The sequence below is a fragment of the Ursus arctos genome, unplaced genomic scaffold (assembly GCF_023065955.2).
Source record: "Ursus arctos isolate Adak ecotype North America unplaced genomic scaffold, UrsArc2.0 scaffold_2, whole genome shotgun sequence".
NCBI lineage: Eukaryota > Metazoa > Chordata > Mammalia > Carnivora > Ursidae > Ursus > Ursus arctos.
Window position 1 is genome coordinate 37,069,608 of NW_026622874.1, and position 72,089 is coordinate 37,141,696.

The 72,089-nt window shown below is 39.1% G+C and overlaps 1 protein-coding gene and 1 long non-coding RNA gene across 2 annotated transcripts; one reads left to right on the forward strand and one right to left on the reverse strand.

Annotated features, from left to right (window-relative positions):
• Nucleotides 1-18,071: 18,071 nt before the first annotated feature.
• On the reverse strand, nucleotides 18,072-34,467 carry ZNF281 (zinc finger protein 281). The gene has a single exon (XM_044377727.3). The coding sequence runs from the start codon at nucleotides 34,465-34,467 to the stop codon at nucleotides 31,783-31,785; it is 2,685 nt and encodes an 894-aa protein (XP_044233662.1). The 3' UTR covers nucleotides 18,072-31,782.
• Nucleotides 34,468-34,837: 370 nt separating this feature from the next.
• Nucleotides 34,838-44,945, forward strand: LOC113242573 (uncharacterized). Its single transcript, XR_003311963.3, has 4 exons — nucleotides 34,838-35,142; nucleotides 35,370-39,125; nucleotides 39,344-39,489; nucleotides 44,788-44,945. It is a non-coding gene; the product is annotated as an uncharacterized LOC113242573 (long non-coding RNA).
• The last annotated feature ends 27,144 nt before the right edge of the window (nucleotides 44,946-72,089 follow it).

Sequence of the window (72,089 nt, forward strand, 5' to 3'; positions counted from 1 at the left end):
TGGCAGCCTGGGACTGGAATTTAGAGCTATCTATTTGCATTTCAACACCCTTCTTTTGTTTTCTGTCCCTCTGGAGGCTCAGCCAGTTCAAATAGCAGGTAAGGGAGTTAGATCATTCTAATGACCCTAGAAAACCGAAAGGAGAAAACCTGTCCAAACAATGAGGTTATTTTAGCTAAAAACTACCACTTACTTCATTAGTCAAGCCTACAAAGCCCAAGCTAGACCATCTCGTTAAAAATTTACCTTTAGATTGTTCTCAATACTCTCTCAGCCCTACAGAGGGAAGAGTGATTGGTGAAGAGGAGGGGAGGGGGGTGCAGTTTGGCCTTTTGGAATCGCTCCTGAATAAATACCAATAAAATGTTCAAATGTTCATAGGAATTTACAGGTCACAACATTGCGTCCGATTCTGAGAGCAACAGCCTCTATCATTTCTGCTGAAGGAGCTCTCCCATAAGGCACTAACAAAAGTAAAAGAGAAAAATGTGGGGTGCCTGGCTGGCTCAGCTGGTAGAACATGTGACTCTCAATCTCAGGGTGGTGAGTTCAAGCCCCACATTGGACATAGAGCATATTTTAAACAAATTTTAAAAGAGAAAGAGAGAGGGAGGGAGAAATGCTTCTTAGGTGAAGAGCATTGGAGAGAGCAGGGCCTGAAGGACACCTAGCCCCAGATGTGGCTGGTATAGAATTCCTCTCATACCAGCTCTGATGACCACATGGCCAAGATTCTGTCATGTGATCCAGAAGGCAGCTTTCCAACAGTTTAATATTCCAAGAAGCAGCAGATAAATATTTGCAAAATTGCATGTTTTTAATAGGCAAATTCCCCAGGGTCCATCTTGAAGGTCAGTTTGGAAAAAGACTATCATTATAATGAGGCCATAGATAGTCACAGATTAGAGATGGAAGGGACCATGAAGTTCATTTCCTCAAGGTCCATGGTTACACAGCAGTTTGTGACAGGCCTGGAACCATGGGTAGGCCCCAAACCCATGCTCTTGGGCTTTTGGTTACCAAACCTGCTTACGTGGGATCCACAGTGAGATCGTCTTTTCTGGAATTTGGGGACTTAGCAAGTCAGCCCAGAATGAAGATACAGCTGCATAGACTCCAAAGGCCTGATCTTGTCATCACCTGAAACAGCTCCACTTGCAAAGTTACTGACTCCAGCATTCAGTGTTGGGATAAGCATCTCTTTTTCCAACTTGCTTGGTCTATGGCTGCCACTGTTCTTAGAAATATTAGTGCCTCCAGTCTATTGATCCCTCAGCTTCCTCCCAATTCATCAGTGCTCTGCTTTTTTCACTTTCCTCTTTATCAATTTAGATTCCGTGTTATAATACCCCTGTCGCTATTCCCTTAAACTTCCCTCACCTCTGTATTTCCTACAAATCCATCCAGGAAAATAACAGCCCTGAATGATGTTGACCCAGTCACCTCTTTCCCCTTTCCTTACATGGGAGCAAACTCCGCTGGAGGAAATCAAAGAGGTAGACAGTTTCAAGGTCACCGACTTCAAATGGGCCCTTTCCAATAACTATTTGAAATCTTCTTCACCATCCTTACACTCCCAGCACACCTGTCTCTTCCTTCTACCTCTTCATCTTCTCTTACTCAGATGAGAGCTCTCTAACACCTCTGTCTTCCAGCCACAGCCCTGCGTTGTCCCTGGTTCATGATGAATGGGACTTTTCCTCTATGTGTTCAGTCCTTCCACTTGTGCCTTACATTTTGTCCTGTTGTCATCACCCACAACATTTTTACCACTTTCTTCTCAAATCACACATCAATTCCATCAGAAAAGCCTATTGATTCTGCCTTCAAGCTATATTCAAAATCCAACCATTTCTCACAATCACCACTGCTACCACTTCAACCAAGACACAATCATCTCTCAACTAGACGATTAATCGTCTCCCAGCTTTCACCACTGCCCCTTTTACCATCTGTTCTCAGCATAGCAACCCTAGTGATCTTTTGAAATCATAACTCAGAGCACATCTGCCTCTGCTTAACACCTTCCAATAGCTTTCCATTTACCCAGAATAAAAGCCAAAGGCCCTACAAAGGTCTCTAGGATTCCATCAGCACTATCCAATAGAACTTTCTATGATGACGGAAATTATTTTTATCTCACTGTCCAATACAGTAACCATTAGCTATATGTGGCTATTGAGCACTTGAAATGTGGGTAGTGCAATTAAGAATATGAATTTGTATTTTTTAAAAAATTTTAACTGATTTACACCAAAATAGCCACCTGTGGCTAGTGGCTACCATATTGGAAAGCACAGTCTATGTGATCTCTTTCCCATCCATCTTATCTCCTGTTTCCTGACTCTGCATCACACTATAAAATCTCCTTTAATGTCAGGTGATGTCACTTCTCTGCTCAAAAATCTTTATGGCTTCCCATTTTACTCAAAATAAAAGCCAAAGAATGCCCTTATTTTAATTTCCAAGGCCTTATATGATCTGGCCACCCTACCCAGCTCTGTGGTCTTAGTCCCTAACTCCATTTTCGTCCTTGTTCACTCCACTCTAGGCACAACACTGGCCTCTTTAGTGGAATATACGAAGCATGCTGCTGCCTCAGGGCCCTTGTGCAGACTGTTCTGTCTAGGACATCTTTCACCCAGGATTCGTATCACAAGCTCAGAGCTCCCTTACTTCTTTCAGGACACTGCTCCAATGTCTTCTGGTGATCTTATTTGACCTGAAAGCCCTATCCAAAACAGCATCCCTCCCACCCTATCACTCTCTATCTTATCTCCATACTGTGCTTTTTTCTTTTCTTCTTCTTTTTTTTTTAATAGCACTTATCTCCATCTGATGAGTCCTGTTTGTTTACTTATTTATTGTCTGTCTGCCCCAGCAGGGCAAGGCCTCTTTCTGTTTTGTTCACAGCAGTACCCCTAATACCCGAAACTGTACCTGGTGCATAAAAGGCATTAAAAGAAAAAACTCGGAATTTGATGAAAGAATGTGGTCGGCTTTATGATACTAAAAGCTATTTCAAAACAGTCTCAACCCTTCAGGCCTGAGATACAGCGCTCTCCTGCAGCTATTCCCTGGGGAGAGATTGAGAATTGGGTTCCTCTCTAAATATAGTATCTTCACGTGCAAGAGAGCAGCTCAGTGCTTTTACTATATTAGCTCGAATCTACACAACAACCCATTTTACTAGTACAGAAACAGAGAGGTTAAGTAAACTGCTTCAGCCCAGCAAGAGTGACCTTCACCTTGCTTGTCATGATGCAGTTTCCACAGTCCACAAAAAAACCTTCTAAGAGCAGCTACATTAAAGTGACCACATAGCTTCATGATTAAATCTCTCTTCTGATTCTGTGCCTTCCTGGGAGAAAAGGAGAATAACTACTATTGTAAGAGACTAAATGAAAAATAATTCAGTATAGCTAACAGAAAGTGACCGCATCCTTTATTCCTCCCCTAAAGGGCCAAAGTTTTTCTTACCAAATTGCCTTTAGATTTTTAAAATGCTATGCTAAATAAAATATCGTTGGCCTTCGTGTTTGAAAATGTTGCTGCTGAGAGTGCTATTTTTTATGCTAGAATTTTTACAGTCAGCAAATAAAGTAATGGTCAGTAAATTCAAGACCAGTTCCACAGATTGGATCAACTTCCTCTTGACCTGCTGGACAAGAGTGGGTGCTATTTTTTCCCCTGGTTTTATGTTTAACATATTAATGAGGAACAGGGATGGTCTAAGTAATTGCAAGCCATAGGTAGTTAAAATAATTATAGCCATTAGTTCTAATCATATATGCCATGAAATCTTTTGGTGGAAATGTCCAAATATCAACACTGGTCTATGTTTCACATCCTGTTCTTTCCCATTGTTGTCTGCCAGAAGCACCAGTGAATAGGGAAATTACATCTTTGGCTACGAAAGTGAAGATACAATTAGAGTCATCCACTGGACAGAACCTAAAAAATTTTAGGGACTTTGGGACTCCTGCTTCCAACATCCTTGCTTGTTAGAGGGGGAAACCCAGGTGAAGTAGTCTGTGCAGAGCACAGTCACCATGAGATGTGCAGCCAGGACGAAAGCATCCTGACTTCCCTGAACTTGTGTGTCTCCACCACAACCTAATTGTTATCCTCCAATTGGTACAGGGAAGGGGAGGGGGCAGAATTTCCACAGAAGACCTGCATATGACTCTTCTGAGCTATTCACGGTTATGAATTGCAAATTACTTTTCAAAATTACTTCTCTCAAAATACCCAGACACCTGGCCACAGACTGCCAACCTAGCACTAAAATAGGCACCTTGATCAGCTCGCCCTGTGACTTCAGCCATTCAGCTGCACTTGACCACAGCGACAGACATCTCTGCCAAAAGAAATATGAACAACCCTGGGAACTGATTACAAAATTGGGATTGCTCCAAACTTTTCAAAAGTGATGGCTCTGTTGTCTGGAATGTCTCACAGCCAGGACATTTTTCTCAACAAGTCAGCTCTATGTAATGAAAGCAATTAGAAGAAGTTCAGATGTGCACAGAACTCTCTCTGCCTAATATGGAAATATTAATTAACTGTCCAAAAATGTAAGCATTGGCTCATGGCTGATGATTCACCTTTGAAGTTGTGCAAAGAAGAAGGTCAAACCTTTTGTAAAGCAGTTTAACAATGTATATCAGGAGTCATAAAAATGTCTATTCCCTTTGACACAGTAATCTTATTGCTGGAACTGATCTTAAGAAATGTTCCCCACACCCAAAAGATGTTCACTACAAAATCTGAATCAACCTAAATACCCAATAGGAAAAATGTTAATTATGGTACATCTTCCTAATGAAATATTACACAGCCATTAAAAATGAATTATGAAGGGGCTCCTGGGTGGCTCAGTCGTTAAGTGTCTGCCTTCGGCTCAGGGCGTCCCGGGGTCCTGGGATCGAGCCCCATATCGGGCTCTTCCGCTGGGAGCCTGCTTCTTCCTCTCCCACTCCCCCTGCTTGTGTTCCCTCTCTTGCTGGCTGTCTCTTTCTGTCAAATAAATAAATAAAATCTTTAAAAAAAAACATGAATTATGAAGACTTCACAATCTGGAAAAATGTTGAGGACATTGTTATATTAATAAGCAGAATACAAATTATATGTGCATTATGATTGAGACCATGTTCAAATCTATTTTCATGTAGGAAAAACAGAAGGCAGGATTATGGGTTATTTTTTACCCCTTTATTCCCTTAACTTTTCGGTAATGTTGATTTACTGTTTTGATAAATTTCGAAAGAAGAAACAGTTATGTACAATGCGTCACAATCTGCTTTATATAAATAAATCGGCACATAAATACTTGAAAAAATACAGCTCATTTCAAATATTCGTCCCTTAAAAATTGGGGGCAGGGTACTTGCCCAACATTCAACAGCCAAAAGAATACTCCCATCAGTATTGCCTCAATCCCCTAACCTTTCCAAAGTCAACCCAGACTTACCAGAGTCCAGGATACAGTCAGACTGACCAGGTACACGGCTCTGCCCCGGGAAACTCCCTCTCCTAAAGAAACCGGTGTGGAGTTCTACATCCCAAGCTCCTAGCACTTCTACAGAGGACCCCGTTTGTGAAAACCTCTGGGTCCACCCCCTTGCAACTACCCCTGCGCTCTGGAAGGCAAGTAAGCCCTTTCTAGACTGGACTTTGGATCCTAGACCCAAAGGTAGGAAAGTACACAGCTATGTTTATTTCTCCAAATCCGATTTTTCATACCCAGTGAACCTGGACACACCTACAGTTCTTCACAGGTAAATGGAGAGATAGGGGCTCTCCTCTTGTTTCTGGTCTGCTACCAAAGGGAGTTCATCACCCCACAAGTGGTGTGGGGAGTGAGCCTTAGCTTTGACTCCTTGAACTCTGCGTTCATGCAGATACTGCTCATTGATGTTCACACACGAAAGGAGACAGAATGCTTGTTATATAAAGCATTAAAAAGGGGGGGAAAGCCCCACCTACTAAATTCTACAGATTTTCACTGTCTTGAGACCAAAATATTCATACGAACTCAGAAATCTGTCTAGAGAAGTACAGCTATAGCTAAGCTAATGGTTAGTAAAGTCAGACACAGTCATTTTGGTATGTCAGTAAATAATAAGAAATGAAAATAGACCCCATTTTCATTTTTGAGGTTATATATATATATATATATATATATATATATATAGTTTCAAATGAATGCTTCTGTCAGTAATTCTTCAAAGGGAAAAATTTAAATTTTACAGGATTTGTTTTTATCTATCAAGCTCTTTCTAAACCATCACACCTATGTTGCTCAAAAATTGTTGAGACCTTGGGTCAAGGAGACACTGGCGTTGGCTTTCAACAGAAAATGTGCTTCTCTACACTAAAATGGCCACTTAAGCAAGAATGTGGAAATGATTTATCTCACAGTGTTTAAAGTTGGATCTTGACTCTAGCTATGTCCTGACTGCACAATCAGTCAGGGACAAGTAGTTATATGCTCCTAAACAAAGAAAAGCACTCTAATGGCCAAAAGAGTTGAGTATCTAACATAGCAAAATTACCTTAATAAAAGTTAAATTACCCACATCCCAAGGAATAAAAATCACTGATAATAATAATGTTTAAGTGTTAAGAACAGCAGAACATGAAATAGATCTATTTACATCACATAAAGATTGTCTTCCAAATGTGGTCTTATGTTAAGAAGTGATATTAACAGTATATTAGCATAGAATCAGAAAGAAAGAGAAAGGGAATCAAGCGGCATAGCCAGAGACTATAACTAAATGAGAGCAGAGATCACTATTTATTTTGTTTACTGCAGCATCTCTGGGACCTAGGTTCTCAGTAAATACTTGTTGAATAAATGAATAAATGAACAAAAAAAGGAACTAAGCTCATCAAAATAAAAATAAAATTTGTAATGTGAAATTATAGAAGCATGCATACTTGCCTTAAGTCATTAAAGGAATCCTGCTTAAAAGTGAATGTGTTTGCTACATACCATATGTAAAAACTGGGTGTTAAAATTTAAGCACAGATCCTACATGTAAAACATGGCTATAAGAGTTAATAGAACCAAATTGGAGCTATTCTACAGACTGCCTCTGTAGGCTTGATCATGTTGGAGTTTCAGAAGTTTCTTGGTCAAATTGACTTAATGGGCTCAGAGGCTGCTCCTAGGAGTGTTAGGAAATGAAATACAGGGGCGCCTGGGTGGCTTAGTAGATTAAGCGTCTGCCTCTGGCTCAGGTCATGATCCCAGGGTCCTGGGATGGAGCCCACCCCCCACCTGCGTTGGGCTCCCTGCTCAGCAGGGAGCCTGCTTTTGAACCCTCTTCTCCCAGCTCCTGCTCTCTCTCTCCCTATCTCCCTACCTCTGTCTCTCTCTCAAATAAATAAATAAAATCTCGAAAAAAAAAAAAAAAAAGGAAATGAAAGACAGTTCAAGATTCATCTTAACTCTTCCCAGGGATGCAGTCTAAAGTGCACCCACCCCTGTTCTACTCTAACTCACCCTCCCGTGTCCTTCCTTGGTAGCACGTACCGCAGTGCACTCGTCTTGTTTGCTATCCTCCGCTTGCTTTACTAGAATGTTGCTTCCAGGAGAGCAAGAACCTTGACTCTCGTAGTTTATCAGTATATTCCAGCACCTGACATGGTCCCTGGTACCTAACAGATATTCAAATTCTTAAGAATGAATGAATGAGTGACCAAGGGTGAGGTCAATAGCTTATCACCGGCTACAGGAAGGCATATGGAAAAGTATTAGCAGACCACTATGCTAGGCTGCTACGTGATAATACGGAATTCTGTTTTTACATAAGATTTAGTAAAAAGGCTTTCTGAGTAATTGACATATTACCCATGGATAAATGATACAAGTCTTCCCATTCCAGACAGATGGTAAGAAAGATCTTGACAGTTCAAAGTTTAAGCCACTCTCAAATTTAAGGAGAGGGTTATAATCCCAAAAATAATTTTTTTAAGAATTAAGGTATTAAAAACTGCAAGATTCCAGCTACAACACTGCAAGCCCATTCAATTTAACAAGCAGCTATGAATTTCCCGCCATGCTTAATTATCAGTGGATAGTAAAAATACTCAATTCACTAATTCAACAATGCAGCTGCAGATGCTCTCCCAGACAAAGACATATTAATTTCTTCATCTTGCTTTAACCTATAATTTCAGGATACTCTAGTTTTCATTATATCTGGATTCTTAGGAAAAGATTTCACTTAACAGGACCTTTTCTTTTTTTTTTTAAAGATTTTATTTATTTATTTGACAGAGATAGAGACAGCCAGCAAGAGAGGGAACACAAGCAGGGGGAGTGGGAGAGGAAGAAGCAGGCTTCCAGCTGAGGAGCCTGATGTGGGGCTCAATCCCAAAGTGCCAGGATCACGCCCTGAGCCGAGGGCAGACGCTTAACTGTTGTGCCGCCCAGGCGCCCCTAACAGGACTTTTCTTATCAGCAGTAAGTATGAAATTGAATCTAGACCGTTCTAACTTTACTGGTGCTCAATTCTAGTTTAACTAATTGCAGTGCATTTATTTTGCATTCCCTGGATTATTCCATGGTTTAATAATATAGTCCGGTTCCTTGGGTACATCATGTGCATGCTACAAGCTCTACTTTGAGTAATCTTGGAGTTAAAAGATTATACTGATATCAGTCGACACATTTGTTGAAAATGCGACCCCAACAACCTAGATGAATACACACTAGGATCAACCTTCTTGAGATGCATTCAGACATGGTACAGACTGATATTTCACGACATCATTATGGTAATTCAAAGTCCAGCTAAAAATTAAGAAAGCATAAAAGTTCAACACTGACTTTCAGCAGCTGTATTTGTTTTCACCACCTTCCCCTACACTGGGTTCAATATAACAGAATTTTTGTCTGCATCAGTAATCACTCCCAAACCAGGTATAGCATGGATGTTAGTAACTTAGCTGTTTTACGTTTGTACAAATATTATAGCAGCATTAATGGAAATCAGTATAAAGAAAAAAAGGATTAATGGCATAATACTGCCATTGCACCACATCAGATACTTCACTCCTTATCCATACATGAACATAACTTTATCTCTTTTCTAGGTTTTATTTAAGTTATCTCTACACCCAATGTGGGGCTCAAACTCATGACCCCAAGATCAACAGTCACACGCTCCTCTGACTGAGCCAGCCAGGTGCCCCGACACGAACATAATTTTAAATTGCATTCATAGTATACATGCTATTGAGAATTTTGCCCTTTTTGCTTTATATATTTCCATGTTACCAGACACTTCCTATTTATAATTTTCAGTGGTAAATATACCACCTGATAAAATTTTGAGATTTTTTTTTTAATGCTCTTTCTGTGGGATATTAGGTATTTCTCTTTTTTGGGGGGACACTATCAAGAACACTACAGATACATCTTACTAAAGTCTAAAACAAATTCTCGGGCTGGGATTACCAAATCAAAGAATATGAACATTTTCACATCTTGATTACACTTCAACCCAGATTTAAAAGTTTATTCTCAGAAACATGAGTAATATGGGTATTCCAGGAAGTATATGATGAATACTAAAATGTGATGGGCTTTGTTTATATCAAGTAAAGCACTGGAAAGTGGGAAAGAAGTCCTACCCAATGACTGGTCCATCCAGCCCAGGAATTTATGGGAAGTTGTGGTCCCCTGTTGACAGCTTATGAGATATGCCCCCAAAACACCTTAGCGCCATCTTGGAGTAATTGTTCACAAAATTATTTAAATGCACATCCTTCTCAGAAACCAGTTTAAAGATACTAGCTAGCGCACCTGGGTGGCTCAGTGGGTTAAACGTTTTGGCTCAGGTTATGATCCCGGGGTCGTGGGATCAAGTCCCGACTTTGGGCTCCCTGCTCAGCAGTCTAGACACTTCTCCCTCTGCCTGCCATTCCCCCAGCTTGTGAGCTCGCTCTCTCTCCTTCTCTCTGACCCCCCCGTTCGTGCTCTCTCTCTCTCTCAAGTAAATAAAATCTTTAAAAAAATAATAAAGATACTAGTTATAACACTCTGCTTGTAGAGACATTACTTCTTGCTCACCGTCGTGGAGGGCCTCAAACAGCGCCAGGAAGGTGGAAGTTCCCCCGCTCTCCGAAGACAGTGTGCCCCATGAAACTTTTCTTAAACTCAAACAGCCTACAGTAGAGAAGCAAGTGCCATTTTGTAAAAGTGCAAATACTCTTCAGATTTATTTCAGTCAGTGAAAACAAGTACTAATGTAGGTTTTTTGTAAAAGCGAAGTGATACAAAATAAACTTTTAGATGGTGGGGGCTACTGTATTAAGTACTATTTGTCGAATGAATCCATGTAACGAATGCTAAGACCAAATGAACTCATTACATAGATATAAATCGGGGTTTCATCCTCACCCTCAACCCTCAGTTCATAGAATCTTAATTTGCTTACAATCTATAAATCTCCTGGTTGGAACCCATTTCACAGAAGGAAGGTACCAGAAGAACATTAGTGAGCCCCTGCACTTAGGGCTGGATTCAAATCCTCATTCTTCTCTGCGGACTGGCCATTCTAGCCACAATGAACTTGATAAGATCTGTCCTACACAGTCCAACACCCTGATACACAGACACACTCTTTGTTAAATGTTTTATGTTTTTCTATTCCCTAAAGGACCAATCTCTATGTGAGGATACTAAATAAATTTAATTAGGAAGAAATAAAGTGAGAAACATAGTAGGTAGATCTCTTTCAAGGAAATTAATAGAAGGAGTCAAAGACTGAAAAAGCCAAACCACAAATCCTTGAAAACCTTATGGCAAATCTTACCACAAATGACTTAAGAGCCCAATGTGACCCTTCAAGGTAGCCACACAGCACTTAAGATCACCATGGAATCAGAACAGAGAAGAGAGGAAAAGAAAACTCAGCAAAGAAGAGACTACACAAAAACCAAAAAGTTTTATTCAATTGCCTTACAACTCGTTGTAGCTTTTACTTACTAGAAGTTGGTCAGCAGTGGCTACGGAGCTCAACATACACTGTCTTTAAAAAGCGCACTGAGATTTTCTAGAAAGATTTCTAGCAATTTCAGCAAATGTTACACTTTTCTCAATTCCACAGAGCTCTCTTACCCCACTTACATTCCACCAAGGCACGGACATCTTTTCTTGAGCCACGCATCGTTCTCTATGTATGCACTATTCACGTGTGGCTTTGGTAACTAATGAATGCAAAAAGCTGCATCAAAAATAAATAAATGTGATACTGTGTCTTCTGCAATGACAAAAACTAGAGTAAAATTCCAGATATGCTGGTCCTTTAAAGCTACAAAGATGTGGAAGAAACAATCATCCTGAGGGGGTAGAGCTGGCAGTTTTAAAGAATGTAACAGTGATCAAGTCTATTAAAGACACAGGTGATATATAACTAAAATGAATTTCTATCATATTATTTAATATTCATGTGGTTAAAGAGACAACCCAATTCAGTCTCCCTTTAAAAATTAATTTTCCTTCAAAAAGAAAAAGAGATATAGGACTTATTGCCATCCTGCCACCATTCTAAGAGTTCAGAAAAACTCTGAACATACTCTAATAATCTGGCATTAATGTGTCTTCTCTGCATAGGAAGGAAAGATCTCAGATGTCTGACAGTGTGAGTCAAGCTGGGGTAAGAAGTTTTCATATTAGCATATTAACAAAGGATCTATCAATAATCATGAAAGTGAATTTAAATCTCACATTAACTGAAAATGGAGCAAATAATATTCTGAGTAAATAATGAGAGTGAGTTTAAAGATACTCTACGTTAGTTAACTTTAAAACATAATATTCCAAGGAAAGCAACCATGTATCAATATACTCTGTAACTTTACATCGAGTATGCTTTTTGCTGCCGATGATACTGATACTTTATGAAATTTAGGTCACCTCTTTTTTGTTGTTTTTTGCAGAGCTTTACTTTTTACGCATATAAGTATCACTGTAGACAAATAAGAATATACAAAGAAGCAAAGACTTAGGAAAAAAACACCCACAATCCCATCATCCAGATATAATACTTTGTTAATATTTCTAGGCTGTTTCCTATGTACACATTCTTACAAAAAGAAAAAAGTTATCATCTTGTATTTTACAACAACTTTTTTCTAACTGAATAAATATTGAGCATTTTTACAAAATCATTTTTAATGATTGCACTCTGTAGAAATAGAATAAGTTAGTTAACCTGTCTGGACATTTAGAATGTTTCAGTTTTTCACTACTATAAACAGTGCTGGGATGAACATCTTTGCTTATCTTTGGTGCACCTCTCACAATATTCTCATAGAAAGTGTCCCCAGAATTGTAATTAGTGGCTCAAATGCTCTATGCATATTTTAAAGCTTTTGTTATAAACTAACCTCCAGGAAAGCAGTCCTAATATAAACTACAACATGGAAAGTTTAGTCCACTTTAAAGGGATGTTACATTAACAGTTGTTTAACTTAAATGATGTCTTAAATGTAGGCAATATCAGTTAACAAAGAAAAATGGCCAATAGACATAAGAAAACAACTTTCAAAATAATCACAAAAATGCAAATTAAAATGATTACATTTCTCCTCTATCAAAATGGCAACATTTCTTAGAAATACCTAGAGTTGGCAAGAGGAAAAGAGCATGAGATGGGTACTTTCACACTGCAGGTAAGTAAACAAACAGGCACAAACTTTTTGGAGGCCCATTTAGCAATATCAAAGCCTTAAGAATTTTCAAACCCTTTAACCTAGTCTAGTCTACTTATGGACTTTATCACATTAAAATAATCCAGAGACAGGGATAAAGAATTATACACAAAGGCATTCAGAGTGTTATATATTTCATCATAACAGTGAAAAATTACCAATGACCAGTAATAAGATACTGATGAACTAAAGTAGGATTTAAAAGCTCCCATTTCATGGGGCACCTGGCTGGCTCAGTTGGCGAAGCATACTACTCTTGATCTCAGGGTTGTGAGTTCAAGCCCCATGCTGGGTACAGAGTTTACTTAAAAGTAAAATTTTTTTTTTTTTTTAAGATTTTATTTATTTATTTAACAGAGAGAGAGAGAGAGACAGCTAGTGAGAGAGGGAACACAAGCAGGGGGAGTAGGAGAGGAAGAAGTAGCCTCCTCGATCCCAGGACCCTGGGATCAGGCCCTGAGCCGAAGGCAGATGCCTAATGACCGAGCCACCCAGGCACCCCTAAAAATAAAATCTTAAAAAAACAAAAAAACGCATTTCATAGAGAAAACTGAAAGAAAAAATAACACAAGTTCACTTAAATAGTTGTTTGAGTGCTGGATGCTTTTTCTTTTTTTGTATCCTCCAACTTTGTAACAATCAACATCACACTCATGATAATCAGAAGGAAAGACAAGAAACATAAAAGCTTATACCATTCTTGAGCTTCATTTCTTTCGGGAACAATGTTACCAAGTACTCTGAGAGTCCTGGACTTTTATCTCTGGCATCTTAGCTTACAGTTAATGGACGCTATTCATTTAAGGATTATAATTTAAAATACTTTTCCTTCTAAGTGTTGTTCTATAATTTCTGGAGAGTTTGTGAAAGTGTTTAAATTTTGCCTTTCTTTGGGATAATTTATACGAGCTTTTAACAGCACAGTAACTTTGCAATTCAAGGCCTACCAATGACATGTGTGACAATCAAAGATGTTTCCCATTAATAAAGACAATTAAGACTGTCAGAAAGTGGATCAAAGGAAAAGAATTAGTTACTGCCTCTCCATTTCACCGCCCTGTGCAATGGGCATTTGCAAACAGAGCAAGAAAAAGGAAATGGGACAGAGGCCTTTTGAATTATTTGTCTATATATCCAAAAATATTCGGAACCTTTTGTCAATATTGATGTAAAACTAGAGTCAAAAAATGGAAGCCTTTTTAAGTAATCTCTACACCCCCTGTGGAATTCAAACTCACAACCCTGAGATCGAGTCGCATGCTCTTCCCACTGAGCCAGCCAGGCACCCAGAAGCCCTTTTGCTCCCCTCTTTCCATCTCTCTCCCTCGTTCCCTCTAGAAAGGACAAAATCAAAACAGATGTCTAAGCCACTCTATCATTCAGAGAAGTGATACTCCTCATCTTCTAGAATAATGTTTTTCAAGTTACAGATTAGTTTTTAGTGGGTCCCATCTAGCACTTTTTAAAAAATGAAATAGGGGTGCCTGGGTGGCTCAGTCAGTTAAGCACCCTGTTCTTGATTTCAATCAGGTCATGAACTCAGGGTCCTGGGATTGAGCCCTGCATTGAGACCCGCATAGAGCTCCACACTCAGTGGGGAGTCTGCTTGTATCCCTCTCCCTCCCCCCCCCACACACGCGCGCTCTCTCTCTCTCTCTGAAATAAATAAATCTTAAAAAAAAAAAGACCTAGATGAACCCACTGTAGTAATCATTTCACAGTATATGTAAATGGAACCATCACGCGTGACATATGTCATTTGTTTCTCAATGAAACTGGAAAAGAATAAAATAGAATAAAATCTATAAAAGGGCAATAAGAAAGCTATTATTTTTTGTGAAAACCTTGGATCTATTATATGATCTGTATAACAGATGATGTGAAATGTATTTTTGATTGTGAGGTCATAAAAAAAGCTTCTATTCTAATGTAATAGAGAAACAATGAAATCACCAATAAGCTACTGTTCCCCACCCTAATAAAAAATTAAATCCCCAGGGCTGCCTGGCTGGCTCAGTCAGTAGAGTGTATGACTCTTGATCTTGGGGTCACGAGTCTGAGCCCCTCATCGGATGTGGAGATTATTAAAATAATGAATGAACTTAAAAGAAAAATCTTAAAAAAAATTAAATCCCCAAATCAAGTATTCCTAGAAAGTATGAAAAGAATTGAGATGGAAGGGTTCTACAGTTATGCCCTAACCCAAACCTTAAACCTTCAGAAGTTTTGTGTTGTCCAAAACCATATGAGAAGTGTTGGCAGGTTGGCTGCATTAAATCCTGGTCTATTTCTTAATACTTAGTTTACCTGTTATAACCCTAATTATACAGCCTGCTAGTACCACAAACCTCAAAATTCTCTGTGCTTCCACTTAACTAGAGTTGCTAAAGCCTTCCTTTGTATCCTCTGGAGCGCATTCCATAATCAAACCCTCCTACAACCTTAACCTCCTGGCATTCACCTAAACCTCTCTCTCCCACAGTCTTCTGAAGAGGAGACAGTTCTTTCAACCGTTTTAACAAATATTGAGTAGCTTCCAAGCGCCGCGATGTGCAGAGCACCGTGAATGTGACCATGAAGAGTGACAAACGCAGTGTTCTGAGTTGGCACTGGGCTCGCCTTCTTGCAGGGACAGAGAGGAAGCCCGTGTGTCAGGAGAGGAGGGCATAATCTGAAAGGGGCTGACAGCAGAGCAGCTGTGCAGAGCCTCACAGGAAGTTTGGATCATAGTCAAAGAGCTGTAGGAAGCCGCTGAAGCATTTAGAGTGGGGGAATGACATGATCTGAGTAGTTCTAGAGGAAATGGATTGTGTGGTGGCAAAAATGAAAATGGGGAGGAGAGGTAGGCCGTTGAAACCATCTGGACAAGAGATGCTGGTGGCTTGAACCTGAAGAGTGGCAGTGGAAATAAACAGAACTGATTGGAAATGCATTCTGGAGGTTGGTCAGTAGAATCCACCAGTAGACCGAAAGGGGGAGAATTAAGGAAGATTGGGTTTGGGACTAGGTGGGGGTCAGTGTCCTCCTTTCCTACACACCTCCTTCCTAAAAACTTCCTAAAAGTTTTACTTTTCTGCAAAGCTAGTCCTTTGAACCTCATGGCAGTTGGCTGTATCCCTCTGCACCATCTCTCTTAGCGGACATTTATTAACTACCTAGCCGTGTCCTAGAGGGTCACTTTGGAAATGGGCTCCTCTCCTCCCCAAGTCCTGCCATCTTTTGGAATATCTTCAAGATCCAAGGGAACCAGCCATCCATTACTTTTCCCCTCTTGTTCTTGACCACCTTTACCTCCAACAGGTAAAATGCCCTCCATCAATTTAATCACGTCTCTCACGGCTGCACCCGAGACCTTGTCGGGTCCAGACCTGCTCTCTCTCTGAAATAAATTCTGGCATTCCACTCTGACTGGGACCTCTTCCCCTTCGGGCTGCCTCATCTAATACCACCAGAGCTGTTTTCTAAACTTCTGAGGGCTCCCCCCTTTTCCATCTCCCTGTCCCCTTCTATCCGCTTGGATTCCACCCCAATCCAACACTCCATTTCCAATCGTGGCCCTGTCTTGCTGCCTGGGCAAATCCATGCCTGTCCGTTCCAACTGCCACCACTAGCTGTACAGTCATGGTCCTTCCGAAATTTGGCCCTTGTTTTCTCTACACTTACTCTTTGCTTAACTCCTTCTCATCTTTTAGGTCTCCATGATTCCTGAAGCAGGTTAAATTCCCAACTATACACATCTAAATGTTTCTCTATTACATTAGAATAGAAGCTTTCAAACTTTTTTCATGACCCCACAGTCAAATTTCTCTCATTGTATTCTACTTCAGGCTCCCCTTTTTAATTCACTAGACCTTAATTAAGCTTGAGAGGAGAGGAAGAACCCTGTCTGATTCTTAACTGTAGTGCTAGCAGCTAGCAGTCCTTGGCATGCAATTAATACTGTGATGGGGTAATACCATATTTTAAAAACTGAAACATTAAAAGTAGAGTAATTTTCTAGTTGAAAAGTGAAACCATAACATTAGATCTTTCACCACACTTTCCTCCTTTGTTATCCTTTGCATGTAAAGACTGCCCCACTAAGAAAGTGATATAAAATTGGCTTGCCACCAGCACAGATTGATTTTACATTGATTAGCCCTTTTGATCTCCCTTGTGACCAATGACATAAATCTGCAACATATCTGGCTGACGTTGGGGTCTATTGAGCAGCACAGAATATCTGAAACATGGACCATTTTAAGATTTATTTATTATTTGAGAGAGAGCGTGTGCGCTTAGGGGGAGGGGCAGAGGGAGAAGGAAAGGGAGAGAGAATCTCAAGCAGGCTCCCACTGAGCACAGAGCCTGATCCAGGGCTCCATCACATAACCTGAGCTGAAATCAAGAGTCAGATGCTTAACAGACTGAGCCACCCAGGTGCCCCCTGACACATGGACCATTTTAAATGCTCATTTATTCCTTTTTGGCAATTTTTTGTTTTGGAAAGCTAATACTGAAAATCACCTTTTATTTATAATTACTTTATTTTTAAGTAATCTCTACACCTAACGTGGGGCTCAAGCTCACAACCCGGAGATCAAGAGTCACATGCTCTTCCAACAGAGCCAGCCAGATGCCCTGAAGATCACCTTTTAAAAAGTCTATGTCATTAAAACCACTGGAAAAGACTGGTTAGTGTGTGTCAGCGTGTTCAAATGTGAGGTCTCAACAATGAAGAAAAGCCGTTACATATAACTATGATATCATTAATCTTACATAGGTATCTTTAAAAAATTTTTTTTGCTAAAAATCACCAAGTGTATTAAGATAAATCCTTAAAAATGAAAGAGTACGAGTTGCATCTTAATGAGATAACAATAACAAAATACTGGTTTGCATTTAGAAGTGCCTATACTCTCCTAAATTAGATCTTTTATGGTTGACATTCATGTACTTAGAATACTGAACTCAAATCCCAAACACAAGAAAAAGTTTTGTTTTCTTTTATACCTAGTTTTCGGAAAAATTAAGTGGCCAATTGGCTAAACAATGAGGAGTCCCAGAAAAACCATCATCAGATAATAAACACAAGCAGTAGAAAACCATGTGGCATTTTTAATAAACTTTAAAATATTCTCACATTATCTTCAGTTTCTCAGCCCATTCTCTAAGCAAGTCTTACAGTAAACTGCTTCAGCAAAGATTCCTCAGTAGACTATAATTCACAAAATGCAGTTAAATAACACTAGAGCCTTTACTCTTGAATATATCGTTTTATTTTCTATTTTTCCTCTGAAGTAGTTATTCTGAAAACAAACCAAACTATATGGTATATAAACAACACTGACATCATTATATGATTTCTATTTCAGAGAAAATTTTATTTCCTTTCATCCACTTATTAGTATTTATTAAGCAAGAATGTTACAACAGGATAACAAGAAGAGTCAAGTGTTTCTATAAATTGTTACATTTTGGGGAAACAAAATGAGGAAGGTGGTTAATATTTATACTAAATTTCCTTTATATTCATCTTTCCAGTGGAAACTCCAAAAATAATCTGAACATCACAGAGATAGAAAATAACCTACTTTATGTTACAAAATTTGCTTCCCTCAAAAAAACTTTCCCACTGTGTAAATTCCAAATATTAGCCCTGTTAACTGCACGCATTGAAGATGGCAAACAAACAGCTGGGCACAGTAGAATAGACAGTGCCTAACCAGTGAGTCACAAATAGGACATGGAGAGATTCTGTAAAAAAGAATGAATAAAAATAGAAACCCTTCATTCCTGCACATTGTTAGCCCAGTTCTGCCAGTCACCCTCTTTTATGTAACTCCAGCAGGTTAGGATTCCTTGGGCCATAGGCCTTACTTATTGCAGAGTAATTTCCTGTTCTCTGCTGTGATAGTCACAGTCCTGAGAAACAGGCAGGCAAGTATTTCTATATTTACAGGAAGAAGCAATCTAGAAAGGTTTAGCAGTTTCCCTGAATCACAGAGCTTAAAAGTTCTGGAGCTGGGACTTGCTCCAAGAACTCATGCCTCTGGACTTGTAGGCTTGATCTCTATCCACTTCTACTGGAAGTTGGTGCCAGGCTGGATAGGGAGCGCATGTAAAAGTGTCAGGGGTCCTAAGCTAAGCCTGCGTTTGCATTCTTGCTCCCTTATTTCCAGTGTTCCTCCGTTCCAAGTGTCCTAACCGACTTTGCTCATCTGTAAAACGAGATGAATATTATCTTGTCTTTCAGGCTCATGAGGAGAATTGAATGAGGCAAAGTATGCAACGACTCCGGCTACGAAGTAGACGTTCAATGAACACGAATACCCCAGAGCCACAAGCAGCCGTGCCAGCTCCCATGAGCAACACTGGGTTCTTCAGGATGTATACTTGGTATATTAGTGCACTCTATCCCGGTGTGGCAGGGCACACAACAATCAGGGGGTTCTTTTGGTTTATTTGGCTTCCAAATAAGACGTTCCAACTGATGGACTAGTGTCTCAAGTCTCATGTAAGCCACTTTTTCCTAAGAACTTAACAGGAGTCTTCCTTCCTTCATCTGTTTCCGTAGCTGCTTCTGATGGACAGCAGTGATTGCTACTCACTCCCTCTGCCACAGTCCCGAGCTGCATAAGGGTATTCAGAAGACGCATACAAAGACCTGTCTTTAAGGGAGATTTCTTTTTTAAAGAAGAGGAGTCCTGGAATAAAATAGGGATTAGATATCTCTTCCTTGACTAATTTATTTTTTAAATGTTAACTTATATAAATATGAAATTAATATAAAAAGGAGTTTTAGTGAACTTCAAATAGATTTATTCTCATTAAAGAAATTAGGCTAATCTTAAACTCTAAATACCATGTAATAATCCTAAATCTATCATTACAGTGACCCAGAAATTATCCAGAATACACAAGAATTATTAGAGCTTTGAGTAAAGCCTATAGATATCTCTAATATTCCATCACTGATTTAAAAAAAAAATTTACTTATTTATCTTTAGAGAGGGTGGAGGGGGAAAGTCAGAGGGAGAGGGAGAGAGAGACTCTCCAGCAGATTCCCTGCTGAGCACGGAGCTGGATGTGGGGCTTAGCCTCACAACCCTGAGATCACGACCTGAGCTGAAACCAAGAGCTGGATGCTCAAAGGACCAAACCACCCAGGCACCCCACCATCAGTGATTTTAAGAAGCAGTAAGTTCCTTCAGTTTACTAAAATAGCTGTCAAATAAAAACAATGACTAGGGGAAAAAAAGGGTAATGGGCTTTAAACAAGCTTAAAAATTAAATAATTGAATTAGATAGACCCGAAGAATTTTTCTAGGAAAGTTTCCCACTAAAAATTGCCCCATCGTTAATCACACCTGAGCCTTGTACTCATTTCTTAAACTGCCATTGGTCAGATTATCTAAGTTTTCCAAAAGCTCTCCCCTTCTGTCCCCAAACTATCCTAATAGTGGCACACCATGAACAGTTTCTTCAACACTACTGACATTCTGTACTGAATAATTCTTTGTTGGGGGGGGGGGGCGGCTGTGCTAGGCATTGTGGGATGTAAAGCAACATCTCTACTCTCTTCCCATTAAAAGCCAGTAGCACACATCCTGGCTCCAAAAATGTCTCCAGGTATTGCCCACTGTCCCCTGGGGGATACCACTGCTCCTGGCTGAATGAATCACTAATGCAGTCTTTTCTCTGGTGTCTCTACTTTCACAAGATCCTTGTTGACGTGCACATGAACGGCCTGGGACACTTAAATAGTGATTTAATAGTAACAGTTAACGCCTCTGAACTATGAGCCCTAACCCCATGTGGCGGCTGCTACAAGGACCACTTTACAGATGAAGAAACTCAGGTTCAGGAAGATGAAGTAAGTTTTTCTATTCCGTGCCAGAGCCAAGATTTTAAATTAGGCCTAACTAGAATGCTTTTTATATGGATCTTTCCTTAAAGCCAAAGACCTCTGAAAAAAGAAGGCATAGTAGGATGAGTAGAGTTAAAAACTAAACAAAATAAAGCCACAAGATTTAGATTCATGAAGGGGTTTCACCAACCTTAGAAGAGAGCAGGTCACTTCCCTCCCTGGATCTCTGTTCTTCACCAGTGTTAGGAAAATACTCCCACCCAGGATGGGGGGATGAGGGAAACAGATGAAGGGGATTAAGAGTACACTTATTGTGATGCGCACAGAGCACAGACTTGTTGAATCACTGTACTGCACCCATGTAACTAATATAAAATTGCATGTTAATTGTCTTGGAATTAAAAAAAAATGTTTTTTTAAAGAAAATACTCCCACCTATAGCACACAAGTACCATGTGCACTATGACATACAAGCAAAATTATCAATGATTTTTTTTTTATCCTCATGATTGGTTATCAGCACCCTAAAATCTCTTCCCCAGATTCACTTTCCTGCCTCCTTTGAGTCTTTGTTCCAATGTTACCCCTTCCAGGACTTCCCTATCTGGAAGAGCACCCAACTCACTTTCACTTTCTGGTCCCTTTATTTTTCTTCCTAGCACTTAGCCTACCCCACCCCACAGGAAAAGCATTTGTTCACCCACCTGCTCCACTAGACTTTAAGGACACTTAATTGTGTTCTCTTTTCACCTCTACTCACCCAGAATAGTGCCTGGCCCATAGTGGGCACCCGGATGTCTGCTCAGAGGATTTTTAAAAACCAAAGACTGTGGGGTGCCTGGCTGGCTCAGCTGATAGAGTGTGTGACCCTTAATCTCAGAGTTGTTAAATTCGAGCCCCATGTTGGGTGTAGAGATTACTTAAAAATAAAGTTTTAGGGGTGCCTGGCTGGTTCAGTTGGAAGAGCATGTGACTCTTGATCTTGAGATCGTGAGTTCAAGCCCCATGTTGGGTGAACAGATTACTTAAACAAGTAAAATTTAAAAAAATAAAATAAAGCAAAATCTTAAAAAACAAAAAAAACCAAAAAAACCCTAAACCAAAGATGGTAACTATGTGTGGTGTTGGATGCTAAGTAAATTAGTGTGGCAATCATTTCACAAAACACACATGTATCAAGTCATCATGATGTACACCTAAAACTAACATAATGTTACATGTCAATTAAATTGCAATAATAAAAAGTAAACAAAAAAAAAAAAAGCAAAAATGAAACCAGGAAAACTGGAATTAAGGATCTGTGGAAATGATGGACTTTGATTAGAGATGAGAAAGAAAAGCCAAAGAGAAAGTGTTGGAGCATTGATGAATGTTTTAAACATTCTAAAAACAACTTTTCACTGAGACAAGAATCAGGACTGCAGAAGACTACGCAGATGAGTTATTTGCTAGTGAAAAGTACATTCCATACTTGTCTGCATTGCCTTCCTTTCAGCTTCTAAGACTGATGAGACAGATGCATGGAATACTTTATGGAATGAAAAATCTGAAAATCCCAGCACTAAATAATCTCTTACATTTACATGGCATCTTTTTCATGATGTAATGACTATCTATATGCAATAAGCTGAAATGTATGATATTAAAAAACATTTAGCTTAATTTCTGGTTACCATATAATACAAAATACTAATGACTAATGTGTCTGATTTCACTGATTAGCAAAAGCCTTCTTTTCCACATTCTGCTTCAACATTATTTAACGCTCACTCCAACACATAGTACAATCTCTAAATTTTGTAGTTGGTAGACTATGAGCAGTTGAGAGATTATGAGATTAAAAATTAGCTAAGTGGAGAAGTAGAATACATTCCAAATTCAAGACCAAGCAGTTGTCCCTCCAGTTTCAATTTGGATAACAATGTAATTGGGATCAAAATCAAGAAGAGCACTCAGCACCATAGTTTCCAACTTAAAAATTATGTTTACTTATGAGAGCCTCTGGTAACAGTAAAACGCTCAATTTAGTTTTATTACAAAGACAATTTTAAATCAAATCACCAAAGCACAACTATAAAATTATCAAAACATTTTTCTCTATTCCTAATTTAAAATCCAGTGATGCTATATTTGAGAAAAAATATGACTAAAACTTATTTATAAATTAATAAGTTAATAGGCTTCAACCGACCGAAGGATTTCATAGAACAAACGGCAGAGAGGAATAAGAGAATTCTGAAGACATCCATTTCCAAAGTATAAACTAAATTTATGATTTCTTTGTTCTATTCTACTTAAATACACTATAGTGACCATTTTAAAAGAATAATTCATTTCGCATGTTCACAATGTAAATACTAAAGTATTTCATTTTACCTTTCAATAGACATTTCTGGAAGTGCATTATAATTTAACCATGTGAAAAATTTCAGTTTTCTTAAAAAAAAAAAGAAAAGATCTTTGACTCACATTTTATAATAAACCAGAACAACTGCTGCTCTCCAACATTTGAAAGCCTCCTAAAAGATCTGAAGTGGCTGTTCTTGAAACACAGGGAGAAACCGGATCTACCTTAAACCTTATATGAACAAAGAATTTCAAAAATAATATCTGCTCTGTGAAGCTCAATTCTCTAGCCATGTTTATGAGAAATGAACTTTTTCAAACCAAGTCAAGTCAGGTTTAAGCAGTGGTTTGCTTCCTATTGACAGGCTAAACTTTTTTCCTTTCTTGTTACAATCTTAATAACTCTAAACACATTAATCTTATTTATTGCCAAGCAATGTCCCTACCATCTGCTCCTGCTAGTATTCCATCTGAAAATATAATTTTTAAAATATATTCAGCCCCAGTAATTTGTGTTCCGAATATTTTATTTCAAAGCAAGTACATGGGGAGGGGGCATTAGTGAGAATAAACTTGATCAGCTAAATAATTATTTATATGTGGCTTATAAACAAAATCACTAACTGAAGTATGAAAGGCAATTCTACAAATATTTTGAATTTCTGCTCTCATATTCAGCTGCCAAAATTCCAACTGATATTTCAGTACTGAACATTTTTAACAAGCAGTACTTTCAGACCGTTCAAAATGTTTTTGTATTTTAGCTCCAGATGGGAGTATTGGTTCAGTTGGGTGAATGACTGAATATAATCCAGAAGGATATCTTATTAAATTATAAAATGCATATTATTTATTTTGGGTTTGGAAATCAGAAAAATAATTTCTATCATTAAACACCATGGGAAGCCTTGAAATAATTTCATAATTATACAGCCAATCCTATAAAATTTTACTTGCATGTTATATAAGATTTCAACTACATACATAGATGAATTGACAGGATTTAAAAGCAAAAAAAAAAAAAGTTCTCCCTTATAATTCTTTGCTACTTAATTTTTAGCTAGGAATGAAAGTGTTCTTTTACCTCAGATTAACCAATTAGTTGTTTGTGATAGCATTCTTTTTAACAAATTAAGATGTTCACCCATAATAAATTACAGTAATTCAAAATCTAACAGTTGCAAGACAGGAAATTTAAATGTTATTAGAAACATATGATTACGCAAGATGCTCCCTTTTCTCCCATCTTTTCCTAAATACTAACTTTTCTCCTTTTTATAGGTCACACACACTAGCATTATCAGCAAGATAACATTACATCATTCACTAATACACCTTTTCTCTCCTTGTCAAATATCAATTTGCTTTAGAGGTTTAATAAAATCAAAGAGTAAACAAACTGAAAACTGTAATTTTCTATTCATTCCACCAGTCTTCTCTAGAAATCTCCCCAAATTGCATTTTAATTTTGCCTTCATAATACATTATTGTGATTCACCAGCAGTAACCCATTATCAGTTTACCATTACTACCAGTCTCCCAAATATCCCTCATTCAAATCTTTAAGATCTTTTACTATATGACTGTGGTAAACACGTCCATTAATATTAATCTCCTTACGTCCCTTTACACTTTTCCTTTACACAATAGTCCTTCCTTCCCTTTCAAAGACAAATCTGTCACAACAGTTTGAATACTTTTTTTAATACTATGTCCAACATTCTTAGGTATTTTATATTCATATAAATCCTGAACTATGGTAAGTCTAGTCATAACTTTGTCTTTACTAAAAATGAGGCAATTAAAAAAGACTGTAATGGTTTCAGATTACTCTTACCAATTTTCTTAAGCGCTTGCTTTTAAGAGATCAGTCAAATCACTAACATTAACACTCATAAAAAAATACACAGCTGACTATTCCAAATGTGATCGAGTATAGAAACACATGATATTTTAGTGGACTGCATTAAAAACATAATTAAATGTGTGGAACTTCTGCACCATTGTCTCCCAAGTTCAAAGAAATAAAACTCCACAGTAACTTACCTTAGAAACAACATAATCCTTCACACTATTAACACAATTTTAAGATGTTCATTGAAAGGCTACTTAAACAAAAGTGGATCACACAAGACCAATTTTTAAAAACGTTTTAACGCACGAAAGCAGTGCCATGAACCTAACTCTGTTTTCTAATGTTGTGGTTATGACAGAGTAAAATTTGCATGTTGGGTCTATTAAATACAAACATTCTCATAACTTTCATTCCTGTACTTGATCCATTTGTGAGATGAAAATTCCAGGTCCCATCTCAGTCTGCTAATCTCTACTTAGCATTTTTGTTATTTGGGGCCACTAAGTAAGAAACTGCAGCCTCAGAAAGGATATTTCCAGTTCCACTACTAAACTGATCAAGGTCATGGGTTGTCTATTCATGGAGACCCACAATGATACCCATTTACAGTTCTCATTATTCTCCAAAAAGAAGGAACTCTCTTTCAAATGTTTATACTTGGCTTCCTTGTAGGAAGAGACTGGTTTATGTGCAACCAAACATAAAACAGTCACACTGCTGATCTTGTCATTCAATTTTGCAATCCACTCTTAAAAAATTAATCTAAAAATGTCACTTCCAGACTTAAAAAGCTGAATTTATCTCAAAAATCAAGATTAAAACTCCAGCTCCTAACTTCTGTTTCCAATAGATAATGCTTATAAAAACAAGACCTTATAGAAAGTAGAATGAACAAATAAGTCAGTCACAAGTTAAAATTAAACAACACTTTTCAAAGCAAAACCTAAAAAATAATAATTAGGGAGTTTCCAACTTGTTACAATCACTCACTTTTCCTTTGTCATAACACAATATGCCTTTATATGCTGGACTTGTACATTTCTCTTTTGGGGGGTTGGGGATGTAGATTCAGAGATCTTGTCTTAAATCCTAAATGCTGTGCATTTTCACTTCATCACATACGACAATAATTTTGACTGCAATTGTTTTGATAAGAAAAGTTATTTACAATTCTCACCAACCAATGGAAGCTGTGTGATTTTATGAGTTACTAAAGAAAAGATTTAATACATAAACACAAAGATTAGCCATTTTTTTCCTAGATTGGGAATGTAAACAGAAGTTCACCACAGTTGTCTGTTATTTATTAATTGTTCCACAATAGTACTAAAGTTCATACCAAACCAAAGTACCTAAAGAAGTCTGAACTGAAAGAATCACAGAATGAGAACAGGTTTTCAAAGATCTCCTTTACCCTTCTAGTCACTTAAATTCTTCAGGGCCCCTGTCCATGTTGGAGTAAATTTATATTCCCTATTTTCCTTCAACCCTATTCCTTCTTCTATTCTAATATATTCCTTACCTCCCTTAACATGCAACCTCTGCCCATTACTCTTTTACTCCCTACAAACACAGGAAACAAAATCTTCCCCTGGGAGTATAAGATCCAAATCATTACATTTTTCTCCAGCTGTTTATCTACATTTCCCAAGAGATACCTATCTCAACATGTAACAACATACTTTTCGAGGCTTATCTTGCACAGTATATCTCAACCTAGCTAGTCACACTCAGGCTATATGAAGCAGAGTTCTCATGTTATTAAGAACTCAGTATTATTCTTTCTAGGCAAAAAGGTATGGGTTGGTGGTGGGTGCTCATTTTTGTCAACATACATGCTTATGTGGGGAAGCTACTCTTGTACCACTAAAACAGCACAGTAGTTGACTGTAGTTATCTTACACTGTTAATGCGTCTTTGTTGATGGAAAATACTGAATTATTGTCAAGTTTAGCATCTCTATGGCACTTATTATCAGATGAGAAACTGTGCAAAGAATTATATTCAACTCATTACTTGACCAGCTTATCATAAAACTTTATGGCCTTATGTAACCTAAATGTGTTCTATAAATGCTAAGTAACTAATTGCATATTAAGAAACTTTTTTTTTTTAAAGATTTTATTTATTTATTCGACAGAGACAGCCAGCGAGAGAGGGAACACAAGCAGGGGGAGTGGGAGAGGAAGAAGCAGGCTCATAGCAGAGGAGCCTGATGTGGGGCTCGATCCCATAACGCCAGGATCACGCCCTGAGCCGAAGAGACGCTTAACCGCTGTGCCACCCAAGTGCCCCACATATTAAGAAACTTTTAAGTACTCTTAATATTTGATGTTTCTTTAGTTTAGGTATTGACTATTTGTAACATAAAATTTCAATATTTAGGCAGTCTTCTAAGGCAGGGATTTTTTTTTAAGTTTATTTATTTTTTTAGTAATCTCTGCACCCGATGTGGGGCTCAAACTCACAACCCTGAGATCAAGAGTTGCATGCTTTTCCCATTGAGCCGGCCAGGTGCCCCAAGGCAGGGATTCTTAACCTAAGGTCCATAGGTTAAGAATTTTTTATTGGGAGTTTTTTTTTTGTGTGTGTGTGGGGGGGGGGGGTTCTTGTGAACATACAGATTGGCTTGTAAATTTTCATGTGCAAATATATTTCTAATGAATGGGGGTGGGGAGATAGCAATTCTATCAGCAGCTGCCCAAGGAGTCTGTAACCCTAAAAACACTGAATAGTTTTTCCCTAGAGTGAACCAAAGGCTCATCAAAAATTTAAATAGAATCTACTTATTACTCACATGCAGTCAATATTTTAAAATGCAAAACAGGCACAAAGAAAGTAGAAATAATTTTAAAAGTGTACGCCTCTTTATAGCTTAATCTCTTTTTAAACTCACTGTAATCTCAGAGGATTTATTTTCGAATTTTTTGGTCAAGGATAAGGCAACAGAATTCCTAGTGCTGTCTTCATGCTAATGTTCATTTCAAGTAATCAATTATTAAGGATGTAAATAATATAACAAGTGGAACTAACACAACTTTTTCCCTCAAAATCTATCAGGAACTACAGGAAGATTGGCAAACCACCACAGATCCTCCTCTGTGGTAATGGATGCCGTAACAAAAATATTCATGGAACATTACTGACATAATCTCACACAACATGATGCATGGATCGTATCATAGCACTAACAAAGGAATCTTGCATCACACTTTAAAAATTAAAACCCTGTCATTATGGATTAGAAAAACATGAAGACCATAAAACTCAAAAAAAATGATAGTCTTCAGATGTAGTTTACTCTAAAAATATAACTTTGAAGTTCAGAAGCTTTTTTTTTTTTTTTTTGAGGGAAGTTCTTCAGTTTAACAAGACCTATGAATTTGGGAACTAAGGACTGTATATGCCCTCATGAGGCCATATTGCTCAAACTGTCACCCAGTTCAGGCTTAAATGCTACTAATTACAAGTAACTATAAAATGCCAGATACCAGGAAGGAACAAAAAGTTTTGCCTCTCTTACCTGATTAATTCAATACATAAAACTAAATATGAGGTAGAAATATTTGTATCACTGTTCACAATTTTAAAATATTAAAAAATTTTAAGTACAAGGGTGCCTGGCTGACTCTTGATTTATGGGCTGTGAATTCGAGGCCCAAGTTGGGTGTAGAGCCTACTAAAAAAAAATTTTTTTTAAGTACAGATTTTTTTCCCACATATTTCTGTTCTCATAATTGAATTACCAAATTACTGACTAGCAACTGCTCTATTATGGTAGTCCTCCTCATCCTGATTGTACAACAATACAACAGTTTCCCACTTCATATCCTAACATCTTAAAAGTAAAAACCTTAATTTTAAAAAGATCATATTCAGATAAGGACATTCTGCAGACAGAAACAAAGGGGAGGGGTGGGTGGGTTAAAAAAAAAAAAAAGTTAGTGTTAACCTAGAACGGAGAAGTCATCTGTGCAGAGAAATCAAGAGCTGGATTTGAATGCAGACTCGGTGAGATTATGCTTAGCAGTCTTGTTCAAGAAAATGACCAAATCTAGGAAATGACCTTGGCAAAGAAAGAACTAATTTACTTTTCCTAATCATGTGGGCCCAGGAGCAGATATTTCTCTACAGAGAAATCCATGTTTATGCTTAATATAAATAATTTATCATTTCCCTACAACAGTATCATATGCCAAAAAAAGCACAGTTTCAAAGACCTATTCTATCCTTTAATATTTTTATTCCTTAATTCAACATTTGTTGCCACTGAATTTCAACACACAATTTTCTCATGATTTTACATACACAATTTTGTCTCCATCTTTAAAAGACATTTCCAAACATCTCTTCTGCATCTCTAATATTTAAATGTCTCACTTCTTTCCTTCTGCTATCTATACTTTAAACCTTTTTAAACATGGTTAAACTATGACTAATATTTTATTCCTACTAAAAATGCTCAAGGCCATACTGTTATCTTATTACAACCTTTTTGAGACAAAAAGGATCCATCTAGAACCAAAAGATACTGGAATCTGATTTTAAATGAGGTCTCAATAAATAGTCTCTCTGGTATAACATTTAGGATAGGTAACCCAATTTCAACAAAATATGTTCTGATTTACATATTAAATTTCTACCCTTCCATACAGTGCACGTCATACACAAAGAAAATACTCAATTTTCAAATACACCTAGAAATACGAAATACTTAAGTTCAAAAAAAAAAACCAAAAATACCACCACAATAAAAATACAAGTCCCTAAAATGCAGGTTATACCACCAATGTGAATTATTTTAGAAAATGTAGTTAATAAAAAAACCTGAAAAATGTTACTGGATATTAAGTGATATCTCCTTTCTTCAATTTTGTGATTAACAGGTCTTTTATTGGTAGTAAACTAGAGCAAACAATCAGAATAATACATATGCAGTATTCAGTACACACAATAAAAGTTAAAGAAATTCAAAACCTGTATAAAACAAACACTGGAGAAAAATCATACAGCTTAAGAGATACAGTGGTAAAGGTCCTCTCCATCCTTTTATTACAGCTTGTACTCTGTACCCAATAGAACTTACCGCACTTACCAAAATAAGAAATACAGACTTTTTTAGTATTGAGTGTATTTAAGAGGATTAAACACATTTTCTAAGAATCTTGCAATGACAAATAGGTGACCCTTTAGCTGGTAAGCAGACTTAAGGGAGGAAGTGGGGAAAGGAAATTAACTAATATTTTGTAACCATTTTTAATAATTTCTTATTTTCCAAACACTGCTTTCATAACAGAAGTGTTTTACACTTGCACAATATTAATTACTTTATTATACATGGAAGCCTGTGGTAGGCTGATTACACAATAAGACTGCAAACAACCAGTGGTACTTTTCTGACGTCAGAAGAGTACATAAGACTGAAACATCACCAAAAGTACATAAAAAACTCATCAGCATAAACATCAAAGTACATTAAAAAATATAATCAGGAAAAAAATACAATTGCTAAAAAGTGGTTTAGAGCAGAGCTACTGCTTATCAGTAGCTTCAAATGGCAATTAGCGTTCATAGCAAGTTTTGATGACTTTACAAGACCCCTGTACAATACTGACTAATGCACCCTTTTAAAATGTACATTAAAGGCTGCAATTTCACAAAGAGGTTCTGATGTCATTACTAAATGCAGACATTCTTATCCCTCACATTAGCAATATCACCAGTTGGAATTACAACCTTAGTAATAATACCTATAGCTCAGATTATGTGGGGCTTTATTATACATGGAAATCTGTATGGGTTTTTTTTTTTTAAAGTACATGGGGGGGTTGTTTATCCTATTGTTTAGTATTTGAATGCCATAAGGCATATAAAATGCCTAATGAATTACCTAATGGAATGTAAATCATTCTAAAATTGAAACTGTCCAGATAGAGGAGGGAACAAGGCAGGCTCAGAACTCTAAGAAAGAGGGTAGGTCAAGAACAAGAACAACAACAACAAAAAAAACCCAGAAGTGTGGGCGACATGTAATAACACAGACAATAGAACAATGTTTTAAGCCATGTATAATAAATAATGCATACCCCAAATTTCAAAGAATTATGTAATTCCAACTTGGGTTCTAATACTGGTACCAACCAACCACTCGGTCATCAACACTGCCAGATATCATAACTTCTAATGGAACTACAGCCTTGTTACAGTTGGGATAAGGAGAGGGTGCTATTTTTTTTTCTTCTTTTATTAAAGCTATCATTCCAGGCTTTGATCAAAGATCCAAGAATATTTGTTCTACCAGGCTGGAATGAACGGTTTGGAAGTTCAGAGTACATTTAAAAGCTGCAACAAAATATAGGTAGCCAACATCTCAGAATTTTGGATCAGCCTAGATGGAGACAGCAATTTGAAATGTTTTCGATCCCTTACTTAAAAATGATGAAATGTATATCAGCCCAGATAGAGCAATTTGAAATGTTTTCGATCCCTTACTTAAATGATGAAATGTATATCATACTATCTGTAAATTGGATATTCCATTACAGTGATAACGTACAGAATTCCCATGCGTTATTACACTTTCCTGAGAGTAAAGCAATTAGAATAACCTTAATCCTAGCAACAAAGTTTTTTTTTGTGTGTTTTTTGTTTTGTTTTTTTTTGGTAGGGTTTTTTTTTTGTTTTTTGGGTTTTTTTTGTTTTTTTGTTTTTTTTTGCATTTAAAACTTTTGGGCTATTCCCTGACGATCTATACATGTAAATTTGATTGCTAAACATTGTCACTTTGAATGTCAAACTATCTTTAATCTATTGATTTTGATTAAAAATCATAATACAAACAGAGCTAAAATCACGCTAACAAAATAAACTAAATATGAAAAGTTGCATTGAAAGGGCATTACATTATTCTTAATAGGATCGTGTAGAAACATTCCAATGGCAGTGTTCTCAAAATAAAACAAAATTACATTAGACCTCCAGCCTGGTCACTTTTGGGACCTTACCTGTAACTTTGGCTGGTGGGTGTCTTTACTCTTGTACTACATGGCTCACTTACATCAGACATCATATTTGTATACCCTGAGAAATCTGACACTGAAGTCCTTACTCTATGGTCCACTTCTCCATTAGAGTTAGTGATGAAGGTCATTGGCACCCTGCTGCCCGACTTAAACTGAGAACCAAACGCTTGTGCAAAGTTCTCAATCTGGTACGTTGTTCTAGGCTCTATGTCTTTCTGAGGATCTATCTGGCTAGCTAACTCCTGAGATGGAATCTGAAAGCTTGTTGAGGACTCTAAATTTTTCTGTTGTTCCTTCTGGCTAGTCAATTTCTGAGATGAGGACTGGAAGGCTGATGAAGTCTCTAAATTCTTCTGAGAATCTATCAGATCATCCAGCTCCTGGGAAGGTGTCAACTGCTGATGTGTAGCATCCAAAGCAGATAAATAAAGACCTGGTTGAGATCCAAACAACATCCCAAAAGGAGGCTTTGGCAATGAAGATGGCAACACTGAGGTAACAGATTGGCCGAAACCACACTCCAAAGGAGATGTAGTGTATATTTGTTTTTCTGGAAATAAAGTGTGGTTGTGGAGAGGTGAAGACAAACTGACAAACTGGAAACCGTGTCCAAGAGTAAAACCTGCATTAGTGGATTTTTCAAAAGCCTGTTGGAGGTATTTGGAGTATTCTTGCAACATGCTTGCCTTATCATTTGAAGGTGTTTGGGTGCCTGGGCTCAAATTTTCTTCTTGAACCAATTCTGAGTGTTCTCCTGAGGTGTGTAAATCCACTCGTGGTTCCGTTATATTGAAAGGATCCTCCTTCTGGCTTTCTGATTTGTTGGAGTATTGATCCAAAATACTTTGTAAAACCTCATCAGGAATTCCAGACTTGTCATGACAAGACTTAATTTCAGCATTTAGAGCTGAGGAGTCAATAAGGGACAATGGGGTCTCATTGTCCAAAACACTGACACCTGCAGACTGAATGACGGACTGTTGGGAGACCATGTGTCCTACGTTTATAGAAAAGGCACTGTTGCTGCTGGCAGTTGGTAAATATCTTCTTTTCTTTGAAAACTGCATGGCATCATCATAATTACTACTTATTTGACCTTGTTTGCCACTGGTACTTTGGAGAAGACTAATGGTCTCCACACTATTATTCGATACTATGCCAAGTGAGCCACTTGGTTTCCCAGACAAGGACTTCTGTCCAACTATGTCTGGTAATGGTGACACAAAATTAAGGTAGTTTTTATCTGTATTCTTTCTGCTTCCTTTCTTAAAGATCAATTTTGGCACCCTTTTCTGTAGTTCATCAATACCAGTGCCGATTATGCCTCCACTGGAAGACACAGTAGGCATTTCTACTGAGTAACTCTGCATGTTTATATTATTTGAAATTTGTGATTCATTTGTTTTACCAGTCTTATGTTCCTTATTTTCAACAGCTATGCTTTTTGACTTCGTTTTTCTCCTTGAAGAACTTGTATTTCCCTGAGACAACACAGCCAGATTACCCATATTGTTATGGGTTGATGACCCAGGTTCTGCACTAGCGGCTCCTTTAGCTATGGCTTCACCACATGTGCGCCTGTGCTTCAACAGTCTATCAGTCCTTGAAAAATACTGTTGGCAAGTGTCACATTTATATGGCTTTTCTCCACTATGTGTCCTCTTGTGTCTCTCCATATGGTACTTCTGAATAAACTTCATGCTGCACTGATCACATCCAAATGGCTTCTCTCTACTATGAATTTTCTCATGTCTCTGCAGTAGGTATTTCTGAATGAAACCCATACTACACTGGCTGCACTGGAAAGGTCTTTCTCCAGTATGAATGAGGACATGTCTCCGCAGGTGATAGGAGCTCCTGAAAGCAGCACTACAGTGATCACAGATATGAGGTTTCTGACTTGGGGAGAGGATGGCACCTTCTCCATCTCCAACCAAAGAAGGTTTGGAAGATGCACTTGGCTTCCTCTTGGCTTTGATTCCCTGAGATTCTGGCTTTGGCCTCTTTGCCTTTTTGACATTAGTGTCCTGCTTTGGCTCCTCACTGCCATGGTGGTCATCAGTCCTGCTACTGCTGCTGAGCAATACGTCGCGGTGGTGCTGGGCTGGTTGCTGCTGGGCATGCTGGTGGAGAATACTGAGGTCCTGGATGACGCCGTGGCTCCCCCCATCCCCACCTCCTAGGCCTGGAGATCTCTCTTCAGCCCCAGCGAACAGCCCCCCATAGTGGTGGTGGTGATGGTGGTGGTGGGACTGCTGCTCCTCAGGATCTGCGGGTTTCTCCTGTTTGATGCTAACCAAAGACTGCAAGAATCCCCAGGAGGTCCTCTGCGAGGGGAAGGCCGCGGCTGACGCCGCTGGCTCCTTCTTGAAAGTCATGTCCGGGGCTGGCGGAGGGGGGGGCTCAGCGGCCGGGGCTGCGGAGGTAGAGGAGGATAACACGCACTGCGGGGGAGGGGCGGCCGACCCCGCCGGCCGGGTGAAGCTGGTGACCGGGGGAAGCCGGTGGTTGAACATAACCATACCCTGGGGAAAGGTGGGTTCCATCTCTGCCCTCCTGCTGCTGCCGCTGCCGCCGCCGCTACTACCACCGCCGCCGGAGCCGCTACCACCGCTACTGCCGGTACCACCGCCGCCACTCAGGAACCCACTGCCGATTTTCATACCCCGGAGGAGGCCTGGCTGAGGAGAGGAGGAGGAAGAGGGAAGAGGGAGGAAAGGGGGTGGAACCGGGCCCCGGGCCGGGACCACCGCAGCGCCCAGGACCCCGCCGCGCCGCCGCCCAGACCGCAACGCGCCCAGCGCTAATTCCCAGCCCGGTCGCCTCCGGCACCGGTACGCATGGTCCTGCGACTCCTCGCTAGGCCTCGCCCTCTCCCTCTCCGACCCACCGGCAACACTTACGGGTACCGCCGCCGCCGCAGCCGCCGTCGCCTCCAGTTAATAAAAATAACGCCGTCCTCTCCACAATGGAATTAAAAGCCTCCCTTGTACTGCGCAGCCGCGGCGCGGTGTCTGCTGGGAACTCCTCAACCCAGCCAGAGGGGAGCTCTGCGGAGCCACGGCGCCTGCGCCGCAGCTTCCGCCCGGCCTGCCTGTCAATCACTGGGGCGGTTGGGCGGAGGGGAGGCCGGTGCTCGAGGGGCGGGGATTTGGAGCCCCTGTAGAAAGAGGCTTTCCGGCGAGCTGGCGTGATTGGTGGGCTGCACTGACGGAGATGGACGTGTTTGAGGGCTTCTGGGGGAGGACGCTCAGGAGGTGGAACCCAAGGGGCGGAATTACGCGGGACCGTAATGCAGCGTGGCTCGGGGGCTGCAGAGAAAGAGGCTGGCAGAAAAGGTGGGGGAAACTGTGGATCGAATGTGGGGGCTTTCTCTGCTTTACAGTTTGCAGTCCAGGTATTGAATCAAAATCCAAACCCAGAAGTGGATCACTTAGGGCAGTTTTGGTTCTACCTAAAAGCAGTAAACTTCAAGTGTTCAACATTTATTAAAACAGATTGCTTCTGTTATCCCTCTTAGTTTGGAAACATTTTAATAATGGGCGTGTATCCTTTGCGTTTATAGGAGGAGCCTGCTTTGAAACCGCAATAGAGGTACCGTTGCAAAAAAAAAAAAAAAAGTTGTCTTATTGCCAACCTACCTGAAGGCTACTGGAAAAGGAAACCGCGTGTAATCCAGGTGCAGCCGCCCTGTAAAACACACCCACACACATACTTCATCATCATCAGATGTTATTTAAATGCCCACATACCTTTTCAGTCTGGCTAATGAGTCTGTTGGCCATGTTATATTGTTGCCTAGCCCCTTATGTTGTTACTTGTGAAAAACTGACTACTAGGCCCTTCTGAGATCCGTACTAGGATTCACTCTGCCCTCCCTCAGCATAGAATGCCGAGACACGCATGCAGAATTACGAATTTTTTTCTTAAGTGAAAATTACAAAGTCCAGATCTTAAAATCAAAGACCAACAAAAATCAAACAAGTCTTTACTCAGTGTCTAATATACACAAAGCACTCCCTTTCATATTAAGCTTGCAGAAATCTAAACCAGCAGCTTGCCTAACAAAGACTATTTATAAATCACAGAATTTTTTCCATAAAAGAACTAGAACTATGACAATAATTTACTTACATAGTATATTTTCATAATGAAATTTCAAGTCAATTTTCTCAACAATATTTCTAAATAACTTCTTATAATTAAATAGTAAATGACTTCTCTGAGAAATTTCACCATTGAGACCATAAATACTATTCATTATTCCTTATGGGCCTCTCATAGCCAGCTTAAAAACTTAAAGATAATGTTTAATGATAATTTTGAGGTAAGATATAATATTTTTCTAATTCCATGCATTTACATATAAGCATTCTGCCACTTAAACTGTGAAACTTTAATACCATCAAGTATAGTTAAGTGTTAAAAGAAAGACTGAAAATTCAAAAACTTAAGGCAGTAGTAAAATATTAGTCAGTGCCTATGAGAAATGAGGCTGTCCCTTTATTCAGGGTGTCAGTGTTTAATGGTAAGCTGGGATGCATATAAGCTAGTCCAAGCATGAAGGGCAGTAGGACATTCATATGAAAAGCCAACTTTGTTCCTCAGTTATCAAGATAAGAAACCTGTCATTTCTCTCATTCACTCTGTCAGCCTTGAGATACTCCAAGCAGACTTACCTCTGTGTTGTATACCCCATATATCAGGAAGATGAAGAGACCCTGTAAACTAAAATGGAGGGAAAAAGCTGTTAACGCTATTCATTTCAGCAGTAGAAATACCTGAAATAAACTTTGCTGGGAACAGACAAAAGAAGACACACTTCATCAAGGTCAATTTATTTTTCTATTTTTCAACATTAGAAGCTGTACCTTGAGCATTTATAAGGTAACATATCAGCACATCACTTAGTGGTTGTGCTATTCAATTCTCCACAAATAGAAAGTAAGAATACCATTCCCGTACATAGACTATTAATTAGAAAAATCAGTATGCCGGTCTCTGGAAGATAGCTGGGTAATGAAAAAATTAAACTCAGAAAATGTTATCAAAGTAATCACAGAAATAGCACTCAGCATCAGTATTTCTAAGCACTGTTTTATAATACAGCAACTAGAATATATTTGTTACCATCTTCAGTAGGGTAAAAAAAATTTTTTTAAATCAAAACAGCTAAAAGAACAAACTTAGGGTAATAAATATGAGTAGCTTTTAAATAATATTTAAAATACCAGTTCAAGTTAAGATAAATTTCACATTATCACTTGTAAAATTGCACACATTTTTATTGTAACCTTTATTTAAAAAGTTCCAAAGATCTGCTATTTATTAGTCCTTAGTTTTAGAAAATGCTTAATTGTAAAATATAAAATGAATCTCACTCTTAAATCTAAAAGATTAAAATTTTTAAGTAAATAAAATTGATATAGTTTAAACTTAGTAGAGATAATAGAGAGCAAGAAATTTTCCATGTGTTTTTGCCTTTGAGAGGAAATAAAAATCTGTATTGTCCTCTTCTTATTAGGTATTAGTAAACCAAATGCTAAACAGAAGTCTGCACTAACTTCTGGAAATGGTTCAGATAGTTAAGAAATGTGACATTTTCAAAAGGAAAATATTACAGGAATATCTTAATATTTATTTTACATCTGAGTACTTAACATCTTACAGATAATGGAAAAGATCCTGTTACAAGGAAATTGAATAAAACAAAAGAGTTTTGCTCTTGTTAGTTTCTTTTGTAATAGACTTTATTTATTTTTTTAAAAGATTTTATTTATTTGACAGAGAGAGACACAGCGAGAGAGGAAACACAAGCAGAGGGGGAGGGAGAAGCAGGCTTCCTGCTGAGCAGGGAGCCTGACGTGGGGCTCGATCCCAGGACCCTGGGATCATGACCTGAGCCAAAGGCAGACTTAACGACTGAGCCACCCAGGTGCCCCTAGACTTTATTTTTTAAGAACAGTTTTAGATTTACAAAAAATTGAGAAGATAGTACCAAGAGTTTGCAGGTATCCCACACCCAGTTTCCTCAATTATCATCATTTTACTTTTTTAAAATGATTATTTATTTATTTATTTCCAAGGGAGAGGGAGAGAGTCTTAAGCAGACTCCATGCTGAGTGTGGAATCCAACACGTGGCTCAATTTCATGACCCTGAGATCATAACCTGACCTGAAACCAAGAGTTGGACCCTTAACTGACTGTGCCACCCAGGTGCCTTCATCATTTTACTTTTTAAAAATTTTTTAAGGTAATTTTTACATCCAATGTGGGGCTTGAACTCACAACACCTGGGATCAAGGGTTGCATGCTCTACTGACTGAGCCAGACAGGTGTCTCTGATCATTTTACAGTAGTATGGTATATTCATTACAATTAATCTTACTAGTTTTCAGTACTACTCTCTATATGATTTCAGAAACAAATTTGCATTATATGTATTTGTAGTAAGAAGAAAAATTGATAAAGAGTTTTGAACAACCAAAAATGTCAATTGGGTCATAAACTATTAAAAATTCAAACACAGTGAAAGTTTTTCACTGTGCATTCGTGATGTCCCATAGCTCAATACCAACACTCAGGTCCATCTTTCAAGTAGCCTTTCTCAAGATCTACGTAATGCAGAGTGAATTCAAGCTGCTTAGATGGTAATCATTTTATAAGCTACTTGTCTACCTATATTCTAGGTAATTCAAGAAACAAAATTCTTGTCTGATTTGTAACAAAAGTATAAGATAATTAACAGTCCTCCTTCCTTTCATAATTGCTAATTCTTTATTTCATGTTGTGTTATATAGATATAAAATTAAGGGTAGGTCACTCAAATTTTACTTCTATTTTTGAGATATGAGTATTTTGCTTTGTGCAATAGAGTTCTCCACTGTAATGTCTTGCATATTGAACAGTATGCACTACGATTTGTATATGTTAAGAAATTCAGCTGTTTCCATGAAGGCTGTATGGTGCTTTGAAAATCAAAGAATCCTTCTACAATGTGTACCATCACTCCTGTAATTTATCCATTTTGTAAATTCAGTTTTCTCTAAAAGAAAAGAGAATTTTATTTTATTTATTTTATTTTTTTAAAGGTTTTATTTATTTATTTGACAGAGAGAGAGACAGCCAGCGAGAGAGGGAACACAAGCAGGGGGAGTGGAAGAGGAAGAAGCAGGCTCCCAGCAGAGGAGCCCGATGTGGGGCTCGATCCCAAGACCCTGGGATCACGCCCTGAGCCGAAGGCAGACGCTTAACGACTGAGCCACCCAGGCGCCCCAAGAAAAGAAAATTTTAAAAATCACGTTTATTCTTCATGCCTTGGTAAAGTGAGGAGGATATGGAGTATGTCCTAATATTTTTATTTATGTTACTCGTCACATGTTTTAAATTTTAATACGTTTAACTTTTTAAAGGAATAGAAAATAATCAACAACAAAAGTCTCGCTTTTGAAAAAAGGATTTAGACTGAAAAACAATTTTAAGTAAAGGCAGCTCCAATCTCAGAGGGTTTTTGGCTCTTTCTTCTTTTTCTTCAACAGATGCACACTGAAGAGCATGACAGGCAATCCCCAGAATGATGACTTCAAAGACCCTGACAAAGCCTGAAACTTGAAATCACTCCAAGGAATCTCTGCTTTTCTTTCTCATGGGTTGTCTACCGGGTGCCACCACCACCAGTCAAAAGGTAAAACATTAATAATAATAATTAATTCAATTGTATACTTTAGACATGATGACTTTTCCTCCCACGGGTTTTACCAACTACTGCCGGTCAGGATCATTTGGATCTAACTCTACAGAACTCCGTAACCCTTGCACTACCGGATACGCGTCGCATTTTTCTCTATGTTCCAAAGGGAAGAATCAAAACAGAAACAGCGAAACATAAAAATCTTAAGCCATAGCTGGGAGCCACTTTTTTTTTTTTTTTAAAGATTTTATTTATTTATTTGACAGAGAGACAGCCAGCGAGAGAGGGAACACAGCAGGGGGAATGGGAGAGGAAGAAGCAGGCTCCCAGTGGAGGAGCCTGATGTGGGGCTCGATCCCGTAACGCCGGGATCACGCCCTGAGCTGAAGGCAGATGCTTAACCGCTGTGCCACCCAGGCGCCCCTGGGAGCCACTTTTAAATCCCTGCAGAGAGAATACCTTTAAGAATAGCTGGAAAAGAACCAAGTGCCAACTTTCAATTGGCACTGAGGTTTCTGAACCCCTTATACGAACATTCTGTCCCACCGAAGAGTCAATACTGTATGTTTGCCACATTTCTGAAAGGAATGATCCCTCATGTCTGTTAGGTAGTTTCAGCTATTCCATCCGGAGACATATCCATTCATAATATAGAGAGAGTATTGATCTATAGTGGAACCAATCTCTCAAAGTTTGAATCACAATAAAAATAACAGGAATTGGGTAGGAAGCATGCAGGTATACCTGGATTCCTGTAGCGTGTGTATATTTTATGGGTAGGAGCCGGGACTAGGGAATGAACACAAGGGTATTACATCTGATATTGTACAGGAGTTAAAAATAGAAACTTAAAGGAAAGAGAGGGGAAAATCATACTCTATGATTTTATTTTCATTGATATATGGAACTTTAAAAATTGAAGCAGCTTTGTAAATATCTTCCTTGTCAAAAATGTTCATTGAATGCTTTTGGCTGATAGATTCAATGGCTGACATCTAGTCTGTTATTTTTATATTGATTGTTCTGTACTTTGGTAGTGCAGTTCATGACTGCCACAAAACCAGCCTTTTCAGTGGTAATGTATTCTTTCCTGGTGATACAAAGAACAGGAAGGTGCCACCACACACAGTACATTGCCCACTCAAGAATCAGAATAATATTAACAATGCTAATATATGTATAGCTCTCTCAAAGCACTTTCATTTACATAATTCCATTTGTTCCTCACTACAATACGGTGAAGTAGGCAGCATGAGTATTATTAGCTTTTTTTTTTTTTGAATATATGAGGATTTTGAGGCTTGCTCAAAATGCCATCGTGCTGACGAGTTGGCAGAGGCAAGGCTTAGTGTTCTGACTCCTCATCTAATGCACTTTCACATACAACTGCCTTAAATAGACACCTTCGTAACTCTGAAGTCACCAGCTTCCAGGTAATACAATGGGGAGACCTTTCAAAGCTGAGGTTTTTTGAAAGCATATTACCGTTTGATTAGCTCAGAAGGTCAGGGGCTCAGTATGCACAAATAGGGCTTTACAGCACCCTGGTGCCCTAGCAGTCTAAGATGCCCTAGCACGTTCAACAGGAAATACGCTTTGCAACAATGATTCTCAGTTGCTATGTGCCAGGTTCTGTCTTTGTACTTTCCTTACAAATTCTCCTTCAGTGATGTATACTTGCTAGTTGCCGGGAAACGTATCTTTTCCCATCAAAATGCTGCTAGGTAACCACATAGTCAGATATACTTTATCATAATCATCGTTTACTGAACTTCTTTGAATGTATGGCACTATGCCGTGTGCTTTTGTTTATTTACAAATCATGCTCCAACCTAGGTTCTATAAACAATTCCCATTTGGGGGACTAAATCCCATAGAAACAAGAGCATTCCTGTGCAAGGACAGGTATGTTGGAGGTTGCTTGTTGCTGTGGGTAGTGGTAAAGAATTGGAAATAACCCGAATGCCCTTCAACACGGGAATGGCTGAATAGATTGTGGTATCTTCATCCCTTATGATATTAGGCAGCTGAGAGAATGAGGTAGAGCTATGTGTATTGGCCTGGAGTGATTTCCATGCATTGTTAAATGAGAAAAGCAAGAGGAAAAGACACATGTATTATACACTCTCATTTTTGTAAAACAAATGACAAAACCCTCCCTTCCCCCTCCCCAAACATAACTGATTCAACGAGAGAAAGGTGTGGAGAGGTGCACACCAGACTGTTGTCACTAGTTTCTCACTGGAAAGGATGAGAGGGAGAGGAGGCAAGTGAAACATGACAGAAGCACACCAGAAACATGCACGACCTTATCAAAAGAGGTGGGATATATAATTCTTTGGAGCATATTAAATATGAATGAAAACAGAATCTGTGCTTGGATAAGGATCTAAAGATAAGATGGACAAATAAAATATCGATTTGATTTATAATACTGTAGGGTTTTTTCTTGATTCCTATTATTACTATTATTTTTTTAAAGATTTTATTTATTTATTTAAGAGAGTGAGACAGACAGAGAACATGGGGAGGGGGGAGGGTCAGGGGGAAAGCAGACTCCTGCTGAGCAGGGAGCCCAACGTGGGGCTCGATCCCGGAACTCCGGGATCATGACCTGAGCCGAAGGCAGCCACTTAACTGACTGAGCCACCCAGGCACCCCATTACTATTATTTTTTAAGATTTTATTTTTATTTTATTATTTATTTATTTTTAAAGATTTTATTTACAGCAGAGCAGGGAGCCTGACGTGGGGCTTGATCCCACGACCATGGGATCATGCCCTGAGGTGAGGGCAGACGCTTAACGACTGAGCCACCCAGGCACCCCAAGACTTTATTATTTTTTTTTTTTAAAGATTTTATTTATTTATTTGACAGAGATAGAGACAGCCAGCAAGAGAGGGAACACAAGCAGGGGGAGTGGGAGAGGAAGAAGCAGGCTCATAGCGGAGGAGCCTGATGTGGGGCTGGATCCCGTAACGCCGGGATCACGCCCTGAGCCGAAGGCAGACGCTTAACCGCTGTGCCACCCAGGCGCCCCCCAAGATTTTATTTTTAAATCATCTCTGCACCCAGCCTGGGGCTCAAACTCACAACCCAAGATCAAGAGTCACGTGCTCCACCAACTGAGCCAGCCAAGTGCGCCCTATTATTTTTAATATAAAGAGTATAATACATTGGAATGAAAAAAGGTGGAAGTGAATTTACTTAAAGTGAATTTATTATGTTTTTAAATGGGTTTATAATTTAACATAAATGTGTATTCATCATGATTAGTAGACTAAAAGAAACATAAGCAGTTTATACATCATTCATTTTTCCAGGGAAAGGGGGTGGATGGTGGCAAGGGAAATCTATTAAGTGATGACCTGTTTTGCATTATGCATTTGGTTTGCTACTTTTCTAAAGATCTGATTCTTGAAGGAGAAGGAAGGGGGACCAGAGAGACAGCTGGGAAAAGGCATTTACAAGAGAGATCTGTGAGACAGCCCAGCTTCCGGAGAGCACAGAGCTCTCCCGGGGACCTGCAAGGAGCTCAGAATTGCTAGAGCCAGTGGCTTTCAAGCTAGAGAGGGGCAGCTGATGAAAGCAGAAGCAGGGACAGCAGCAGTCTGGAAAAGGCTGTGCATACCATGTCAAGGAATGCAGTTATTCCTCTCTTGGAAAAGGGCATCATTAAAAAGTTGTAATCTGGAAAGTGGTGTCATGAGTTTTGGGGTTTGTTTTTGTTTTTGTTTTTGTTTTTTTTTAAGTAACTCTAGTAGCATTGAGGGAGGTGGGTTACAGAGGCACAGGGCAACCAGTTAGGAAGCCATCATCAGGGTAAGAGAATCAAAACCAGGGAAATGGTTATGAGAATGCGGAGACGTGTAAGAGGTACAGTCAAATAGCAAACGGACAGGATGCTGACCTCACATGGTGGCAAAAGCAGAGAGTGGGGTTAGAGATGATTGTTAGATTTTTGGCTTCAGTGATGGGGGGGTGGGGTGTTACCATCTCCTAAGACAGAGAAGTAAATGGAAAAACTACATGCTTACTGGGGAAAAGAATACATTTATTATGTCATATGTGTTGAATGTGAATGTGGCCCAGTGAGCAATTGGACACGAGTCTGAGACTTGGGAAGGAAATCTGGGATAGAGATACGGGTTTGGGAATCATCTGAGCATGGACAGAAGTGGATGCCCTCAACTAGGGAGTGTGTAAAGTAAGTAAAGGCAATGGCTTTGGATAGCCTTCTAGAAATGTCATCCCTGCTTCAGAGTGGAGCAGAGAGAAAAGAACCAATGAAGGAGTCAGAGAGGTTGAGAGAGGGTGTTTTCGTGGGAGCCAGTGGAAGAGAGTTTCAAAGAAGTAATGATTAGTGGCAAACATAGATTAAAGGCATAAACTTGAAATCAAACTGCCTAGGTTCCAGTGCTAGCTCTGCCACTTACTAGCTGTGTGAGCTTGGACCAATTACTAAACATCTCTGTGCCTCACTTTCGTCATGTATAAAATGCTCACGGGAATGTGCCTGTTCCATACAATTGTTATGGGAACTAAATGAGTTCACGATTGTAAAGTGCTTGGAGCAGTGCCTAGCATGGGTAATTGCTGTATGAGTATTTGACTGATTGTCACGGTAAGATCAACTAAGAAAGGACCTGGGAGTGCCATTGGATTTGGGAGTTACTAATTCTTTGCGTTCATATTTGAGTAACTACTCTGTCAGGGACTGTGGAGATAGTCATGGACAAAATACTGATCTTGCTCCTGAGGACCTTCTATTCTGGTGCAGAGCATTTATTGAGTTTGTACTGTGTGCACCGTTCTAATCACGGGACAAGCATTACTACCTTGCTCATTCCTCACAATTACCCATAATTACCCTCATTTTACAAGTAAAAACACTGAGCAGCATGGAGGGGTTCCACAAGGTGCCGGGGCTGGGAGGTGGCGGAGGCATGATTTGAATTGAGCTGGACCGGCTCCAGAGAACACCTCCTTAACCTCTAAATCCTGTTGTCTCCAGGTGGCCGCTGGTGACTTTAGCACCAGTGGCTTTAGAAGCATGGTGAGAACAATACCCAGACTGTAGTAAACTGAGCATTGAACGGGAGCTAGTTAATTGAGAGAGGCTGGGAAAGGTTGAAAGCATTTCCACAGAAACCCAAACTGACAAAGTCCAAGCGTGTGGGTTTGTGGGGGATTTGTTTGGGTGATAGAGCAAGGAACGTTACAGGATCAAGTAGTGAACGTGTTTTGCTCAAGTCTTTCTCAAAATAACTGTTTCTACTATTCCTTTGCAGGGAGCTGAGTCAGTTCAAGATTAATATCTCCAGAGAATGCCTGAAGGGTAGGCATTTGGTATTATTTATTGAAGCAAGGTCAGTACAATTGAAATATCAGATCCACATGAAATGTATTCTCAACCAAATTGAAGATAACTGAAGCCTGCAGATGAGAGATCAGAATTTTTTGGTAAATGTAAAAAAATCTAAAAAGTAGTCTTGTCTTTTCTTGGTCTGATTCTGAATTAGCAGGTCCCAGGAATTTCCATTTTTAACACACACTGGAGTTGTTCTGATGCATAATTAAATTTAAGAATTAATTTCAACTCTACTATGTACTCTGTGACCTAGGGCAAATTACTCAATCTCTCTGCACTTCAGTTTTCTCACTGAATATGGAGATAATAACTGTTGGAAGGATTGATGAGGTAAATTTTTAGCACAACACCTGGCTCAAAATAAGCCTTCTGTATGATTTGTTATGTAAAATAAGCAAATCACTGTTTTAAGGGATAATCAGCAAATAAAGGAGTCCATAACTTTAGAGAGGTCGGAGTTTGCTTTATTCGAAGATGAAATAAATTCTATCTTGCATCAACTTTCAGGTATCGTAAGCAAAAGGCTTAGGGAGTAAATAAATTAGGAAGACTTTCAGGATAGAATTTAGACAGTTTTGACAACAGGTATTTTCTTCTATAGATCTTTTTCTTAAAGTTAAGGTGATTGGTGAGATATGAGGCCTATCGTATATAGAGGTCACCATTTTACAGATCAATGCTACAAGGATTTAAAAATATAGCTTAAATATATGAATGAGGACCATCATGGTTGCAAATGACAGAAACCCAACTCAAACCAGGTAAAACAAATAAAAGCACTTGATTGAGAGAATTCTTAGAATTGAATAAATAGCTGAATAATTAAATCTCAGATTGGCAAGAAGAGGAATGAACAAAGAATTCTCTGCTTCTCAGCCATTCTCCCAGATCATTTTTCTCTAGTAGAAGACGTAGCATCCAAAGGATCCAGACTCTCGTTCTTACAGCTTTTAATACAAGGGGAAAATTGGCTTCTTTCTCTCAACTCTTGAGATAGGATTCTGGCCCCATTTAGGTCATCTGTCCCTCTGAATCACTCACTGTGGTCCAGGGAATAAGCTATTATGGTTGGCTCAGACTGATTTACAAGTCTACCCCTTAACCAGTCCTGTGATCAGAAAAGCAAGATCTTAAAAGAAGATGACCATTTCCATTCAGACCACTTAGCTCAAGGTGGAGGATGGGGAGGGATTGGATAGAAGTAGTCACCGGGGGAATGTTGGCTCCCCAGTTAGTGTTTACTGCAGATGTAGTCATGATCCTCAGGACCCAAAGCTTAGTGGGGGAGTGAAAGAAAGAAATGTGTATATATGAAATAAAGAAAGGCTTATACATGTGGCCTATGGTATTATAAAAACACCAAGTTAAATATTAAAGGATCCATGGAGAATTGGGATTCTGAGTTTTTTGGTTTTTTAAAAATATTTTATTTATTTGACAGACAGGAAACACAAGCAGGGGGAGTGGGAGAGGGAGAAATAAGCTTTCCGCTGACCAGGGAGCCCGATGCAGGGCTTGATCCCAGGACACTGGGATCGTGAGCTGGGATCATGACCTGAGCTAAAGGCAGCTGCTTAACCCAGGCACCCCGGGATTCTGAGTTTTAAAAGAGAAGAAATAGGGTGCCTGGGTGGCTCAGTCAGTGAAGCATCTGCCTTCAGCTGAGGTCATGATCCCAGGGTCCTAGGATCGAGTCCTGCATTGGGCTCCCTGCTCAGCGGGGAATCTGCTTCTCCCTCTCTCTCTGCCCTTCCCCTTGCACTCACTCTCTCTCTCTCTCTTTCTCTCTCTCGCAAATAAATAAATAAAATCTTAAAAAGAGAGAGAGAGAGAAGAAATAATCATAGTGACCAATGAGAGGTCTCATAGCTGAGAGGCAAAGATTATGTGAAAAGAGAGAGTGTGTGCAGTAAAACTGCTTGGATGGAACACCCTGATCGGAGTCTTTGTAGTTTTCCATGAAGACCAAATTAGTCATTCACTCTGGACAGTGGCAGTGCTATTAAAGGAATTCTAAGAATTAAATCACCACAGAAGCCAGTGATGTAAAGAGGCATGGAAATAATTAGAATGGGGTGTGGGAAATAAAGCCCGAGAACCGCACAAAGAAGATACTGGAAGATCCCACACAAGAGTTTACCCCCATGGAGGCATGGACTTGACGGTGACAACAGAGGCAGATGAAAAATCTGAACGTGTTCCTCAGAAAAAAGTTGTAGAATTTGATTGACTGGGTACAAGAAGCCAAGGAAAACTAAGTGCCCAGGAAATGTGAATACGTTAAACTTGAATGTGAAATGGAAAAGAGAGATTTGCAGCAACAATGTGGAAGACAGGGAGGGGCACGAGGTAGAGATTTTGAAAGGAGAGCTTAGCCAGACGATTTGCCAGGAGAAGCGCACGAGAGGATGTAGGAGAAGAAAGAAATAGAGTTGGTTTTCTGACAAAGCATACAATTAAAAAAGACAATCCTTTGATGGAACAGTTCTGCAAAACAACCCACATTATAATTAGAAAAGCGAGCAGGAAAATGACAGCCGTTTCTGTCTATCGTGTGCGTATCCAGCTTTCTACGTTAACACGATTACCATTCCCAGTGAGGGTTGCTTCACAGATACTTCAGGCAACTCAATCCTATTAAGATTTCAGTATTTCTCAGTTCGGGAATATTGATTTTAACTAACATAATGGAATTTTACAGAACGTGATATTTGGTGTGTAGATTAACCTGAAAGTCAGGGTGCCAGATGGGACATTCACATCCCTGTTCATATCTCTAATATAATGTTTCTTTCTTTCTTTTTTTTTTAAAGATTTTATTTATTTGAGAGAGACAGAGAGAAAGCATGAGTGGGGGGAGGGGCAAAGAAAGAGGCGTAAGCAGACTCCCCTCTGAGTGTGGAGCCTGAAGCAGGGCTCAATCCCAGGACCCTGGGATCATGACCTGAGCCAAAGTCAGACGCTTAACCAGCTGAGCCACCCAGGCACCCCTCTACTGTAACGTTTCTGCTGTGTATCCACATAAGCAGCTTATATGCTTGTCTTCCCATGAGAATCCGTGCTCCTTAAGGACACAAATTTACTTGCTTTTGTAATCCTAGTGGTGCATAGTGGGTACTTACAAATGAACATTAAATGACAGAAATAAGGGCCTTACCGAGTGATTGAGTGACTTACCCAGTTTGAACCACTGATCAGTGGCAAAGCCAGTGCTGGAATTCAGACCCCTGTCTCCTTTCTCAGACTCAGTCTCCTATCTCAGACTCAGGCATAATCCACAGACATCTTGAACCCTTTTGTAAGGATTGCTCTTACGTTTCAATACCAGGTAGCTCCCCTTCTTTGTTGAACTTGGGTTTCATTGTAAGGAAATTGTGAATCTTAACATTAATTTCTTTGACTGCTGATGCTCAGAATTAAATTTGTGGCCTGCCATTAGTACCTTTTTTACTTTGTCCTAATTTCCAAGTATCTCTATAAACCATCTCAAATCCTCCTTGGAAAAGGTGAGAAATCAATGTCCATGCAACATATATTTAGAGTCTAGCACAGTACCTAAGACTTTGAAGGACCACTTTTTTTTTTTTTAAAGATTTATTTATTTGAGAGAGAGAGAGAGAGAGAGAACAGACACGGGTGAGGAGGGGCAGAGGGAGAAGGAAAGAGAGAATCCCAAGCAGACTCCCCACTGAGGGCAGAGTCAGATGCCACTCGGGGCCCAATCCCACCACCTTGAGATCATAATATGAGCAGAAATCCGGAGTTGGTTGCCCAACGAGCTGAGTCACCCAAGGCACCCCTATGAATGACTACATCTTGACTTCATATTTGTAATGACCCATTTTTTTCTTTCATAGCTTATTAATATAAATTTCTCAAACTATTTTATTATTTATTAAAAATTAATATAAAGTTCAAGACCTCTGGATCATTCAAGGAAAGAATTAAACTGTTAGAAAAAGCCCTAAGGAGAGGAATGGTAAAGCAAATTATGGTATATGGATATGATATAACATTAGACATTAAAAATAAGCTTTATGGGAAGTTTTTAATCATATGAGAACCTCCTTAAAATACATGAGTGAAGAAAAACAGGATCAAAAATAAAAATATTATCTGTGTAAAAGGAAATGCATTTAAAGAGAAAGGAAGGAAAATGCCAAAGTATTGATGATTGCCTTTGAGTTGTAGGATTGCGGATAATTTTTATTTTTCTTATACCACTATATATTTCTAAAGTTTTCTATATCCCTTATTATCAGAAAAATATTTTCTAAAAATAGATTTTAAAAGATTTTTTATTTTTTACTTTTTTATTGAATTTTTTGAAGAGATTTTATTTAACACAGGGAAAGAGAGAGAGAGAGCACAAGCAGGGGGAGCAGCAGAGGGAGGGGGAAGGAGAGAAGCAGGCGCTCCAATGAGCAGAGAGCCTGACATGGGTCTGTATCCCAGGACCCTGAGATCATGACCTGGGCCAAAGGCAGATGCTTAACCTACTGGGCTACCCAGGTGCCCCTTATTTTATTATTTTATTTTTTTAGAGAGGGAGAAAGGGCAGGGGGAGGGGCAGAGAGACTATCTTAAGCAGGCTCCATGCCCGGCACAGAGCCTGATGTGGGGCTCGATCTCACAACCCTGGGATCACGACCTGAGTCAAAATCAAAAGTTGGTGGGGCGCCTGGGTGGCTCAGTCGTTAAGCGTCTGCCTTTGGCTCAGGGCGTGATCCCGGCGTTCTGGGATTGAGCCCCACATCAGGCTCCTCTGCTAAGAGCCTGCTTCTTCCTCTCCCACTCCCCCTGCTTGTGTTCCCTCTCTCACTGCCTGTCTCTCTTTCTGTCAAATAAATAAATAAAATCTTAAAAAAAAAGAAAAACAAAATCAAAAGTTGGATGCTTAACCTGAGCCACCCAGGCACCCCAGATTTTAAAACATTTTTTTTAAAGATTTTATTTATTTATTTGATAGAGAGAGAGACAGCCAGCGAGAGAGGGAACACAAGCAGGGGAAGTGGGAGAGAAAGAAGCAGGCTTCCCGCTGAGCAGGGAGCCCGATGCGGGCTCCGATCCCAGGTCTCTGGAATCACATGCTGAGCCAAATGACTGAGCCACTCAGGCGCCACTAAAAGATTTTTAATAGCATGGGGCAATAAATATTACAAACTGTTAAATAAGAAAAATCTGCATACACATTTGTGTCACAATATAATCATAACTGTATAAAAAAACAAATTTAAAAAATGGACGAAAATGCACCAAAATGTTTGTGTTGCTATCATGTGGTAAAATTTAAGGAAATGTCTTTTTCCTGCATTTTTACCCTTTCTGTCTCTTGTTTCTCCAATGGGTTTATGTTTCTTTTATAATCAGAACTGCCTCTCCAAATAATACAAAAAGAACTCTGTAAACATAAAAACCTAATAAATCTGAAATATCCAGAGTAGCTGCTCTGCTAATTATGTATGAACTATATCTGTTATAAATTCAAACCTCTACTTTCATTTTGAAAGGTCACTACACATTTCCAGGAAGGAGTTTTACAAAAGCATCTTAACATTTTAGCAGAAACTAACAACCTGTTAAGTTTCCTAGAACTTTCCAGAAGATCAGAGCTAACAACAACTTCCATACTTCCTGTTGTGTCTAGGAGATAATCACATAGAGTAGACGTAATTACATAGGGGTATTATGCTACTTTGCCATCTGGTGACAGAACATAGAGGAGACAAGTTGTTGATATGAACCAAAAAGAGGCTGCAGTAGCCTCTTTGGGGAATTTGGGCAAATTGTTCCAGGCAAACAAATTAACTTAGTAATCGCCATGGTCTGTTGAAAAATTTGAAAAACAAAGAAAGCCTAAAAGCCTTGGCATGTTAAACCGAGCTGTATCTTTTGCCAAAGCCAACTACTGTTCTTGGAACGCGTTCCATTTGGACTTCAGAGTGTAGTCCAATAGAGTTCTCATGTCAAGGTGCTATGTTGACCTGACGTACCCTTCAGGTTGAACTTCATCAGGACCTACATTCATTGAACAAATATTGTTGAGTGTTTACTATGTTACTATGAACATACATTGCTGAGTGTTTAAATTACCTGGATATTCAACTTTCAGAATTCTCGTCTCCAGACTTTTCATCAGATCCAGGGGCCTCTATTATACATACGCCAACTAGTGTAAAATTTGGTGTATTATACATATATCAAAAAAACACACTTCGAAATAAAGAACAAGCATGAAATTTAAAAAAATCAACCATAAAAATGGCACAAGGCCAAAATGTTTGGAAATTTCCCCTGAAGTCTAAAACCCTCGTCATAATATTTGTAAGAGCCAGAACTCCTAAAGCTAGCCCCGTGCAAGTTCCCTTTTCCAGTTCCTGACATTTAATTTGCTCATTTTTAAACATTTGCATAGTACTTTATGCTTTGTAAGTTGCTTTTATGGAGCATGGTCTCATTTTGGACTCAGAAAATCCCATTTTAAAAAATGAGGAAAATAAATGACTTGCCCCATGCTACAAAATTAAGTAGCGGAGCAAAGATAGAACCCAGATTTCATGGCTCTTAGTTTGGCATTTGTTCTACTATCGCACAATGCCACTTAACCAATAAAATGTCTTATTCGTGTTTGTTTCTCTTTGTTTTATACTTATAGTAATCATCTTTGCTCTCTTCATATGGTAGGCCAAAAAGTCACTGGTGAATTTCTTGGAGAAGATAGTATATAAATAAAAATTCCTAAGATGAAATTAAAATCTTATCTAACCCATCTTTATTTAATTAACTAATTAATTAATTAATTAATTTAAAATGTTAAATTCTAGGATAGTATACAGTGTTATATTAGTTTCAGGTGTAACCCTTCTTTTTTTTTTTTTTTTAAGATGCTTTTATTTATTTTGGAGAGAGAGAGCGGAGGGAGGGGCAGAGAGAGAGGGAGAGAAAGGGGATCCTGAAGCAGACTCCCCGCTGAGCACGGAGCCTAATGCAGGGCTAGATTCCAGGACCCTGAGATCATGACCTGAGCCAAAATCAAGAGTCAGATGCTCAACAGAAAGAGGCACCCAGGTGCCCCTCAAATTAAAATCTTCTAAGAAGATTAAGCACTGTGCAAAAACAGTGGGTCCACCAGAGCTTACATCCTGTTTTAGTTCACCATGAGTAGTTGAGGACAATGTGGATCTCTGTGACATAATGAGATTTTTTAGTTCTTGACTGCATAAACAGTAAATTGTTCCTAAATCCTAGACTATTAGCCATTCTTTTTCAAAACTTGTAGAATATTACTGGCTAAATCAGAGAAAGAACTTTCAGTCCTAAAGAGTATAAAATAAGGCTTTGTGGTAGGCTCCTCATTATTTTAATTTATAGTTAAATAGCAGTCATTCTATGACCTGAATAAGCACCAACCTCTTAGCTGATGGTCTGGAGAATTGTCTCTCACCTGGGTGCTGACTTCAGAAGCAGCTAATCTAGTTATCTTGTTGGAGTAGGAAGCAACAACTCAACATCAAATATATTGATGGTAAGAGTGTTGTAAGGGAACGCCTTTAACACTAAAATAGCTGTGAAATGACTGTTCAGTAGGATGATACTCAGATACTTGGGAATGCTTTTGTGGCTGACATCTTGAAAGCCCTGTTAGGTTACATTTTTCAGGTAAGAGTTCTTCAGGGCAAAATAACACCTCTGTGTTACTGCAATTTCTGGGCATCTCTAGAGCTCTGAAAGTCTTCAAAAGCTTACGTGCCTGTACCTCTCCTCTCACATCCATGTACAAGTGTATCTAACGCACAATCTGCAAGAGTACGCAGACGTTCTTGGTATGACACAAGGAAAGGATGGTTCTGCCTTACTTATCTATCTGGCTTCTAAGCTCATTGGAAGCCCTTCCATCAACAACATGGAACATCAGCTCTTCAGGTACTTGACAGGGTTTCAGGCATCCATTGACTGTAGCCTAGAACTTGCCAAAGGCTTTTTTGAGACATCTGAAATTTTGAGAGATGGCATCTAAGATATACGTCAATGATTCCGATTATTTGAGGGCTATTTCTGTATAAAGTTAGATTATCAGAAAACAGTATATTAAGATCACACCAGCACTGTTCCCCTACACAAGCGCCTTCAGTGAGTAATGACATTATCTATGTTAATTTTTAAATTTAATTTTATTCTTATCAAAGTTATGCATGCACAAAGTTTCTAGAATCAAATAGTTCTCCAAGACATTTAATAAGAAAACACTGACCTCTACCTCCAATTCCCCACTTCCCAGAGGCCACTAATTTTCACGGATTGTTTTCTTGCTTAACTCAATGTCTAAATAATATGCTTCTATTGCTACCTCCTACATTTCAGCTTTCTTTCTTTTCTTTTTTAATTTTTAAAAAATTTTTTTCAGTAATCTCTACATCCAATGTGAGGCTTGAACTCACAGCTCTGACTGAGCCAGCCAAGCGCCCCTAAGTTTGAATTCTATCTCTGACTCTCCATTGACCCCTTGCTTTCCTTTCTCTGGGTTTACTCCTCCTTCTTGGTGGACAACATCCTTCTGTAGCTTTCTGAGAGAGGATGCTCTCAGAAATGGGGGGCAAAGTTGCAACCCCACATCTCTTAAAATATCTTTATTTCTTCCTCATGTTAATAGTAGTACTGAATTCTAGTTGGGAAAGCATTTTCTCTCAGAATTTTGAAGACACTTATCAGTTACCTTCCAGCTTCCAGGGCTGCCATTGAGGAGTTGGATACTATCCTATATTTGATCCTTTTTGTGAAGCCTACTTTTTTCCATCTGGAAGCTTATTTCTCATCATTCCCAGTGTTTGGTAGTGTTGTTGGTGTGGGTGAAGTCTCATTCCTTGAGCTGGGCATGTGGAGGCTCTTTCAGTTGGAAAACCCTTACCTCTCGTGTCTGGGAAATTTTCTTAACTTGTTTCTTCAATAGTTTCTTCTCCCTTCTCCTAATTTCTCTGTCCCCTACCCCCCTGCTTTGAAATACCCCACTATTTGAATGTTGGATTTCCTGAACAGAATCTCTGAATTTTTTTTCTTATATTCCCTCTCTTTATTATTTTATTTTGTTTTCTGGGGTATTTTCTCAACTTTATCTTCCTGCCCTTTTATTGTGTTTTTTTATTTATCATATCATACATTAATTTTCAAAAACTGTTTTGTTCTCTGAATTTTTTTCTTTTAACAGTATCTTGTTCTCATTTCTTGGATACTAAGGATATTAATAATAGAATTCGGGGGTATTTTTAAAAAGTTTTTCTTATAATTTAAGAGTGGGGCACAAGAAAAGTTGCCTGGAAGCTCTGTGCCTGGGGTTGGGAGCTTCAACAAATGGTTATCTGGGCTATTTTGGTGGCTTAAAATGTTACAGCGTGAGATATAAATAACAGTAACACAATTGTCCAACCAGCTTATCATTTTGAAAGTCAGATTTTAGGGGCACCTGGGTGGCTCAGTTGGTTGGGCATCTGCCTTCAGTGCAGATCATGATCCCAGGGTCCTGGGATCGAGTCCCATGTCAGGCTCCTGGCTCAGCAGGGAGTCTGCTTCTCCCTCTCCCTCTGTCTGCCACTTCCCCTGCTTGTGCTTTCTCTCTCTGTGTGAAATAAATAAATCAAATCTTAAAAAAAAAAGAAAGAAAGAAAGAAAGAAAGAAAGAAAGAAAGAAAGAAAGAAAGAAAGAAAGAAAGAAAAGAAAGAAAGAAAGAAAGTCAGCTTTTAAAAACTAAAATAACATTTGGGGATTTTTTTACCCTATATTAAACAAGTGGCATATGCTCACTTTAGACTACTTGTCAACTGATTCATAAATGGGAAACTAGAAAAAAATGTTTAAGTTATTTATAATTTTGCAATCTAGGGATAACCATGGTCATCAGTTTGGTACCTATCTTTCTGGACTTTTTTCATACTTAGATGTATACTTTTTCATACTTAAATGCTTGAAAGGAAGTTGAAGTTCATTCTGTGTTTTATAGCCTGCGGTTTTCATGTAACATTATAAACCTATTTCTATTGTCCTTAAATTTAAGTTCAATTGTTTTCCTTTCAGAGTTTTGTTTACATTGTACATAATGTATTAGTCAGCCTCACTTTAACAGCTTGGAAAAATTTAGGGAAAAACCATCAAGAATGAACTTGAAAACATTTCTAAGGAAACTAATAAACTGATTTTGAAACAAAGAACCTTTATTAGACAAAATATGATCTCTCACAATTTTACTTGCTGAGAAATGTAGCATTGGAGATCTACAGAAAACTTGAGTTTCTACCAAAAATAGTGATCCATAAATTTCACTACTTGAGTTTGAAGGAATGCAGAATATGATTTTGAAAAGATTTTGAATTGTGTTCTGAATGGCATCTGTCAATATACATGGCAAAAGCTGAATCAACATGGCAAGTCTCATTATTTTGATTCTAGGGAAATTGCCCACTGTCAACCCAAAGAAAAACTCCATGTCCAGGAGCTCCTGGGTGGTGCAGTTGGTTAAGCATCTGACTCTTGGTTTTGGCTGAGGTCTTGATCTCAGTGTCGTGAGATCTAGCCCGGAGTCAGGCTCTGCACTCAGCGTGGAGTCTGCTTGAGGCTCTCCCTCTGCCCCTCCCCACCAAAATAAAAAAATAAATCTTAAAAAACACACACACACAAAAAAACCCCCAACAATGTCCAATTCTAGAGCCCACAGTGAGCCATTGGGACCTCAATCCAGACATAACCCAGGTTATTCTGTGTGTGACCACAGTTTCTGGAGCAAAATACTCAGGAATTTGGAAGCCAGAATTTTAAAACTGTTGTCTTTTTTTTTTTTAAGATTTTTAAATTTATTTGTTTGACAGAGAGAGAAAGCACAAGCAGACAGAGTGGCAGGCAGAGGAGAGGAAGAAGCAGGCTCCCTGCTGAGCAGGGAGCCCAATGTGGGGCTCAATCCCAGGACCTCGGGATCATGACCTAAGCTGAAAGCAGATGCTTAACTGATTGAGCCACCCAGGCACTTTTTTTAAAAAAATTTATTTTTATCTTGTCTTGGTTTAGTTTGGTTTGTTTTTATATAAAGTGATCATTTCAGTATCTCACAGGAGCTAAAGAAAACGGAAGAGGGTCTAGGATATATCAAGTGTCTACCGTGTCTGCTAGACATGTTATGCACTTCATCCAAGGTAACCCTTTTGTAGATAGTAAAAGAAGTTCAGAGAAGTCAACTAACTTGCCCAAAGTCACAAGTTGTAGGTAACAAAGCCAGGAATTCAAACCCAGGTCCAAGTGCATTTTCTCTCTGTGAGACCACGCAGCCTTCTTGCGGAATTAAATGGAAGAACAAGGGAGGTACTGTACATCTATTGACAACCGTGGTATCCTTTTTGAAGAGTAGAGCACATGCTTGACATTCAGGAGAATTCTATTTGAGGAAGGGAGTGCTAGACCCAGTGATACTATGTCCCAGTTATTTGTGACAGTCCTAATTTCTGCCTCAACCTGTGATTATTTCCCTCTGCAACTGAACATGAGCTCTGATTTCTGGTTTACAAAACCTTGTCAGCATCTGTAGAGGTTATCCCGAATAACAGGCTTAATGATAATAACTCCCGCTTATAGCTCAGAACATTAAATTAGGTTCCGAGGAGAGAATCCCTGTGTGAAAACACAAGGATCCCAGCCTGTGGTACTGTGGATGAAGGATAGACATGTCCAGAAACAAATGAGCTGCAATCAGCTCTTCCCACAAAGAAGAGCTCCTATTTGGAATCTTAAAATGGAAGCAGAGACAATGCTGACATTTAAGAGAATGAAAATAACTGTTCCTTAAAGTAGAAAGGTTTCCTCTAAGTCTCTCTCCTGTGGTGACTCAGCACATCTACGAACCTTGGTATCCAGATTGTGTGGGCAGAGTTATCATCTGAAAAGAGAGGTGACCCCAACACCAGGAAGTCGATTGCCTTGGCAACAGCAGACCATGGAGCCTTCAGGGCAGTTCATTTCTGGGGAAGTTGACTGCATACCAGCTACGTGCCAGGAGCTCTGCAGGGCATTAGGATATAGTCATGGTCAAATGCAGTCCCTCCTTTTGAGGAATTAACTATCTGGAAAAGGAGACAGAAAAACCAACAGTGAAGTACAAAAATGGTCTGGGGGATGATTCATAATACTTCAGTATCAGAGCAAGTCAAGGAGGGTTTCCTAGATACAGTGCCAGGCCCTACCCCAAGGATGTTCGTAAGTTTCGAAGGATGGATAATAGGAGTTTCCCAGGGAGCTACATTCTTTTCTTTTTTTAAGATTTATTTATTAATTTTAGAGAGAGAGAACATGAGCGGGGGTAGGGTAGAGGGAGAGGGAAAGAGAGAATCTCAAGCAGACTCCCCGCTGAGTGCAGAGCCCAACGTGGGGCTTGATCTAATAACCCTGAGATTACGACCTGAGCAAAAATCAAGAGTCAGATGTGCAACGAACTGAACCACCCAGGCATCCCCCGGGGAGCTGCATTCTTTACAAAACTCCACATGGTTAAAATTGGCCTTTGGGAAGAGAATTCACTAGTAGAGATCACAGCTGGGGCATTACACTCCCCCAAGTTTGACCTTTTAAATTTGGGAGCATCCAGGATGGAGATCCCATCCAGTTTGGAGCATGGGCATCTTGAAGGCAGGTCTATATCTTGTTCCTTCTCGTGTTCCTGCTACTGACTGCATTGTTCAATAACCCTTTGATGGATCAGTGAATGAATGATTGAACAAATCAAATTAATAAATGGTTCAGTTATGATTGTCAGATGGAAAGAAAGCCTCTAAGCAAGACTAAATAAAGGCTTTAACGTTATAGAATATAAGAGGAAACAAACAGATTCATAATAATAAGTAATCTTGCTTAAAAATTAATCTTCCCCTTGGAATTTGGAGATTTTATCCCAGTCTAGCTGATGGCTTGCTTCTCTGTGGTGGGCACTATTTTATCACCCCCCTTACTCCCACCTTCATTAGACATCTTGACTTCCAGATGTTTGTCTAAGAAAGCAGTTTCAGAGAAAAATGAGAAATTATTTCTCCCACCTACCTCCTACTACAGGCCTTCTCAGTTCAGTTTCCCAAGGAATCACACTCTTTTCCTAGATGGGGGAGGGTGAGGATGAGCTCAGGCTCTGTCATGGAGTAGGAATAAAGGACTTGATAAGGTTGTGTGATAGGGCAAGATTCAGGGATGGGAGAGAAAATTGGTTCAAGGATGGCATTAAATGTTTAGAATTTCTCTTGCACAGAATACTGTGTCAAAATGGTCATCTTTAAATAGCTGTGTTAAAATAACTTTCTTAATAACTTATTAACTGTTGTTAACCTTATTGTAACTGTTGCCGACATCAGTAGTTCACATAAAAGTACCCTTGCCAAGAGAGGCTGGTACAATCAATAGGAAACCTGCTGTGAGTGATTTTGATGGGTCATCAAGGGAAGGGATTTGAATCATCATTACCCATTTCAGGTAGCACTGCATATCTTTTATTAACAAAACTTTCCTTTATTGAGACAAATCCTGTAAGTGAAAAGACACGAGGTTGTTCGGCAAGAAACATTTCCCAATTTCTTTGGCATGAACTCATACCAAGAAATACCTTCTTAATAATCATCCGACCTTTGGGCCATGGGCTCTCCCAGCTAAGGATTATGAAATTGTAATTTTTAAAAAGATTTTATTTATTCATTTGAGAGAAAGCGAGAGAGAGCACATGAGCGAAGGGGGAGAGGCAGAGGGAGAGGGGGAAGCGGGCTCCCGCTAAGCAGGGAACCTGATGTGGGGCTCTATCCCAGGACCCTGAGATCATGATGTGAGCCAAAGGCAGACGCTCAACCGTCTGAGCCACCCAGGTGCCCCAAGATTGTAATTTTTAAAAAAATTTTTTTGAAAGATTTTATTTATTTATTTGACAGAGTGAGAGAGAGAGAGCACAAGTAGGCGGAGCAGTAGATAGAAGGAGAGGGAGAACTAGACTCCCCACCAAGCAGAGAGCCCAATGCAGGGCTCGATCTCAGGACCGTGGGATCATGACTTGAGCTAAAGGCAGACGCTTAACTGACTGAGCCACCCCGGTGCCCCTTAACATTTAAAAAAAAGATTTTATTTATTTATTTGAGAGACAGAGTGAAAGAGAGAGAAAGAGCTAGCACAAGTTGGGGGAGGAGCAGAGGGAGAAGCAGTCTCCCCACCGAGCAGGAGACCTGATGTGGGGCTCGATCCCAGGACTGACCTGAGCCGAAGGCAGACACTTAACCGAATGAGCCACCCAGCTGCCCCTACATTTTTTTTTTTAAGATTTCGTTTTTAAGTATCTCCGTACCCAACATGGGGCTCAAACCCACAACCCTGAGATCAAGAGTTGCATGCTCTACCAACTGAGCCAGCCAGCCCCTATGAAATTGAAATTAAAATGACTGATACAATGAAGATGTTGTCAGAAATGAACAAAATCTGGGGCCAATGAGGATTCATATTTATGGAGAAAAAAATTAAACTATCAAATCTTAAAAATAGAAGGGACCTAATTCATTGGTATGTCATTTGAAACCATTTCCCAGCACTATCACCTCCTTGTCAAATGATCACTTACTTGCTTTGAACACTTACTGTTTTGTGGGCAGCCAGGTCTGTTTGAGGGCAGCTCTGATTTATATTGTGATATTGGGCTGAACCCTGCCCCTCTATAAATCCTATTCCTGTGCCCCAGTTTTGCTCTTTGGGGCAACGCAGAAGAACTCTATGCTGTTTCCCATCTTCAAAATATTTGAAAATATCAGACATGGGCCCTCTTGCATCTTCTCTTTTCCAGGCTAATTGTTGTGAGTTTTCTCAGCATTGATCTGTGACCATGTTTCTGATCTCTCTCTTCTGACTCAATACACCCTAATTTAAATGTCTCTTACTATAGAGCAAAGCTGGAAGTGAATCCACATGTGGGTGGACAAGCTTGCAGTCCAATGGTTGGCATGTTATAAATCTGTTAATGTAACCTAAAACTGCATTCAAACTTAGCAACTACATCGTATCATGCGGCTATGCACAGTGCACAGATAATTAGACGAATAAAACTCCAGATCTTATTCATGTAAACTATCAAGTTGCCCCTCTCCTATTTTGTTTGCTTTACCTGGAAGATATGAAATATCCCTCTTTTGTTTCATCATGTGTATTTTGATATGTAGCTAGCCTTTTATGATTAAAAGTGTAGTTTGGTGCTTTAAACAATTATTTTTCATTGTAAAAACTTTAAGTGGTAAAAGTACAAAGAAGAAAGTAAAATCATCCCAAATTCTACTACCTAGGAGTGATTACATTCTTAAAAAAATCAACATACAAGTTTATGTTTATAGTGGTATCAAAGAAAACATCATTTATAGTAGTAAGTTTACTGTTGCACTGATAATTTTGTCATTTTCAAGTATAGAAAGAGGCCTATTGCATAATACATATAAAGGCAAGTTGCCACACTGTATAATTCTATTATTATTAATTAAAAAAGAAACTCCGTGCATATTGATATGAATGCACAGGGTTTTTTTAAAGATTTTATTTATTTATTTGACAGAGAGAGACAGCCAGCGAGAGAGGGAACACAAGCAGGGGGAGTGGGAGAGGAAGAAGCAGGCTCCCAGTGGAGGAGCCTGATGTGGGGCTCGATCCCAGAACGCCGGGATCACGCCCTGAGCCGAAGGCAGACGCTTAACGACTGAGCTGCCCAGGCGCCCCCATGAATGCACAATTTTTAAAACAGGATCACACTATATTCTATCCTGTAACATTACTCTTTTCTCTCAACATATACATCTTTTCAGGTAATAAATATAGAACTACAACATTATTTTTAATGATTGTGTAGTATTCTATTGCATTTGTGAAGCACAATTTAAACACATAATTTGGGGCATCTGGGTGGCTCAGTCAGTTAAGCGTCTGCCCTTGGCTCAGGTCATGATCCCGGGGTCCTGAGTTCAAGCCCCGTGTCAGGCTCCCTGCTCAGTGGGGAGTCTGCTTCTCCCTCTCCCTCCCCCACCTTGTGCTTTCTCTCTCTCATTCACTCACTCTCTGTCTCAAATAAAATCTTTATTTATTTTTTTAAGATTTTCTTTATTTGACAGAGAGAGACAGCCAGCGAGAGAGGGAACACAAGCAGGGGGAGTGGGAGAGGAAGAAGCAGGCTCATAGCAGAGGAGCCTGATGTGGGGCTCAGTCCCAGAACGCCGGGATCACGCCCTGAGCCGAAGGCAGACGCTTCACGACTGCGCCACCCAGGCGCCCCTCAAATAAATAAAATCTTTAAAAAAAATAAAAATAAAAAATTGGTTTCCAAATTACACGCTTAGAAGCAGAACTATGCTAAACAGTCTTTCGGTGTGATTATCTGCTTTGTATACGTTCCTAGAAGTATTGCTATCACAATTTTTTTTTTTAAATTCCTGAGTTTGTCATCTGGTATGTCTCTCCAAGTTTTGTATTATGTGTAACTGTGATAAGCACACCTTCTTTCCTAATCTCAGTACTTGATAAAAAGGTCAAACACAGACTCAGGTCAAGGGTTACCTCCTCTGTAAAGCCTTTCCCAGTGCCTCCCCTCCTCCCACCTCAGATCCACTGCTCTTTCCTTTGTGTTCCTAGTTAACCCCATTCAGACTGCTAGCCAAGCATAGTACTCTACCCTTCTGTTTTTATTTACTTATTCGCTCTCCTGTAGAGTCTACCAGACAGCAAAGACCAAGGCTTCTGAGTTTTATTCATCTGCTTCCACCCGAATGAGCACAGTTCCTGGCAAATAGTAGGACATTATGAATGACAGCAGACGATTCAACACAGGATCAAGGAACAATTCCCACAGCATGCTACTAAATCCTAATTTTTTTTTTAAAGTAGGCTCCAAGCCCAGCATGGAGCCCAATGCTGGGCTTGAACTCAGCACCCACAGATCAACACCTGAGCTGAGATCAAGGGTCAGGTGCTTAACCGACTGAGCCACCCAGGTGCCCCTACTAAATCTTAATTTTTAGGTTTACTTTTAGGCAAGTCATCAAAGAACTTTCATTGTAGTTATGTCAAAGGTTCATTCGTTTTGTTCATTTATGACTTCATCTGTTTCTTCTATACAGGTGTATTCCTTTATTCATTTTTTCACTAAATTTATAGAATGTTTAATATGTTGCAAAGTTCCTGAGGTAAGGGCTATGGGAAAATACAAAAAGGATCCTAACCTCAATACGCATACAATTTATAGGGAAACTCAGCTATTAGTGCTATCATGAATAGGGGCCAAAAGAGAAGTCTAGGTAAAATGCCATTAGGATTCACAGAAGCAAAAGATAGTTTCCTTGCTGGGCAGAGATGAATGTGGTGGGAGTTCATGAGGATGAATTGAAGGGGGGAGGCCAAAAGTTTTCCTCTTCTAGTTTTAATTAGATTAATTAAATAAATAAATTTTACTTGGTCTTTTAAATTATTATTATTATTATTATTATTATTATTATTATTATTTTATGTAGGCTCCATGCCCAGTGTGGAGCCCAATGCAGGGCTTGAACTCATGACCTTGAGATCAAGACCTGAGCTGAGATCAAGAGCTGGGTGCCTAACCGACTGAGCCACCAGGGACACCCCATCTTTGATCTTTGAGGCAGAAGTAGATGATATGAAACAGTGGGGAAAGGAAATTGCATTTCCATGTGGAAAAGTGAGGGAAGCCAAAGAAGGCAGAGAGAAGTGGGTTAAAAACAGGTTAAAAAAATAAAACCACTAGCATTCCAACATGTATTCAACAACAAGTTAAATAATATATAAGAAAGGCTTCCATATGCAATAGTAACAAATAAGACAAAGTCCTGAAGAATTTAACATAAAAAGGATTCAAGTACATGGAAAAATACGAATCATGTAGAGCCAAGTGTCTTGTATTTGGGCAAGAAGACTAAACATTGTAACGATGCCAATTCTCCCTAAGTCAATTCTAATTTCTAAGTGCAATGCAATCCCGTCAAAATAACAGTAGGAGTTTGAAGAGGGGTGAGACTTCATAAAATCAAACTAAAATTCATCTGGAAAAGTAAACATGTGGGATGCCTGGGTGGCTCAGTCGGTTAAGAGTCTGCCTTTGGTTCAGGTCATGATCCCAGGGTCCTGGGATCGAGTCCCGTATCAGACTCCTTGCTCAGCGGGAAGCCTGCTTCTCCCTCTGCCTCTACCTGCCACTCTCGCTGCTTGTGCTCTCTCTTTGACAAACAATTTTTTTTTAAAAAGTAAACATGTGACACAGCAATTCCCAAACTTTGCTGTGTTTTATAATCACATAGGAGCTTTCATTTTATTATTTTTTTGTAGTTTCAAGTTTTTATGTAAATTCCAGTTAGTTAACATACCGTGTAATATTAGTAACAGGTGTAGAATTTAGTGATTCATCATTTACATACAGTATCCAATGTTCATCACAAGTGCCCTCCTTAATACCCATCCCCCTGCCTACTTCTCTTCCAGCAACCCTCAGTTTGTTCTCTATAGTTACGGGGTTTTTTTATGGTTTGCCTCTCTCTTTTTTTCCCATCTCTGTTCATCTGTTTTGTTTCTTAAATTCCACATATGAGTGAAATCATATGGTTTTTGTCTTTCTCTGACTTATTTTGCTTAGCATAAAACTCTGGCTCCATCCATGTCATTGCAAATGGCAAATTTCCTTCTTTTTATGGCTGAGTAATATTCCATTGTATATATGTACTGCATCTTCTTTATCCATTTATCAGTAGGTGGACATTTGGGTTCTTTCCATAATTTAGCTGTTGTTGATAATGTTGCTGTAAATATCGTGGTGCATGTATCTTCAAATCAGTATTTTTGTATCCTTTCGGTAAATAGTAGTGCAGTTGTTGGATCATAGGGCAGTTCTATTTTTAACTTTTTGAGGAACCTCCATACTGTTTTCCAGAGCGGCTGTACCAGTTTGCATTCCCACCAACAGTGTTAAGAGGGTTCCTCTTTCTCAACATCCTTGCCAACATCTGACGTTTCCTGTGTTGTTGATTTTAGCTATTCTGGCAGGTTTGAGGTGATATCTCATAGTAGTTTTGATTTCTCTTTCCCTGATGCTGAGTGACGTTGAGCATCTTTTCATGTCTGTTAGCCATCTGGATGTCTTCTTTGGAAAAATGTCTATTCTCATCTTCTGCCCATTTTTTAACTGGATTATTTGTTTTTTGGATGTTGAGTTTTATAAGTACTTTATGTGTTTTGGATACTAACCTTTATCAGATATGTCATTTGCAAATATCTTTTCCCATTCCAAGTTTTGTTGTTTCCTTCCCTATGCAGAAGCTTTTTATCTTGAAGTCCCAGTAGTTTATTTTTGCCTTTGTTTCCCTTGCCCCAGGAGACATATCTAATAAGAAGTTGCTATGGTCGATGTCAAAGAGGTTGCTGCCTGTATTCTCCTCTAGGACTTTGATGGTTTCCTGTCTCACATTTAGATCTGTCATCCATTTTTTTAATTTTAATTTTTATTATTTTTTTGAAGGTTTTATTTATTTATTTGAGAGAGAGAAAGCAAGAGACAGAGCACGAGAGGGGGGGAGGAACAGAGAGAGAGGGAGAAGCAGGCTTCCTGCTGAGCAGGGAGCCTGACTCAGGGCTTGATCCCAGGACCTGGGATGATGACCTGAGCCAAAAGCAGACACTTAACGCACTGAGCCATCCAGGCACCCCTAGATCTTTCATCCATTTTGAATTTATGTTTGTTTATGGTATAAGAAAGTGGTCCAGTTTCATTCTTTTGCATGTTTTCCCAACACCATTTGTTGAAGGGACTTTTTCCAATTGGATATTCTTCCCTGCTTTGTCAAAGATTAGTTGACCATAGAGTTGCGGGTCCATTTCTGGTTTTTTTTTTGTTTGTTTGTTTGTTTTAAAGATTTTATTTATGTATTCGACAGAGATAGAGACAGTCAGCGAGAGAGGGAACACAAGCAGGGGGAATGGGAGAGGAAGAAGCAGGCTCACAGCGGAGGAGCCTGATGTGGGGCTCGATCCCAGAACGCCGGGATCACGCCCTGAACCGAAGGCAGACGCTTAACCGCTGTGCCACCCAGGCGCCCCTATTTCTGGGTTTTCTATTCTGTTCCATTAATCTATGTGTCTGTTTTTTGTGCCAGTACTATTCTGTCCTGATGACTATATTTGTAATGTCACTTGAAGTCCAGAATCGTGACGCCTCTAGCTTTGCTTTTCTTTTTCAAGACTGCTTTGACTCTTTAGGTCTTTTGTGGTTCCATACAAATTTTAGGATTGTTTGTTCTAGCTTTGTGGAAAAACTTGCGTATTTACACACCAATAATAAAGCAGCAGAAAGAGAAATTAGGGAATCGAACCCATTTACAATTGCACCAGAAAACATAAGATACATAGGAATAAACCTAACCAAAGAGGTAAAAGATCTGTACTCTGAAAACTATAAAACACTTATGAAAGAAATTGAAGATGACCCAAAGAAATGGAAAAACATTCCATGCTCATGGATTGGAAGAACAAATATTGTTAAAATGTCTATACTACCCAGAGCAATCTATATATTTAATGAAATCCCTATCAAAATACCTAGGGAGCTTTGGGGGCACTTGGTGGCTCAGTCAGTTGAATGGCTGCCTTTGGCTCAGGTCACGATCTTGGCGTCCTGGGGTCAAGCCCCATATCGGGCTCCCTGCTTGGCGAGGAGCCTGCTTCTCCCTCTCTCTATGCTGCTCCCCCACTTGTGCTCTCTAGCTTGTGCTCTTTCTCTCCCTCAAATAAATGAATAAAATCTTAAAAAGAAAAAACAAAAACAAAAAAACCTAGGGAGCTTTTAAAATCCCAATGCCCTGGGGTGCCTGACTGGCTCAGTCAGTAGAGTATGCAACTCTTACCTCAGGGTCTTGAGTTTGAGCCCCAGGTTGCACGAAGAGCTTACTTAAAAAAACATAAGATGAAATCCCAATGCGGTGACTCCAAAGTTCTGCAGAGTTTGAAGACCCTGATATGAGAGTACTCCAGACATGAAAAGAAAGGTAATAGGGGACTAGCTCTACCACATACCGAGATATATTATAAAGCTACTTTGACACTGGCATGGGTGGATGACAGAGAGCCCAGAAATAGAGCAATACGTACTTGGGGGATGTAGAATATGAATTAAAATCCTTCGAAGAAAGTTAAATTAATTAATACTATGATATAACTGGCTAGCTGTTTGAGGGCAAATTGCACTGAACCTCTGGCTCACTCCTTATGATCAGTCCTGAGTGACCCTCCTCTCCCTGTACTCCTACTCCCTTCCCCCTCTAATTTATTTTCCACCCAACATCCAGAGTAATCTTAAAAGCCATGATCAGACTCTGCTTCTCTGCTCTTATGATCCTGATGGCCCTGATGAGTTGGTCCAGGCTCTGTCTTCACCCTCCTGCCTGCCCCTTCGCTCTGCTTCCTTTGCACCACTAGCCTGCTCTGGGAGTCTAAAATATCCCAAACCCTTTCCTATCAGGAACTTTGTGTTGCTTTCCTTCTGCTTAGTCCTTGCAAAGCCAGCTTTTTCTTGCCTTCAGGTCTCAGGTTCAATGTCACCTCTACCGAGGGACATTTCCTAACCTGACTCTCTAGGACATTCCACATCCCGTACATCCCATGATTGTCCTTCATTGCATTTATCTAGACATCCTACTTACCTCCTTATTAGCTCTTGCCATATCAATAATTACCATATTTATTTGTTTAATTTTTTGCCCACCTCCCCTAAGCTCCATGAGGAAAGGCCTTGTCAATCTGGTCACTGCTAAGGTCTCAGGATCTATTACACAGTAGGTGCCCAATAAATATTTGCTACATGATAGCTCTTGTTCCGTCAGCAAAACCCTGCAGTAAGTATGGACAACCGGAGTGTTACTCCTGGAAGAGAACTGATAAGTCTTAAAGGGTCCTAGCCAGTCAGGGTGGGTTCCTTCCACTGTTAGGAGCTGTATCCTGAGGGGTAGAATCAGGTTTCTAAGCTGAACCTTTTTCCAAAACTCTGATATCCAAACTGGGCATCAAATTCTTCTTAGTCTCTTTCCAGTATAAAGGCCATAAGCCTTAATAGAAACAAAATAACAGGTTAGCAGCACAGTTCGGATTTCTCTCTGCATCTGATGAATAGGATCCATTAACATCGTTATAAATGTTAAAGCTAGAAAATGCCTTGAATACCATCTCCTAAAGACTATAAAACAGCCCTGCCTTTTTATTTTACGGATGAAGAAATTCAGGCCCAGGGAGATTCAGCGGCTGGCCCGGTAAATGGTGGTGGGGTCTACATCTCACCCCCATCTTGATGCATCGGTTAGAGCCTCTGCTCTGATGCTGTGATAATAGGACTCTCCATCTTATTTAGGAAAAATCACCTTGAGAACAACTCATTTTGAAAACTTAAATTCACTATTATTATCTGTTAACTTTATACGTCTTCTGCAAGCAGTCTGCAGTCTCGTCTTCTGTGCTTCCTCTCAAAGCCTTAGAAAGAAATCATTTGGGGGGAGGGCCCAAACTCAGGATGAGAAAACTGTCAGCAGTGTGTAGAAGCAGAGAGACAGAGCTTCAGGTGACAGAGTCAGACCTGAGGGTCTCCTCCGGCGCTGTGGTGACAAAAACGAAGCCTGGTGTCAGAAAACACCCAAAGCATGGGAGCCTGTGAAGGTGTCTTGAAGGCCCTGGGCTGGGCAAAGCCCTCTTCCTTGGAGACAACAGTGACGGCAGCAAACATGGGTTCTTCGAATGGGTGAGACAGTCTTGCCTTCTTGCACTCCTTCTGACCGGAAGAATGGTTCAAGGGGAAGAGTTATCTAAGGTTGTGGCACCCGGAGCAAGATGATATTTGGCTTTAATTCCCTTTTACATCGTAATTACTAGTGATAGAGGGAATATGAGCGTGAGCGAAGTCCACAAGCATCACACAGCAAAAGTATTGGAGATGCTGGTGAGCCCCTGCTAACCAGGAGCTAATGTAAGACTGTTCTGGCTGAATACGTGCCTTTAAAAAGATTTTTTTTTTTTAAGTTATTGTGGTTCTTAATTTAGAAACTTTAAGAAAACCACAATAGATACCACTCTTTTTTTTTATTATGTTGTTTTAGTTCATTGTGGTACTTGGGACCACTGCTAGTTTAATTGTTGAAAGTCCACTCTGCATTGAGAACTGTTCTGACTATTGACTAAAATCACTATGACCATTTTATCTCTATCTTCAATACTGAGCAGTGCTTCAATCAAAAGACCTCAAGGTGCTTTCAATAGAATTATCTAAACTTTCAGGCCCTGTGAAAGAATTCTATTTTTAAAAATTGTATTTTAATTCCAGTATAGTTAACATACAGTGTTATATTAGTTTCAGGTGTAGAGAGAATTCTATTTTGGTTTGCCAAAGTAAGTGAATTCATCTGTAATCAGCAAAAAATAACTGCATTTTAGGATCCTGCCAGAAAATGTAACTTGAATTCTCTGCTACCCCTTCTTATCAAAGCCCACTTATGAGAAATGATATTAATGGACAATTTCCAGAAAGATATACAGCCTGTCTATTCCTACATATTCTCGATTTTGTCTGGGACCAAGCCAAACCATCAGATTGCCATATACTTGATTGCAACATTTTGAACTCTCCTAGGATTTTTTTTTTTTTTTTTGGTAACATCATTGAGATATAGATGCTTCACTTATTAAAGTAAAATTCAGGGGTGCCTGGGTGGCTCAATTGGACAACTCTTGGTTTTGCCTCAGGTCATGATATCAGAGTCGAGAGATCGAGTCCCCAGCACACTGGGCGTGAAGCCTACTTAAGAGTCTCTCTTTCTCTCCATCTGCCCTTCCCCTCCTCTTTCCCTAAATAAAATAAACAAACAAATAAATAAATAAAAATTTTTAAAATGTCCAATTCAGTGATTTTTAGAATACTCACAGAGTTGTATAACCATCAACACAATCAATTTTAGGACATTTTTATCATCTAATGACAACAATAACAAAAGTACCCATTAGTTAGCACCTCTCTGTAGTCTGTCTCCCCCTGTCTTAAACACCACTGAACTGCTTTACATCTCTACAGGATTGCCTTTTCTGGACATTTCATATAAATGGAATTATATAATATGTACTTTTCTGTGCCTGGCTTCCTTCATTACTTAATATTTTCAATGTTCAGCCATGTAGTGGCAAGTGTCAGTATCCATCCCTCTTTAATGGCCAAATAATAATCCACTGTGGATAGGCCACATTTTATTTATCCATTTTTCAGCTGTTGGACATTTAGATTGTCTCCACCTTTTGGATATTATGAATAATGCAGTTAGAAGTATGCATGTACAGGTTTTGTGTGGACTTATGTCCTCATTTCTTTTGAGTATATGCCTAAGAGTGGAATTGCTGAGCCAAATAGTATCTTTATGGTTAAATTTTTGAGGAACGGCCAGACTCTTTTCCTCAGTAACTATATATTCTCACCAGGAGGCTATGAGGTCCTGATTTCTCTACATCCTCTCTAATGCTCGTTATTATCCTTTTTTTTTTTTCTTTTAGTAAGTAAACTCTACACCCAAGGCAGGGTTCAAACTCACAACCCCGAGGTCAAGAGTCATATGCTCCACTGACGGAGCCAGCCAGGTGCCCCTTTCTGAATTTTCGATTGCAGTCATCCTAGTCAGATTGCAGCAGCGTCTTGTTTTGGAGTTTTGATCTGCATTTCTCTGATGACTAATGATGTTGAGCATCTTTTCCTGAGGTTACTGGCTACTTGTGTATTTTCTTTGGAGAAATGTCTGTTCAGATCCTTTAATGATTATTTAGATTGGGTTGTCTTTTTATTATTGAATTGCAAAAGTTCTTTACATATTCAAGAAAGAAGTTATATTTGCAAATATTTTCTTTCATTCTGTGGGTTGTCTTTTCATTCTTTGTTGTTGTGTCCTTTGAAGTACAAAAAAATTCAATGTTGATGAAGTCTCATGTACTTGTCTGTGCTTTTGGTGTCATATCAGAGAACCTGTTATCAAATGCAAGGCCACAAAGATCTCCCTTTACATTTTCTTCTAAGAGTTTGCTGATGTTAGATTTTGCTTTTAGGTCTTTGATTCATTTTGAGTTAATTTTTTTTTTATGGGGTGAGGTAAAGATCCAACTCATTCTTTTGCATGCAGCTGTCCGAGGATCGTTTTTACCAAGAAGCATTTTAGCATTATAATAAACTGCTCTGTGAAACACAACTTAGCATTTTTTGAGGGATATGGTTGGTAACAGTGTCCACTACATCACAAAAGTATCCCAGATGAAGACCTACAATAGAGATTTTTCTCAGAACTGGTCCCAGAAGTCTTTATATCTATGGATATAGTGAATTTGCCACAGTATAAGACACTTTTTTCTTCGGCAGCTGAGAAAGCTCAGACCCAAATGTGCTGCCCATCTCTCATATGTATTACTATACCTATGCTTAAGATGGACATTTTGTGTATGGTATTGGCTCTGATTTCATCTTCTTTTCCTACCTTTATATATTTCTGATTTCCTCATCTGTTTTATTTTCATTCTGTTGTATTACATGTATCCTTGGAGCCACCCCAGATAATTTTTTGAATCCAAATTTGAATCCAAACAAAACTTCCAAAAAATTGATATTAGTTGGTATATCTTGAATTTTGTCTCATACTATGGTTCCTTGTTAACACACTCAAATTCCATAGTAGAATTCAAGGGCAAATATGAAGTTTTTTTCACCTCTTCTATCGCACTCTCCCTCCCCAACAATTCCCCCAAAAGATCATGTATTTAAAATTTATCAAGAGATTGAATGAGTGAGGGAGTGAGTGAATGAATGGTTAAACAAAGAGTTAATGAATAGATTTTACCTAACTGAAGATAGATTAAGAACCTCTTCCATCTCTCAGCAAAGTGGGGAGAGATGGAACACACTTCAAAATAAAGGTCATGTAGGACAAGCCCACAGCGAACATCATATTCAGCAGTGAAAACTGATAGCTTTTCTTTTAAGATCAGGAACAAGACAAGGATGCCCACTCTCACCACTTATATTCAATATAATACTGGAAGTCCTAGCCACAGCAATTAGGCAGGAAAAATATATAAATAAAAGGCATCCAAAGTGAATAGGAGGAAGTAGCACTGTTACTATTTATATACAACATGATTTTATACATTAAAAAAACCCCTTTTTTAAAATATATGGAACACTCTACCCGAAAACTGTTAGAACCAATAAACAAACTCAGCACAGTTGCAGGGTACCAAATTAATATACAGGAAGCTGTTCTGTTTTTATACACTGACAATGAACATCAGAGAGAAATTAAATAAACAATTCCACTTAAAATTGCATCACAAAGAGTAAAATACCTAGGACAAAATTTAACCAAGGAAGTAAAAGACCTGTACACTGAAAATTATACGACACTGATTAAAGAAATTGAAAAAGACATACATAAATGGAAAGATATTTTATGTTCATGAATTGGAAGAATTAATATTATTAAAATGTGCATATTATCCAAAAAAATCTACAGATTTAATGCCAATGGTATTTTTCACAGAATTGGAACAAACAATCCTAAAATTTGTATGGAACCACAACAAATCCTAAATAGCCAAAGCAATCTTGAGAAAGAAGAACAAAGTTGGAGGCATCATGCTTCCAGATTTCAAACTATATTACAAAGTGTTTGTAATCAAAACAGTACAGTATTGGTATAAAAATAGACACCTAGATCAATGGAACAGAATAGAGAGCCCAGAAATAAACCTATGCTGATATGGTCAATTTATTTATGACCAAGGAGGCAAGAATATGCAGTGAGGAAAGGTCTCTCTCTTCAATAGGTGGTTTTGGGAAAACTGGACAGCCACATGCAAAAGAATGAAACTGGACCACTATCTTACACCATACACAAAAATAAACTGTAATTAAAGACTCGAACGTTAGACCAGAAACCATGAAAATCCTAGAAGAAAACATTGACAGTAAATTTCTTGACATTGGTCTTAGCTATGTTTTTTGGCTCTCACTCCAAAGGCAGTGGCAACAAAAGCCAAAATAAACAAATGGGACTACATCAAACTAAAAAACAAAGGAATGGTTTCAGAATGAAAAGGCAACCTACTGAATGGGAGGAGATATTTGCAAATCTATATCT

Bases quoted from the DNA above. Each gene is read 5' to 3' on its own strand.
- ZNF281 (XM_044377727.3), bottom strand. From the start codon at position 34,467: ATGAAAATCGGCAGTGGGTTCCTGAGTGGCGGCGGTGGTACCGGCAGT.